At 38.3% G+C, this 72,089-nt stretch overlaps 2 protein-coding genes across 2 annotated transcripts; one reads left to right on the top strand and one right to left on the bottom strand.

Annotated features, from left to right (window-relative positions):
• Positions 1–29,986: 29,986 nt before the first annotated feature.
• Positions 29,987–32,577, bottom strand: LOC111918979 (BTB/POZ domain-containing protein At5g66560). Its single transcript, XM_023914589.3, has 4 exons — positions 32,211–32,577; positions 32,058–32,127; positions 30,642–31,961; positions 29,987–30,543 (listed from the first exon to the last, which is right to left on the bottom strand). The coding sequence occupies exons 1-4, from the start codon at positions 32,249–32,251 to the stop codon at positions 30,007–30,009; spliced, it is 1,968 nt and encodes a 655-aa protein (XP_023770357.1). The 5' UTR covers positions 32,252–32,577; the 3' UTR covers positions 29,987–30,006.
• A 1,193-nt stretch (positions 32,578–33,770) lies between these two features.
• Positions 33,771–37,026, top strand: LOC111918978 (uncharacterized). The gene is made up of 2 exons (XM_052770681.1): positions 33,771–36,675; positions 36,776–37,026. The coding sequence occupies exon 1, from the start codon at positions 35,632–35,634 to the stop codon at positions 36,595–36,597; it is 966 nt and encodes a 321-aa protein (XP_052626641.1). The 5' UTR covers positions 33,771–35,631; the 3' UTR covers positions 36,598–36,675; positions 36,776–37,026.
• Positions 37,027–72,089: the final 35,063 nt, after the last annotated feature.

Genomic DNA, 72,089 nt, shown 5'->3' on the forward strand with positions numbered 1-72,089 from the left:
AGCTTTGCTATCAGCAAGCAGTCGATCCAGCTTTTCATTGATGTCCTGTATATGTTGACTGGTGACAGGAGCATCAGGATCATTATCTGTTGGAATTCTATAAGGAATGTAATACAGCGAGTCATATTCCTCATCATCTCCACCAAGAGTAGCACCAGAGGTAGAGGATGGGGTTGGGGATGGTGGTATGTTGATAACAAGAGTATCAATCACAGTAGTAGCCCCTGTATCAGATACATTGACTTCCACTGGGATTTTAGGAATGGTGGTAGTGATGGATTCGGTTGTGAGAGGAGTTGAGAGAGGTATAGTTGAGACAGGAACAGAGGTAATGATGGTTGAAAGGGGTAGAGAAGTTGGTTCGGTAAGAATGGGTGGTATATCGGTGGGAGCAGAAAGTGGAGCTTTCTATTTTGGTGATGTAGGTGGAGTGGGAATTTTAGTAGTTTTGGGAGAGGCTGGTGGAGTTGGGATTTTGGTACATTTAGGAGATGTAGGTGGGGTTGGAGATCTTCGAGGTGTGGGCTCTCTGGTTGAAACCTGAGGATTCTCCGCTTCTGCGTCTTGATCTTCAACCGTATCAGATCCAGGAGAAAAGTTCCCCTTGGGTCTGTTAGCCATCTTCTTTATCTTCTTCGGTTTTGATTGAGAAGAATCCCCTTCACCGGACTTTCGCTTTGAAGATTTTGGCCTACCCTCCTTAGTTTCTTCTTTCTCTTTCTTTATTACCCGTTTGCCTCTGTTAGCAGGCTGATCCAAGGCATCCAGTGCGGCTTGTTGTTCTTCAGACAGAACCCTTGGACCAAGAGGAGAGCGTTTACGGTATTCGGCCATCACATTGCTTTGTGCCGAAACACACCTATACATGGATTCCAGAATCAATCCATAGTGATGAAACTTACTTGGATCGGATATGATGATCTTCTTTGTATGGAATGAGGCAATAGAGGCAAGAAGAGCATCCTTCATGACAGGTATCTCCAAAGAATCCATGGCCTTCTTTGTAATCAGGGTCCAGAAACGACCACAAGAGATCTCTGAATGACGGGTCATTGTGTTTAAACTCTACACTACCTGGGACCAGATTATAGTGCCATAATCTAGGTTGATCCCGTTGTATAAACCATAAAGAATGGTAAGAAAACCTTTTCTTGTTGTGTCTGAACCACCACATCTTTCCGCCAAACCCTTGATTAGCAATGTCAGCAACCCATTCCATTGCGATGGTAAACACGATTTCTTGACCTTTGCAATCGTTGTAAGCACATCTGTGTATCCCATCTCATACATCATCGTGAATAGTTGTGTTGTAGTGACGAAATCAGGCGAGATGATCGAAGAATCAACTGCAAGCCCCAGAATGGAACAAAACTTCGCCTTAGAGATCGAGGATTTCTTGTCATGAATGGTGAAGTAGATGCGATCTTTATTCTTGTCATAAGTCGCCGATGAGTAGACTTGAGATAGCAGCGACATTGGTACTGCTTCAACCTGGGTTAGGGCCAACAACAAGGGGGAATACTTTAGACATTCCACAACATGTAGCATATATGAGTCATATAGGAATGGAGTCATTTCGATAATCATGTTTTGGTTGGGTTTGATTGCAAGCAAGGAGGATGTTGCAGTTTGATCATGTGCAGAAGATGAAGTCGCCATTGATAAACGAAGAAGAAGATGAACAGTGTGAACGTGGAGGAGTGAGATAATTTGTGATTGGTAAATGACAAATGAAACGATCTCCCCTATTTATACTGTTGCCTGGAGAGAGAAAAACGTGATGATGAGGTTGCTAAAGCGTCGCCTGAAAAAGCGCGATTTGACAGTGTGGTTAATCCCAGGAAAACGTCAGCACGCGTGGGTTTTGAAATGGAGCAAATGTACGCGCCGAAATCTTATCTTCATACCGTTTGAAATTCCATATATCCCCTTGTTTGGTTGCAACCGATAACCAAAACTTATACCAAACAGCAATAAGAATGTTGGAAAATATTAATTTTCTTGCATAAGAGTGTGAAAGATAAAGAAATAAAGCAAGTGTGTATTTGACGTGAGTGATGTCTTTTTAGAAGACAGAAAGCAGAGGATTCCGGGCAAGAATCACTTCCTTCAAAGTCAAGAGAGACTTGAAGTGCTTGTGTGGTTTCCCGAAAAATACGATCAACTGTTTGTTAATAAACATTGAAAGGCTTCTTTTGAACACAGGTATTGGGTGGCTGTCCTCCAACTGAACATCGACTTTTAACATAAAACCGATTGTTGGTAGAGGTACCTGTGAGACTGATGTGATCTATTGAATAGGTAGGTGGGATTTATTATTATGGTAATGACTTATAGGAAGCAGAAATATCAAAAAAAATAAACTGGACCTCTTTGGAAAGAAACGTCTTGGCTGTAGACAATTTCATAAAAGATCACACAAAATAAAAAGAGATTTCCTTAGGTAACCAGTAAATGCTTGAGTTTATCACTCACCGTCAATTCGTTTTTGGTGTCGGATTTTGGGTTTCACTTAGAACGTGGTAATCGTATCCAAGATCATAAACACAGATGTTGTGTAACCATAAACCTCAGTGGTAAAGACCGAGAGTCTCAAGGGTTACGTTAGTGAACCGAAGGTAGATGGACAATATGAGGAGGTGGTTTATGAACCGAATGTACCTTCTGCTAGATAAGCGTGACAGAGCAGAGAAACTCTTAACTCATATGAGAAGAGTAAGGTAGCTCTAGACCGAGTGAGGTAAAATAGCCTGATTTGGAAGAAACGATGGGTATCGATCGAATCATTAAGGCTTACTCAAGATCATAGAGGCTTAAGACAACATACAACAGCATGCTTCTAGGGACCCTTAACTAGGTTGTGTGAAAGTTGAAACATACCTGCTTTAGAGCTATCGACGATTATACTTGTGTTTACCTATTAATGACAGACACCAAACAAAACAAACAAGCAATTAAAACAAATAAAAAAGATAAAATATTTTTGGATTTTTGAAATTTTTCTGAAAAAGAATAAAAACAGAAAGATAAAATATTTTTGGATTTTTGAAATTTTTCTGAAAAAGAATAAAAACAGAAAGATAAAATATTTTTGGATTTTTGAAATTTTTCTGAAAAAGAATAAAAACAGAAAGACTTACAAATTATACAACCGAAACCTTATCTTATTAATGAGAGAAGCAAAATAGATCGATCATGCAATTTTTCTCTGTTCCGGAGAATTACGGACCCGAAATAGACAGAGCGGTCTGTCCATGTCGGTTCCCTAAAAATCTAGAGCAGAGATAGACCGAGCGGTCTGTCTATTTCGGTTGTCTTAATTTTAAAGAGAGATTTGAGGATTCGGTACCGACTCTCCTTCCATCATACCCAAACCTTGTAAGATTTTATTGAAGGTTGTTTCTGGTAAGGCTTTAGTAAAGATGTCTGCCAATTAATCAGCAGAACGAACAAAATGTACTTCTACGTTCCCGTCTTCTACATGATCCTTGATGAAATGATACATGAGTGCAATGTGCTTGGTTTTCGAATGTTGCACTGGATTATGACAAATCCGGATTGCACTTTCAGAGTCATAATAGAGAGGGATCTTTTTCATACTCAGCCCATAATCTCTTAACTGACTTTGAATCCAAACAACCTGAGAGGTACATGATGCGGCAGCAATGTATTCTGCTTCTGTTGTGGATAAAGAAACACAGGTTCGTTTCTTTGATTGCCAACTGACAAGTTTTCCGTCAAGGAATTGACATCCTCCGGTAGTGCTTTTCCTGTCCAGTCCACATCCTCCAAGATCAACATCTGAAAAGGCTTGTATGAAGAATCTAGATCTTGCAGGATACCAGAGACCGAGAGATGAAGTCTTCTTCAGATATCGAAAAATATTCTTCACAGCAAGCATGTGGGGTTCTCTTGGATTAGCTTGAAACCTGGCACAATAACAAACAGAAAACATGATATCTGGTCTACTAGCTGTTAGATACATAAGGGATCCTATCATTTGTCGATAAAGAGTTAGCTTGGTGTCGAATGCCCTAGCAACCTTTACTTTTGAATCACCCTTCATTCCAAATTTAGTCAGCAGATTTTTGGTGTATGCTTCCTGGTTTATAAAGATACCTTCTGGTCCCTGTCTAATATTCAAACCGAGGAAAAAGTTAATTGGACCCATTGTGCTCATTTCAAATTTAGTCTCCATCAACGTTCTGAGTTCAGCGGTTAAGCTAGGATTCGTGGAACCGAAGATGATATCATCGACATAAATCTGAACAATCATCAAATGTTCGCCTTCCGTATTTCGAAAGAAGGTTGGGTCAACCGAACCTTGTTTAAACTTTGACATTTTTAGAAAGCGAGTAAGCGTTTCATACCAGGCTCTTGGTGCTTGCTTTAGCCCATAGACAGCTTTATCCAGCACATAGCAATGATCCGGGTACTTTTCATTCACAAAACCAGGTGGTTTCTCAACATAGACAGTTTCTTCTAATTCTCCATTCAAGAATGCACATTTGACATCCATTTGGAAAACTTCGAAGTTCTTGTGAGCGGCATATGCTAGAAAAATTCGAACAGACTCTAACCTTGCCACAGGAGCAAAAGTTTCTTCATAATCAATCCCTTCTTCTTGACAATAGCCTTTTACAACCAACCGAGCCTTGTTACGAATGACATTCCTTTCTTTGTCCAGCTTATTCCTAAACACCCATTTCAAGCCGACAACAGAGGCATCTTTCGGTGTAGGAATCAATCTCCAAACTCTGTTTCGTTCGAATTCATTGAGCTCATCCTGCATTGCTTGAACCCAATCAGAATGATCAAGTGCAGCATTTACGGTTTTCGGCTCGATTTTGGAGATAAACGAATTAAACATACAAAATTCCACTTTAGAGAATAATGCTGTTTGTTTCGCCTTCAGCTGAGATCTAGTAAGAACACTTTCGGAGGATTCACCAATAATTTGCTCTTTTGGATGGTCTTTTGTCCATTTTGTTAGCGGAGGATAGAGTGGATCATATTCTGGATTTAGTTCTGCTTCAACTTTAACTTCAACATCTGACTGATCCCTTTCACCTTCGTCAGTAGAACTGTCACTTGTTTTCTCCTTCTCCCCCTCGACTGGCGAAGTGAAGTCTTTGTTTTCAGCAGAATCGGCAATGGGTATCTCCCCCTCGATTGGACTATCACCTGTTGATTTCAGTTCAGTTGTTTGAGTATCAGTTGAACGCGTAGATATTGGGGCGGAATTGGGATTCTCCCCCTCAACAGGAACTTCAGATGGTTTGAAAGTGGTAGAGTTCTCCCCCTGGAACGTTGAATCGGTGTTTGAGGTACTAGGTGATGGTTTAGGAATAGGTGTTTCGTTTTCCATTGATTTGGCAGCTTCGTCTATGACTTTCTTTAGATTATCTACTTTGTTGTCTACTGTTGTTGCCTCCGAATGTATTGCCTTTTCTGGTTCATCAAATAACTGAATGTATTTATCAAACAGGTTGGATATTGGAACCGAGACCTGTCTAGATTCCGGAAAGATGTCTCCTGAAGCGTCTTCTGTTCTTTGAACTTTCTTCATGTAATTGTCATCAAAGGTGACATAATAAGTTTCTTCTATTCTTTTAAAACGCTTGTTCAACACCCGGTATGCTTTTGATGACAGAGAGTAACCCAGAAAGATCCCCTCATCGGCTTTAACATCAAACTTATTTCGGTTTTCTTTAGAATTAAAGATAAAGCACCTGGAACCGAAAATGTGGAAAAACTTGACGTTTGGTTTCCGATTGTTTAAGATCTCATATGGAGTTATCGAGAATCTCTTGTTGAGCAGGGACCGATTCTGAGTATAACAGGCAGCAGCAATGGCATCAGCCCAAAAGTATAGAGGTAGAGAGTCATAACTGAGCATGGTTCTTGCTGCTTCACACAATGATCGGTTTCGTCTTTCAATAATCCCATTTTGCTGTGGTGTATAAGGGGCCGAAAAATTGTGTGTTATCCCCTTATCAACCAGAAAGTCTTCGAAATCCTTGTTTTTGAATTCCAACCCATTGTCACTTCTAATGTTTCTCACTGTCTTCTTTAATTGAACTTCCACTTGCTTGATGAACATCTTCAGCTTGGGAGTTGCATCTGATTTCTGTTTAAGAAAGAAAACCCACGTGAAGCGTGAGAAATCATCTATAATAACCAGAATATACTTACTTCCACCAATACTCTCTATAGCAGAAGGTCCACACAAGTCGATATGTAACAGTTCAAGTGCTTCCACTATCTTAGTATTAATGCGTGTAGGGTGGCTTTTTCTGCTCTGCTTACCCATCTCACATGCTGCACACAAATGTTCCTTTTCAAACTTGAGAAGAGGAAGACCTCGAACGTGATCACCAATCACTAATTTGTTGATATCTTTGAAGTTCAGGTGAGATAGACGTCGATGCCAAAGCCAACTTTCATTAGTGTTTGCCTTTGATAGCAGACAGATAGCTGGTGTCCCCCGAATAGGATTAAGATTTAGAGGATACATTTCTCCTTTTCATGCAGATTTCAGCAGAACTTTCTTGGTTTGTTTTTCTATTATCTCAGATCCTTCATCATCAAATGATACCTTCTAGCCTGTGCCCACAACTAATTGTGATACACTGATGAGGTTGTGTTGCAATCCCTCTACATAAGCCACCTTTCTGATGGAGAAGTCTCCATTAGTTATCATCCCATATCCTTTGATTGTTCCATAGGAATTGTTTCCAAACTTCACCGATCCACCATCCTTTAGAGACCGAAATTCCCTTAATTCCTCCTTTCTCCCTGTCATGTGACGCGAGTAGCCACTGTCTATATACCATTCGTCGTCAAAATGATCGTCACTGATTACCTGCAAATTTAAGCAGATTTAGGAACCCAAAGTTTCTTGGGTCCTGGTGAGTTTTTCACAGAGAAAGGAATAACAATAGAATCATCAACTAAATAAGTCCGTTTAACAAGAGTCGTTTGATCTTTTCTTTTGATGGTAAACACTTGGATTTTTGTTTTATCTTCTTTAAATCTTAATGTATCTTTTGGTGTTTCTTTAGATGGTTTAGTGTTTTTCGTTGGATTCCTAGGTTTAGTGGAGGATCTCTTATTTTCATTCTCAGAGTCTGATACCAGCTTTCCTTTTCCTTTGATGTCCTTTAAGGAATTTGTTTCATCTTCGGATCTGGAGGATCCATGTCTAGAATTGGGACCGAAACTGGTTTTAGGACCGAATCTGGATCGAGACCCGAATTTAGGTTTAGGACCGAACTTGGATCGAGGACCGAAACTGGGTTGATGACCGAAACTGGGTTGAGAACCGAACTTGGGTTGAGAACCGAGACTTGACTTTCGGTTTTGGGATTTGGAATAATAGGAATTTGGACTGAAATTTTCCTTTGACTTTTCCTTTCTTTTATCCATGGATTCTTTCCTAGAAGGCTCATAGTTAGGATTTTGAGAATTCCAATGCCTTTTCCGTTCATTCAGATTCGAGGTATATCTTTGATTTCTGAGTCTTTTCTGTTCAGCTAGCTCCTTCTGAGATTTATGAACATTGAAGTTGGCCTGTGGTTTCTCCTTCTGAGTTGCGGTTGTCTTATCTTCCATTTTGGTTTCGGTACTTTCCTTAGTTTGACCTTCCAGTGCTTCCTGTCTCTTGAGTGGACCTTTCGGTTCTTTCCTCTCGATTGGAGCATCAGGTTCAACTAACGGTTCTTCAGGAACATCTTTAGTTCCGCTTGTGCTGGGAATATCGAAACTGGAAGGTTTATTGATGGGTTCTGGTATGTATCGTCCTTTGACTCTCCATGTGGTTTTCTCAGACAATCCCACGGTTTCATCTGCATTATCAATGGGAGCAGACCAGAAATAGTCTTCACATCCCTCAGCGTTATCCTCGTCAACTATTATCCTTAATTCTGCTGTTTGTCTTTGAGTGACCCCAGTCACAGCATAAACCTGATTTGGCACGGTCTGTACCTTTTGATAGACCAAGGCTCTTTCTTTGAGTTTCGGTTTCTGTTCCTTTGACAGACGAGCAAACTCAACCGAATTTTCTGAAATAAGAGGTTTTTCGCTTTGGGTTTCATTTTTCACAAACTTAGAACAATCAACAACGTCCTCTACTGAGATTTCACTCATTTCACTCTCCGCATCAAATTCAGATGAATTATCTGAGTTGATTTTATTATCTTTAACAATTTTGACATTTGACTCATCGAATGTTCGTATAGTTTCAGTTTTAATCTTTAACCTGTCATTTTCATCTAAGATATCTTTTAACATACTTTTATGTTCCTTAGAATCGATGAAAGTTTCTATCTTATCTAAACCTAGCCTATACGACATGGATGTTTCTTCAGAGGATATTACTGATTCACACTCTGCTATAACCTCATCTTCCTTAAATTTAAGGAAGGGCAAAATCATTTTATGTATTTTCTTTCCAATTTCACAATTTAGATGTAATTGAGCAATATTAGTATAAAGACGTTTAGCAATTAAACAGAAAACATTTCTTTGTTTTAACAATTTTAAATTGTCTCTTTGGAAATAAATACTCTCATCCTTAGCCCTAACTAACTCTGCTTCCTTCTGCTCAATCCAGATCCTCCTCTCCTCACCTTTTGAAGACACCCTGCCGAGTTAGTCAGTTAGGTTAGAGTTTGCTAAGCGGTTTTGCATGAGGCTACTACTTAGGTTGGAAAATTTTGAGTTTAGTTCATTTAATTCTTCTAGAAATTCAGTTTTGGGAATTTTAAGAGATTCAAGGATAGAATGTACCTTTTTGATCAATCGATCGCTGTCGTTGATCTTCTCACTCACCGGCTTGGCTACAAAACACCTGTTTTCTGTCAAGTTCGGTTCTGTGTCTGCACTTTCGGTTGATGGACCATTAGTGACGATAAAGCATTTTCCACCACAACCTTCATTCTTTGCCACAAGCGCCATTCCATGAGTGGGTCTTCTAACCTCTTCGTCTTCAGAGTCTGTTGACCAGACTTCTACACCACCGAACTCATCTTCCCCTGCATTTTCTTGTACAATTAGTAATTAGTGCATTCATCGAGCTATTGGAAGCCTTTTTCTTCTTGACTTCTTCTAGTTTACGCATGTAATACGCTTCATCATCTTCACCCTCTCTCTTCTCAACCATCTTTCTTAACATGCAATCTTTGGCAAAGTGGTTCTTGCTGTGACAATAGTTGCAGTCGTATCCAGAGTCTCCTGCAAGCTTTTTTTCCTTTTTCTCTTCCTCCTTTTGAGAAGAGACTTTCGGTTCATCTTTTGTTTTCTCAGAACTATAACTTCCCTGCCAATTTCGGTTCTTATTGGTGGGAAATTTTCGTCTTGCGAATTTCTTTGGATTTGTTATCATTGAAGCATACTCCTCACTTGTAAGATCACATTCTGACATGTCTGACTCTTCTTCTTTCTCAACAGCACTTTTTCCTTTAGAGACAAGAGACAGCGATCCCATGCCAGAGACCACTTTCACCTCCTTAGTTACAACACTTTCATGTGACTTTAGTATCCCAACTAGTTTTGCCAGTGAGTAGGATTTGAACTGTTCATGCGCCTTCACAGTGGAAACTGATGGGTTTTGGTCATAAGACATCCTATGTGCTCATACAAACCCTAATGCTTGGATCTAGGTTTCTCTATTGTACATACTTTGAATCCAAGACTATAAACCCTAATTCTAGCATATGGAAATCAGAATACACATGTAATTAGGTTTAAGAACATACCTTGATTGTTATATAGCAATAACAATCCAATTCCTCCTTGAATTGACCTTGGAAAGCTGAGAGTCACAAGTGTCACTCCTCTAATGGCTTACAAACACCATAAGCAAGTGCAGAAGGTATAAAGAGAGAGGAGGGAGGTTAGAATTCGTCCTTAGATCCTCTTGGGAAGAAGTACACGAATTCTAAGGCCTTAGGGGTCTTTATATAGGGTTGGGATTAGGTTTTCAGTCCTTATCCTTATCTAGTTGCTTGTCCACCAAGCAACCATAAGATAACTCTTAGAAACCCTTATCCTAGTCGAATTCTAAGTGATTATCACCTCAAATTCGTTCACCATATATATAAGATAGTCCTTACCTTATTTTGTAACTATCACATATTTACAATTCAGCCCTTCTAGTTTAATTAATTACACTTGATCACAAAATGAATTCTTAATTAATTATTGACCAATATTAATTAAACAAATATGATTTCTCCTTTAATATATTATTCTTATAACATATTAATAAATCATAATAACCTCTCTCTCTCTTTATTTATTTCTCCAATCAAGTTGCTTTGGTGAAGGCAACCCAAAAGGAACATGCACCATCGGGTCAAGTACATACCAAAATAGTTATGGACTTAGACACTAATCCAACAGTCTCCCACTTGGATAAGTCTAACAACTATTCTGCGTATGACTTCGGATCCTGATCTGCAATCGTAGCTTTCCAAAGCCGCTGTCAACTCTGATTATATCAAATACGCGTGTCCTTAGATAAGGGATCATATATTCCTCCATTCTAGATATCGTATGAGATATGATTTCAAATCATTCTCTTTGTACTATATCTCGATTTCCGATTTATGACGACTGACTAATTGAACAAATCAAATTAGCCCTAGCCCGGCCGAGCATTTACGTTTGTCATCACTAAACCATCGAGGGTCCCAAAGATATCGCTTTTATCCTACCTTGGATAAAAGGAATGGATAAACTTTGATACAATGCTCGCTTGCACTCACCCACCGAATTACACACAACAATATGTTTTATAACACCAAGTTACTAGTGCGTTCACATATTATCAATGTGCAACCGATTTGCAAGATACAACTCACACATCTCAGTTTCAAGAATATAAGATGTTATCGTCTCACTAATCACTCGTGATACAATTCATGAAGTGATCCAAGTGAGCGTGGGTTTAATCCAATGCTCAAATCATATCCGTAAGCACTCATGAACGTTGCAGCAAACATTTGCTTATGTCTAATACTTTTCTAGACAATCCACACACCAATTCACGACAATCTTCATTCATATCTACTTCCAACATATGAACGACTGTGGCCCGTTTGAATAATTCGATTATTCTTAATAAACTCAATTATTCTGGAAGTCAAAACATGCAAATGTGAAACACAAGAATAATACTAATCCCATATGGCCTCAACCCTTTGAGCATAAATAAAACACCTTTTATTTATCACCATATTGATTACTCATTATTTGTAGTTCCGGGTAATCAACTTCTTACTTGAATTACAACACTTGTCCCATGCTCCTAGCATGCACACAATGTTTACCTATGGTTCTTACATTGTGAAATAGATCATATTGAACACATTTCCAATCATTCTCATTTCTCAACTCCAAATCCTTTTTCCATAAGTTAAAGAATATCAAATTCTTGCTACTTATAGAATATGCTAGATTCTAACATTCTATGCAACTTATCCTTTCGTAATGTCACTGCACCAAAGTCACAAAGACTATTGCCAATGATATTACAAAGTCCTCTATCGGAGACTGTTACAAGACAATTCCATATACGTGATGTCTCTCACTCAAAGTACATTTGAACATCCTTTTGCATAGAAGTTTCTAATCTAATCATAGATTTCTCAATATTCAATTCCCAATATGGACACACTTCCATATGTTCCATATGACAACTCATTCTTAATAGAATCTTATCTATTTGTAATGATGTCGATATGGTCCATCCAATATGGAAACATTTCCATATTTTCCAATACTATACTTCCAACTACTCACAAGCGACCAATCCTCGTCGAACTTGGATTGTCCTTTGATAGTTGTTTAATTATTTTAGTCAAAACCAATTCTAGTCCCTTTTCCCTCTAAATGCGCTCGACATTTGGAAAATTTTAGAATGGTCAAACATTAAATCATTTGCAATCGATCCTATACCCGAAGCGTATGGGACATGACGCATAATGTTTTATTTGCTATGTTCTCAAAATTCGAATTGTGAAGAGGAATGACGTAATCATAATCGAAATTTTAAGAACACACTATCTACCTTAGACTAAGTTTATTAACATTTCTTAACCTAATCCTTTAGATTTGAAATGAAGCATAATATTCTCTCCCTTAATTATAGCAAAACAACCTTTCAACTCTTACAACTTTGCAAAGTATGACTCTTGTTTTCTATAATTAATATTGCCAACTTTGCAATACGTGCCTTAATAATCATACAATCATAACATTTATGCTCCCACTATCATGATGATTATTATAAAACATAACACTTATGCTCCCACTAGCTTCGACATGTATTCATAAACATCTTAACATTCAAAAATCAATACTTATTGAATTTTTTAAGTTCATGTTTCTAATACTTAGTGCTTTGATAATCTTTTATCAAGGCTTTTTGAACTTATACACCTTTGCCTTCGATAGTTCATATGTGTGTCTAAACACTTAAGACTAATTGCCAAACCTCACAATTCAAATTATGGAAAGGGATACCGTAACCATAATCGAATTCGAGAATGCAATTTTACAATCACTATCTTCTTAAAATCTTTCTTAGTGAAAGCATTTCCTCACAATCATTTTCATGAAGGAAGAAATCTTATGACACTTAGATTTGAGCGGTGTATGTGTTCCTATCCATGTGAATTTGTTAAAAACCAAAGTTTACTACAAAATTCAAACTCATAAGGACCGAACTTTCTTAATCTTGATTTCTTGCCTTATGGTAGCACAACTGCCCACCATGTCTTCCAAGTAGTTAAGCAGCTCACCCTTTCCTATCAATGTACCTTTCATTGATTAAGGTGCTTTGCCTTTTATGCGTTCAAAATGAGAACTCATAGAGCTCTCATGCATAATTAACTCGATTGGATTGGCATAGAAACAAAATAATGTCATCACGATAGGTTGTAAACCTCAACTCGTGTGCTAGTGATGATCGATAAGGTTTATTTGATTTGTTTTTGAAACTTTTCAAGACTATAAAAACTCCCACTGACTCCTTTACATATACGATTCTCTTGTCAAAACATTTCTTGACAAACAAATATTCAAGAGTTAGTGTAGCTTTTAATCAAAACACTTCATAAATTGGTACTAGTTGGTCTTTGTCTTATCCAAGACATCACAACTTACCACATTTAATGAATGTTGTAAACCTTTAATACTTTTTCACTCGATGTCACAATCTTAACTTTAAGACTTGTTATTGGAACGAAGTATGATTGACTTTTTGATTTAACCATTTCTTCAATTCTTGATTCCTCTTCTTAAACATACAATTGTACTAAGACTCACTTAGAGGATCAATTGAGATATGGTTCTTAATCATTAAGACCTATCATAAAGCATAAAAGGTACTCTCCCTTCTTCTTAGAATGGAGAAACTTTTATCTTTCTGCCTACTTGATTCTTCTTATTCGTTCTGCTATTGATTTAAACATTTTCAATCAATTCAGAATTACACTTAATCTTATAAGCATAATCATATTTACTAAACCTTTAATAAATTATGACGAATATCTTGTTACTCTTATGGTGGACTTTGATCAACACACAACTTTGTGTACTCGATCTCCTAGTCCTTCACTTGACTCTTTGTCAATGAATTAGTCTAATTTCCAAGTATGAAATTTCTCATTCATCTTGCAACCAAGATGCATGATTCCAAGTTTCTGTCCAATTGAAACTTGGGCGATGAGAAACTCTCCCTATTTGGTAAATTCTCGACTTTCCATAAATAACATAATAAGAACCAAATTCATTATTGCTAATAATAGAGACATTTTAACATCAATTTTTCATACACGCCATTGTAAGGATAAATAAATAAAATTTAAAGTCAAAATTTATTTTATTGCGGAAAAATTTGTCCTTACAATGCAACTCATTGAAAAACTTATGCTAATACATCTTTCTTAGCAATCTAATTCTAACTCTAAGTAGTAGCTCAAGAATCTAATCTTCGAGAAACGCGATCGAAATCCATTCCTTCACGGTTAGATTCTACTCACTTCTTCCTTAAGCTTCCTTTCTTTTCTTCGATCCTACAAAACATCAATTGTAATCTCATCACATTATGTATTAAGAATCTAGAATAGAAGCCTAAAAGAGTTAGTCAATGGATTTTACCTATATTAGAGCCATACGTTTCGACTCTCCCATCTCTTAGATCTCTTAGGTAAATGGGGCCGCTTCGTCTCCAATGCCCTTTCTCTTGGCAATAAAAGCAAATTGACTCTTTTGGAACATGACATGGAACTACTTCAGACATTGCCTTTCTCTTATGATCAAACTTTTCGATCATAGCATGTCTTTCGTTGCCATTGTCTATATCCATAGAGGTCTCGAAGGCAGATTCACCAATCAACTTTGCTTTTCTGTTGCGCCAAATCATTGCTGATTCAGCAGCAATAAGCATGTAGGTGAGATCTATAAGGGTCACGTCGTAGTTCATCATATAGTACTCTCTTACGAACTCACTATATGAGTTGGGAAGTGACTGAAGAACCCAATCAACAGCCATTTCCTCACAGACAACGGATCCCAACATTCTTAACTTATCAATGTGTGACTTCATCCCTAGGACGTGTGCACACACGGGCTTTCCTTCTTTATGTTTACTTGCCAAAAGGGCTTGAGTGATCTTGAACTTTTCAAGCCTTTGAACTTGTGGGTTAGGGAGAATAATTGGAGGAGGTAGAGGAAGTGAAGCATGATTTCTTGTTCCTCGATCGAATCGTGGAATATCATCTTCATGTGGAATGGTTGTTCCACGGGATTTGAGAAGACCATAGTTGTCGAACTTTGACATCTACAAAACGGGAGAAAAACGAATTCAAGTTAGTTGATAGATTGAGTCCTTGGTAGATCACCCAAATGAAATTCCAAGGCTAGGACCCAACACAATACGCTACAACCTAGAAAAGGGATGTCGTAATCTAGTTGCAGAATATTTGAAGGTAAGTGAATGACGATTCACTAATTTCCACCATGAAAACGAAAAAAGAAATTTAAGTTTTAAATCTATGAAAACTCCTAGATCCTTTGAGATACATTGAACTTTCAATGGCATGTTTATATCTCAATATGCCCCTCTTGTTTGTGACTGGGATGCCGAGGATCACAAAGCGGGTGTGAATAACCATGCAAACTACATGGTGCCCTCACATGTTACAGTCACCTATTCGATGTGCCGGTAAACCACACACGCTCCACCGAACTATGACAAACATTGAGTCACCCTTTGCTACCTTTGCTTAGACCCATTTAGTGTGCCGGTTAACCACACACGCTCCACTAACGTCTTCGCAAGGGCACAAAGTGTAATTTCATTGAATTGCATCAATTCACTTTTGCCTAAGTAACTAAGATTGGGAATTTTATGAAAACATTTAGTTACTTTAGTAATTCATTATACTTATAATGGAAGGTTTCGTCCTATCCTACCCGTTCGGCTAACGACCCTCCACTAGTCAAGAGTGCGGTGGGTAAGAGTGGATACCCATTCAATCGCCATTTTATAGGCAATTTCCTTAAACACCCCTTATAGACCAGTTTCGTGAATGAGGCCTACTAATGGTAAGACTGACTTTTACTCATACACATATATAATGTTAGACTTTTAATGTTATATATAGTATAGGGTGTATTTTAACACTTTTAAAATACTATGTGGTTAAATTTAATAGTTATACTTTTAATTCAATTAAATTTTAAACCAAAAACTTTTATGGATTTATTAAACCTCTTTTAATTATACACCTTAATTAATTAATAAAACCATAAGGGTGTGATTTGAACTTTTTCAAAACTATACTAGAGTTTTAGAATTTAACATTCCTAATTAAACGTTTAATCAACTTTTAAATTCCAAAACTTGAGGGCAAGTTTTGAAACATTCCAACACATTAGGGTTTAGAATTTAAATATGCATCAAAATTAAACTATTTAATCAAAATTTAAATTCCAAAACTTGAGGGCAAGTTTTGAAACCTTTTTCAAAAACATTAGGGTTTCAACTATTTAAATTTCAAAACAACAAAACTTTTGGGGTTCAAATTTAAACTATAAAACCTAAAGGGCCAAATATGAAACTTTTCATAACAACAAGGATCAAATAACAAATAATTCAAATTAACATTTAATCACATAATTATCCATATTTGATGATTTCTTGCAAAATAATTTATCAATTTACTTAAAATAATTAATCAATTATCTTATAAGGAAACAATTATCTTATTAATTGATAAATATCTTCAATTAGATTAAAAATATAGTCAAATATATCATATAATCGGATTAATATTAATCTAACATGATAAGGTAATTATCCCAATGCAAAAACAGCAAGAAATCCCGAGATAAGCATTGTCTGACGCACCGACTCGCCGAGTCACCCTCTGGAACTCGCCGAGTAGGGCTGACTCGCCGAGTCCAAGAGTGACTCGCCGAGTCAGGTCGAACAGTGAGGCCAAAACACGATTTTCAGTTACATCAAGCATCAATACAATAGAAACCAATCATGTCTCTGATACCACTGATGGGTTTTGGTCATAATACATCCTATGTGCTCATACAAACCCTAATGCTTGGATCTAGGTTTCTCTATTGTACATACTTTGAATCCAAGACTATAAACCCTAATTCTAGCATATGGAAATCAGAATACACATGTAATTAGGTTTAAGAACATACCTTGATTGTTATATAGCAATAACAATCCAATTCCTCCTTGAATTGACCTTGGAAAGCTGAGAGTCACAAGTGTCACTCCTCTAATGGCTTACAAACACCATAAGCAAGTGCAGAAGGTATAAAGAGAGAGGAGGGAGGTTAGAATTCATCCTTAGATCCTCTTGGGAAGAAGTACACGAATTCTAAGGCCTTAGGGGTCTTTATATAGGGTTGGGATTAGGTTTTCAGTCCTTATCCTTATCTAGTTGCTTGTCCACCAAGCAACCATAAGATAACTCTTAGAAACCCTTATCCTAGTCGAATTCTAAGTGATTATCACCTCAAATTCGTTCACCATATATATAAGATAATCCTTACCTTATTTTGTAACTATCACATAATTACAATTCAGCCCCTCTAGTTTAATTAATTACACCTGATCACAAAATGAATTCTTAATTAATTATTGACCAATTTCTCCTTTAATATATTATTCTTATAACATATTAATAAATCATAATAACCTCTCTCTCTTTATTTATTTCTCCAATCAAGTTGCTTTGGTAAAGGCAACCCAAAAGGACCATGCACCATCGGGTCAAGTACATACCAAAATAGTTATGGACTTAGACACTAATCCAACAGTCTCCCACTTGGATAAGTCTAACAACTATTCTGCGTATGACTTCGGATCCTGATCTGCAATCGTAGCTTTCCAAAGCCGCTGTCAACTCTGATTATATCAAATACGCGTGTCCTTAGATAAGGGATCATATATTCCTCCATTCTAGATATCGTATGAGATATGATTTCAAATCATTCTCTTTGTACTATATCTCGATTTCCGATTTATGACGACTGACTAATTGAACAAATCAAATTAGCCCTAGCCCGGCCGAGCATTTACGTTTGTCATCACTAAACCATCGAGGGTCCCAAAGATATCGCTTTTATCCTACCTTGGATAAAAGGAATGGATAAACTTTGATACAATGCTCGCTTGCACTCACCCACCGAATTACACACAACAATATGTTTTATAACACCAAGTTACTGGTGCGTTTACATATTATCAATGTGCAACCGATTTGCAAGATACAACTCACACATCTCGGTTTCAAGAATATAAGATGTTATCGTCTCACTAATCACTCGTGATACAATTCATGAAGTGATCCAAGTGAGCGTGGGTTTAATCCAATGCTCAAATCATATCCGTAAGCACTCATGAACGTTGCAGCAAACATTTGCTTATGTCTAATACTTTTCTAGACAATCCACACACCAATTCACGACAATCTTCATTCATATCTACTTCCAACATATGAACGACTGTGGCCCGTTTGAATAATTCGATTATTCTTAATAAACTCAATTATTCTGGAAGTCAAAACATGCAAATGTGAAACACAAGAATAATACTAATCCCATATGGCCTCAACCCTTTGAGCATAAATAAAACACCTTTTATTTATCACCATATTGATTACTCATTATTTGTAGTTCCGGGTAATCAACTTCTTACTTGAATTACAACACTTGTCCCATGCTCCTAGCATGCACACAATGTTTACCTATGGTTCTTACATTGTGAAATAGATCATATTGAACACATTTCCAATCATTCTCATTTCTCAACTCCAAATCCTTTTTCCATAAGTTAAAGAATATCAAATTCTTGCTACTTATAGAATATGCTAGATTCTAACATTCTATGCAACTTATCCTTTCGTAATGTCACTGCACCAAAGTCACAAAGACTATTGCCAATGATATTACAAATTCCTCTATCGGAGATTGTTACAAGACAATTCCATATACGTGATGTCTCTCACTCAAAGTACATTTGAACATCCTTTTGCATAGAAGTTTCTAATCTAATCATAGATTTCTCAATATTCAATTCCCAATATGGACACACTTCCATATGTTCCATATGACAACTCATTCTTAATAGAATCTTATCTATTTGTAATGATGTCGATATGGTCCATCCAATATGGAAACATTTCCATATTTTCCAATACTATACTTCCAACTACTCACAAGCGACCAATCCTCGTCGAACTTGGATTGTCCTTTGATAGTTGTTTAATTATTTTAGTCAAAACCAATTCTAGTCCCTTTTCCCTCTAAATGCGCTCGACATTTGGAAAATTTTAGAATGGTCAAACATTAAATCATTTGCAATCGATCCTATACCCGAAGCGTATGGGACACGACGCATAATGTTTTATTTGCTATGTTCTCAAAATTCGAATTGTGAAGAGGAATGACGTAATCATAATCGAAATTTTAAGAACACACTATCTACCTTAGACTAAGTTTATTAACATTTCTTAACCTAATCCTTTAGATTTGAAATGAAGCATAATATTCTCTCCCTTAATTATAGCAAAACAACCTTTCAACTCTTACAACTTTGCAAAGTATGACTCTTGTTTTCTATAATTAATATTGCCAACTTTGCAATACGTGCCTTAATAATCATACAATCATAACATTTATGCTCCCACTATCATGATGATTATTATAAAACATAACACTTATGCTCCCACTAGCTTCGACATGTATTCATAAACATCTTAACTTTCAAAAATCAATACTTATTGAATTTTTTAAGTTCATGTTTCTAATACTTAGTGCTTTGATAATCTTTTATCAAGGCTTTTTGAACTTATACACATTTGCCTTCGATAGTTCATATGTGTGTCTAAACACTTAAGACTAATTGCCAAACCTCACAATTCAAATTATGGAAAGGGATACCGTAACCATAATCGAATTCGAGAATGCAATTTTACAATCACTATCTTCTTAAAATCTTTCTTAGTGAAAGCATTTCCTCACAATCATTTTCATGAAGGAAGAAATCTTATGACACTTAGATTTGAGCGGTGTATGTGTTCCTATCCATGTGAATTTGTTAAAAACCAAAGTTTACTACAAAATTCAAACTCATAAGGACCGAACTTTCTTAATCTTGATTTCTTGCCTTATGGTAGCACAACTGCCCACCATGTCTTCCAAGTAGCTAAGCAGCTCACCCTTTCCTATCAATGTACCTTTCATTGATTAAGGTGCTTTGCCTTTTATGCGTTCAAAATGAGAACTCATAGAGCTCTCATGCATAATTAACTCGATTGGATTGGCATAGAAACAAAATAATGTCATCACGATAGGTTGTAAACCTCAACTCGTGTGCTAGTGATGATCGATAAGGTTTATTTGATTTGTTTTTGAAACTTTTCAAGACTATAAAAACTCCCACTGACTCCTTTACATATACGATTCTCTTGTCAAAACATTTCTTGACAAACAAATATTCAAGAGTTAGTGTAGCTTTTAATCAAAACACTTCATAAATTGGTACTAGTTGGTCTTTGTCTTATCCAAGACATCACAACTTACCACATTTAATGAATGTTGTAAACCTTTAATACTTTTTCACTCGATGTCACAATCTTAACTTTAAGACTTGTTATTGGAACGAAGTATGATTGACTTTTTGATTTAACCATTTCTTCAATTCTTGATTCCTCTTCTTAAACATACAATTGTACTAAGACTCACTTAGAGGATCAATTGAGATATGGTTCTTAATCATTAAGACCTATCATAAAGCATAAAAGGTACTCTCCCTTCTTCTTAGAATGGAGAAACTTTTATCTTTCTGCCTACTTGATTCTTCTTATTCGTTCTGCTATTGATTTAAACATTTTCAATCAATTCAGAATTACACTTAATCTTATAAGCATAATCATATTTACTAAACCTTTAATAAATTATGACGAATATCTTGTTACTCTTATGGTGGACTTTGATCAACACACAACTTTGTGTACTCGATCTCCTAGTCCTTCACTTGACTCTTTGTCAATGAATTAGTCTAATTTCCAAGTATGAAATTTCTCATTCATCTTGCAACCAAGATGCATGATTCCAAGTTTCTGTCCAATTGAAACTTGGGCGATGAGAAACTCTCCCTATTTGGTAAATTCTCGACTTTCCATAAATAACATAATAAGAACCAAATTCATTATTGCTAATAATAGAGACATTTTAACATCAATTTTTCATACACGCCATTGTAAGGATAAATAAATAAAATTTAAAGTCAAAATTTATTTTATTGCGGAAAAATTTGTCCTTACAATGCAACTCATTGAAAAACTTATGCTAATACATCTTTCTTAGCAATCTAATTCTAACTCTAAGTAGTAGCTCAAGAATCTAATCTTCGAGAAACGCGATCGAAATCCATTCCTTCACGGTTAGATTCTACTCACTTCTTCCTTAAGCTTCCTTTCTTTTCTTCGATCCTACAAAACATCAATTGTAATCTCATCACATTATGTATTAAGAATCTAGAATAGAAGCCTAAAAGAGTTAGTCAATGGATTTTACCTATATTAGAGCCATACGTTTCGACTCTCCCATCTCTTAGATCTCTTAGGTAAATGGGGCCGCTTCGTCTCCAATGCCCTTTCTCTTGGCAATAAAAGCAAATTGACTCTTTTGGAACATGACATGGAACTACTTCAGACATTGCCTTTCTCTTATGATCAAACTTTTCGATCATAGCATGTCTTTCGTTGCCATTGTCTATATCCATAGAGGTCTCGAAGGCAGATTCACCAATCAACTTTGCTTTTCTGTTGCGCCAAATCATTGCTGATTCAGCAGCAATAAGCATGTAGGTGAGATCTATAAGGGTCACGTCGTAGTTCATCATATAGTACTCTCTTACGAACTCACTATATGAGTTGGGAAGTGACTGAAGAACCCAATCAACAGCCATTTCCTCACAGACAACGGATCCCAACATTCTTAACTTATCAATGTGTGACTTCATCCCTAGGACGTGTGCACACACGGGCTTTCCTTCTTTATGTTTACTTGCCAAAAGGGCTTGAGTGATCTTGAACTTTTCAAGCCTTTGAACTTGTGGGTTAGGGAGAATAATTGGAGGAGGTAGAGGAAGTGAAGCATGATTTCTTGTTCCTCGATCGAATCGTGGAATATCATCTTCATGTGGAATGGTTGTTCCACGGGATTTGAGAAGACCATAGTTGTCGAACTTTGACATCTACAAAACGGGAGAAAAACGAATTCAAGTTAGTTGATAGATTGAGTCCTTGGTAGATCACCCAAATGAAATTCCAAGGCTAGGACCCAACACAATACGCTACAACCTAGAAAAGGGATGTCGTAATCTAGTTGCAGAATATTTGAAGGTAAGTGAATGACGATTCACTAATTTCCACCATGAAAACGAAAAAAGAAATTTAAGTTTTAAATCTATGAAAACTCCTAGATCCTTTGAGATACATTGAACTTTCAATGGCATGTTTATATCTCAATATGCCCCTCTTGTTTGTGACTGGGATGCCGAGGATCACAAAGCGGGTGTGAATAACCATGCAAACTACATGGTGCCCTCACATGTTACAGTCACCTATTCGATGTGCCGGTAAACCACACACGCTCCACCGAACTATGACAAACATTGAGTCACCCTTTGCTACCTTTGCTTAGACCCATTTAGTGTGCCGGTTAACCACACACGCTCCACTAACGTCTTCGCAAGGGCACAAAGTGTAATTTCATTGAATTGCATCAATTCACTTTTGCCTAAGTAACTAAGATTGGGAATTTTATGAAAACATTTAGTTACTTTAGTAATTCATTATACTTATAATGGAAGGTTTCGTCCTATCCTACCCGTTCGGCTAACGACCCTCCACTAGTCAAGAGTGCGGTGGGTAAGAGTGGATACCCATTCAATCGCCATTTTATAGGCAATTTCCTTAAACACCCCTTATAGACCAGTTTCGTGAATGAGGCCTACTAATGGTAAGACTGACTTTTACTCATACACATATATAATGTTAGACTTTTAATGTTATATATAGTATAGGGTGTATTTTAACACTTTTAAAATACTATGTGGTTAAATTTAATAGTTATACTTTTAATTCAATTAAATTTTAAACCAAAAACTTTTATGGATTTATTAAACCTCTTTTAATTATACACCTTAATTAATTAATAAAACCATAAGGGTGTGATTTGAACTTTTTCAAAACTATACTAGAGTTTTAGAATTTAACATTCCTAATTAAACGTTTAATCAACTTTTAAATTCCAAAACTTGAGGGCAAGTTTTGAAACATTCCAACACATTAGGGTTTAGAATTTAAATATGCATCAAAATTAAACTATTTAATCAAAATTTAAATTCCAAAACTTGAGGGCAAGTTTTGAAACCTTTTTCAAAAACATTAGGGTTTCAACTATTTAAATTTCAAAACAACAAAACTTTTGGGGTTCAAATTTAAACTATAAAACCTAAAGGGCCAAATATGAAACTTTTCATAACAACAAGGATCAAATAACAAATAATTCAAATTAACATTTAATCACATAATTATCCATATTTGATGATTTCTTGCAAAATAATTTATCAATTTACTTAAAATAATTAATCAATTATCTTATAAGGAAACAATTATCTTATTAATTGATAAATATCTTCAATTAGATTAAAAATATAGTCAAATATATCATATAATCGGATTAATATTAATCTAACATGATAAGGTAATTATCCCAATGCAAAAACAGCAAGAAATCCCGAGATAAGCATTGTCTGACGCACCGACTCGCCGAGTCACCCTCTGGAACTCGCCGAGTAGGGCTGACTCGCCGAGTCCAAGAGTGACTCGCCGAGTCAGGTCGAACAGTGAGGCCAAAACACGATTTTCAGTTACATCAAGCATCAATACAATAGAAACCAATCATGTCTCTGATACCACTGATGGGTTTTGGTCATAATACATCCTATGTGCTCATACAAACCCTAATGCTTGGATCTAGGTTTCTCTATTGTACATACTTTGAATCCAAGACTATAAACCCTAATTCTAGCATATGGAAATCAGAATACACATGTAATTAGGTTTAAGAACATACCTTGATTGTTATATAGCAATAACAATCCAATTCCTCCTTGAATTGACCTTGGAAAGCTGAGAGTCACAAGTGTCACTCCTCTAATGGCTTACAAACACCATAAGCAAGTGCAGAAGGTATAAAGAGAGAGGAGGGAGGTTAGAATTCATCCTTAGATCCTCTTGGGAAGAAGTACACGAATTCTAAGGCCTTAGGGGTCTTTATATAGGGTTGGGATTAGGTTTTCAGTCCTTATCCTTATCTAGTTGCTTGTCCACCAAGCAACCATAAGATAACTCTTAGAAACCCTTATCCTAGTCGAATTCTAAGTGATTATCACCTCAAATTCGTTCACCATATATATAAGATAATCCTTACCTTATTTTGTAACTATCACATAATTACAATTCAGCCCCTCTAGTTTAATTAATTACACTTGATCACAAAATGAATTCTTAATTAATTATTGACCAATTTCTCCTTTAATATATTATTCTTATAACATATTAATAAATCATAATAACCTCTCTCTCTTTATTTATTTCTCCAATCAAGTTGCTTTGGTAAAGGCAACCCAAAAGGACCATGCACCATCGGGTCAAGTACATACCAAAATAGTTATGGACTTAGACACTAATCCAACAATCTCCCACTTGGATAAGTCTAACAACTATTCTGCGTATGACTTCGGATCCTGATCTGCAATCGTAGCTTTCCAAAGCCGCTGTCAACTCTGATTATATCAAATACGCGTGTCCTTAGATAAGGGATCATATATTCCTCCATTCTAGATATCGTATGAGATATGATTTCAAATCATTCTCTTTGTACTATATCTCGATTTCCGATTTATGACGACTGACTAATTGAACAAATCAAATTAGCCCTAGCCCGGCCGAGCATTTACGTTTGTCATCACTAAACCATCGAGGGTCCCAAAGATATCGCTTTTATCCTACCTTGGATAAAAGGAATGGATAAACTTTGATACAATGCTCGCTTGCACTCACCCACCGAATTACACACAACAATATGTTTTATAACACCAAGTTACTGGTGCGTTTACATATTATCAATGTGCAACCGATTTGCAAGATACAACTCACACATCTCGGTTTCAAGAATATAAGATGTTATCGTCTCACTAATCACTCGTGATACAATTCATGAAGTGATCCAAGTGAGCGTGGGTTTAATCCAATGCTCAAATCATATCCGTAAGCACTCATGAACGTTGCAGCAAACATTTGCTTATGTCTAATACTTTTCTAGACAATCCACACACCAATTCACGACAATCTTCATTCATATCTACTTCCAACATATGAACGACTGTGGCCCGTTTGAATAATTCGATTATTCTTAATAAACTCAATTATTCTGGAAGTCAAAACATGCAAATGTGAAACACAAGAATAATACTAATCCCATATGGCCTCAACCCTTTGAGCATAAATAAAACACCTTTTATTTATCACCATATTGATTACTCATTATTTGTAGTTCCGGGTAATCAACTTCTTACTTGAATTACAACACTTGTCCCATGCTCCTAGCATGCACACAATGTTTACCTATGGTTCTTACATTGTGAAATAGATCATATTGAACACATTTCCAATCATTCTCATTTCTCAACTCCAAATCCTTTTTCCATAAGTTAAAGAATATCAAATTCTTGCTACTTATAGAATATGCTAGATTCTAACATTCTATGCAACTTATCCTTTCGTAATGTCACTGCACCAAAGTCACAAAGACTATTGCCAATGATATTACAAAGTCCTCTATCGGAGATTGTTACAAGACAATTCCATATACGTGATGTCTCTCACTCAAAGTACATTTGAACATCCTTTTGCATAGAAGTTTCTAATCTAATCATAGATTTCTCAATATTCAATTCCCAATATGGACACACTTCCATATGTTCCATATGACAACTCATTCTTAATAGAATCTTATCTATTTGTAATGATGTCGATATGGTCCATCCAATATGGAAACATTTCCATATTTTCCAATACTATACTTCCAACTACTCACAAGCGACCAATCCTCGTCGAACTTGGATTGTCCTTTGATAGTTGTTTAATTATTTTAGTCAAAACCAATTCTAGTCCCTTTTCCCTCTAAATGCGCTCGACATTTGGAAAATTTTAGAATGGTCAAACATTAAATCATTTGCAATCGATCCTATACCCGAAGCGTATGGGACACGACGCATAATGTTTTATTTGCTATGTTCTCAAAATTCGAATTGTGAAGAGGAATGCCGTAATCATAATCGAAATTTTAAGAACACACTATGTACCTTAGACTAAGTTTATTAACATTTCTTAACCTAATCCTTTAGATTTGAAATGAAGCATAATATTCTCTCCCTTAATTATAGCAAAACAACCTTTCAACTCTTACAACTTTGCAAAGTATGACTCTTGTTTTCTATAATTAATATTGCCAACTTTGCAATTCGTGTGCTAGTGGGAGCATAAGTGTTATGCTTATATGATAATAATCATCATGATAGTGGGAGCGTAAGTGTTATGATTGTATGATTATTATGGCGAGTATTGCAAGTTAGCAATATTAATTATAGAAAACAAGATTCAATTTGCAAAGTTGCATGGGTTGAAAAGTTGTTTTGCTATAATTAAGGGAGAGAATATTATACTTCATTTCAAAATCTAAAGCTTAGATTGAGAAATTTTGATATTTTCAGTCAAAGGATACATTGTGTGTTCTCAAATTTCGATTATGATTACAGCATCTCTCTTCATAGTTCGAATTGTGAGAATGTGACACATAAAATATTATGGCAAAAGATTGGTAAAGTATCATATCTTTATGTAAGACATTATGCATCGTGTCCCATACGCTTCGGGTATAGGATCGATTGTAAATGCTATAATATTTATCATTCTAAAATTTTTCAAATGTCTAGCACATTAAGAGGTAACTAACTCTGCTTCCTTCTGCTCAATCCAGATCCTCCTCTCCTCACTTTTTGAAGACACCCTGCCGATTTGGTCAGTTAGGTTAGAGTTTGCTAAGCGGGTTTGCATGAGGCTACTACTTAGGTTGGAAAATTTTGAGTTTAGTTCATTTAATTCTTCTAGAAATTCAGTTTTGGGAATTTTAAGAGATTCAAGGATAGAATGTACCTTTTTGATCAATCGATCGCAGTCGTTGATCTTCTCACTCACCGGCTTGGCTGCAAAACACTTGTTTTCTGTCAAGTTCGGTTCTGTGTCTGCACTTTCGGTTGATGGACCATTAGTGACGATAAAGCATTTTCCACCAGAACCTTCATTATTTGCCACAAGCGCCTTTCCATGAGTGGGTCTTCTAACCTCTTCGTCTTCAAAGTCTGTTGACCAGACTTCTACACCACCGAACTCATCTTCCCCTGCATTTTCTTGTACAATTAGTGCATTCATCGAGCTATTGGAAGCCTTTTTCTTCTTGACTTCTTCTAGTTTACGCATGTAATACGCTTCATCATCTTCACCCTCTCTCTTCTCAGCCATCTTTCTTAACATGCAATCTTTGGCAAAGTGGTTCTTGCCGTGACAATAGTTGCAGTCGTATCCAGAGTCTCCTGCAAGCTTTTTTTCCTTTTTCTCTTCCTCCTTTTGAGAAGAGACTTTCGGTTCATCTTTTGTTTTCTCAGAACTATAACTTCCCTGCCAATTTCGGTTCTTATTGGTGGGAAATTTTCTTCTTGCGAATTTCTTTGGATTTGTTATCATTAAAGCATACTCCTCACTTGTAAGATCACATTCTGACATGTCTGACTCTTCTTCTTCCTCAACAACACTTTTTCCTTTAGAGACAAGAGCCAGCGATCCCATGCCAGAGACCACTTTCACCTCCTTAGTTACAACACTTTCATGTGACTTTAGTATCCCAACTAGTTTCGCCAGTGAGTAGGATTTGAACTATTCATGCGCCTTCACAGTGGAAACCACAGCCATCCATTCTGGTCTGAGCCCGTTCATGAATGTAACTTTCTGCTCGATTAGCTTCCTCTCAATTCCATGCTTGATCATCTTACTTAAGAGATTATTGAACCGATCAAAGGTCTGAATGAGCTTCTCTTCAGGTTTCTGTTCAAAAACTCCAAATTCTGACAGCAACAGAGTTTGAATGGAGTGTTCCAGATCTTCATCAGTTCCCAGATCTCCTTAGTAGTTGTGCATGAGCCTACAAGTCGAAAAGTGTCAGATTGTAAGGCGAATCTTGTCATTCGCATGGCTTTAACATTACACAGGATCTTGTTCTTCTCATCTTGTGGCATCTTCTGAACATCTGTGACCAACTTGTTGTAATCCTTCTGTGTCTTAACGATCGTGTTTGTTTCTGAATGCACAAACGGTCCAAGAATGATAGCTTCCCAGATGAGATAGCCATTATCTTCAGATCCAACCACGTAATCTTCAAAGTGATGAGCCCATACTTCGTAGTCTTGAGTGTAGAGTATGGGAACTCTAGTTGTAGATCCGATGCTGTTTGAGATGTTAATTGGGTTTGTATGCGTATCGTCGTGAGACATGGTGAGCTGCTAGAATCTTACCTGTAAACTTGAGATTAGGGTTTTATCAAAAACTGAGTAGTCGTCGTTAAGAAGACGACGGCTTCGATAAAAGCGGAAACCCTAAAGATTTGAGAATACAGAAGTAAAGTGTATTGATCACACAATCTCCTGCTCTGATACCAATTGTTAGAACAATGTTCTATCAGGATCGTATGATTCTAAGCAAAATATAAATAAGAACGTAATGAAGAACACAAGTATTGCACTGAATATGTCGAATGATTAATGCAAAGATACCCCAGAAGAGCTCGATAAATAACTTCAATATGTAGAGGTATTATAGGGTTACAAGAATCAACGTAATCGACTATTCTCTATTATACGCATACATGCATGCATATATTTATATTAAAACCCTAACAACTTATCTAGATAAAAGGAAACTATTCTAGATAACTACGGATAGACAAGCCCAATCCGATTACAAAACCAAAAGGCCCAAGACGCAACACTAAAATACTTAACAGTAAGTGTAACTTACTCAATTTGGCGATAGAGGGTTGGAAGAATTGATGGAAAGAAATGAGGAGGGGTGACCCTCCGTTTATAGGAAAGTTTTTGCCTCGCTGCGTCGCGCCCTATAGAGGGTCGTGTTGCAGCCATGGGTCAGACTGACTTTTCTTTCATGCACACAATGCTAGACGTGTGGAGTCAGGTGTATTTGATAAAATGTGCCGCGACACATAGAGGTGTAATGTGGCTTCCACGTCACAATATCGTCGTGTCATTTATTTGGTAACGTACTAGATTGATGACAACTGATCATTTGGTTGACACTGCAACAAAATTGTAAATATAGTGACACAATTAAGGAAAAAAAACACATCGTCAAAATCGCAATTTTGGTAAACACAGTGACTTTATTGCAATTTGGAAAAAGTGGTTACCAGGAGAACCAGTTGGTTGATGTTGCAACAATATTTTAAATATAGTAATATAATTGCAAGAAAAAGAAAATCAGTGTCAAATTCAAAATTTTATGATAATATAATGATTTTTTTACAATTTGCTCCAAAAACTATAACAAACATTACTATTCCCACAAATTAAATATCACCGAATAGAAATCTTCAACAGTGATATCATTCTCTTGGAAGACTCGGAAGTTTGTTTCCAACTGTATTTGTTAGCAAAATTTGATAAAGCACACAGGCTATTCAAATCATCTTTGGTAGTACCATACTCACCCAATTGAATACCAACGAATTAGGGTTCTTCCCCAAACCGATCGATCCGCAAAATTGCTCCTCAACATAAAACCTTCTTCAAACATAAAATCAAAAACCACGGATCGAATTACGCTATGATACCATAAAAATTGAAAGATAAAAACAGCTAAAGTTTTATCATCAATGGAAAATATACTTACAATGAAATAAAACAGAAACTAAATAAAAACCCAACATAATACTACCAATTTTGTTGATCATAAAGTTTGCTGGCCCTATCTAAAGTTATTATTCCCTGAAACCAACTAAAGATTTTAGAACGGACCTTTTTTTGTCACAACCAAACAAAATTGAGTCGCATTTCTAAAAGCTGCTTCCAAACAGGTTTCAGTTTCCACTACCACATTGGAACACTAAAATCAAATCTCAAAAACCACAATTTCTAATAAAATATTTTCTACTTAAATAAAATATAATCCATTATCATTATAAATATAAAAAAAGATAATTACTCTTTTTATTAATAATAATAATAATAATAATAATAAATAAAAAAAAAAAAAAAAAAAATCACTAGTGCTGTTTTTGGTGCCGATGGTTTTGGATTCGGGTTCGGATCCGGGTTCGACCCTTTGGAGCCTCAACGAAACTCGGTTCATGTGAGTCACACACTTGAGTCTTAAATGTACACCCAAATTTCTCCCTCCAGCCACGTGGCACAGAAGGTGGGCCCTCTTTGTCTATTTTCTCAATCGCTTTTTTCATCGTTGAACACTCACGCTCCAAATAGTTTACGCGCGTCCTCATGCTATCCATGTCTAGTCGGAGCACCTGATTCTCTCTCACCGCCGACGTCATCGTGACTCCGACGACTTCAACGTCGGATTCCTCTTGATCTACCTGAATATCGGCGGCGGAGGAGGTAGATAACAGTGTCCCGGTTATTGCTTGCCGGAGCTGCAACTGCTCGAAGAACAGGACTTGCACCACCGCTCGAAGCGGAAGACGTTCGTTTTGTGCTGCGTGTGTGCAAGCTTCTAATGTCAGTTTCCGGCAGTCCATTACTCCACAGATTTTCTCCCGTTCGTCTTCCTTTATCCATGGATGTGCCTGCAACAGAAGAAGATCTTATAGGTTTTAGATTTCGAAGTGATTGATTTTGATTTGGATATGGTTATGGATTTGGATCAACGAAATTTTCCGATTACCTTGAGGTAAACGTCGACGGATCTGTAGAGTCCGTCGTCGAACAGCCTTGCTTGTTCCGGTAATGCGAAGGCGAGCTCCAAGAACTTCTCCGGCTTCAGATTTGTATCTGATGCGATTTCTGATAAGTAACCGTCGATTAGTTTTCCGACGAGCATTATCGTTACAGATCTTGCGTGATTTTCGCCGGCGCCACCATTGTCGTTTTCGATTACATTTGCATCAGCCGGTGGTATCTGATCTAAGCTACGGAGATAATGAGAAAGTATTCTTTGGACACAATCGACGTCGTATAATGTTTCCGTTAGGTAGGAGTAGCTAGGCATTAGAAGATCATCTAGAGTTGCTTGTTCGAGTTGCAATCCGATCTTTTTCTCTAATGTTGCTCGACAATGATCGGAAGCATTCAGAATGTTTGCTGCTTTCAACATTCCGAAGAATATCATCACCTCCGGTGAAGTTCTCAGGCCATGTTCTTCTGGAAGATTCGTGATTATTGTTTCTAATAGCTCCTTCTGTTCAATCTCTGAAAGTACAGATGAAGACGATGATCTCCTACCAATGCGATTCACGCCGGGAATGTGTTTTTTGGCGTAGGAAATGAGACAATTTTCGATGATTTCAGGGTTCAGATCTCGAGATTTAATAGCGAGTAACAATCGTTTGAACAACGGCGGACTGAGAAATACAAGTTCATCGAACCACCTATCTCCGCCGCCTGTGCCTCCGGTGATCGCTACTCCCTTTCTTCTCGAACTCGTTTCACGTGAAGATACAGCACCAGCACCGGCACGGGAATTAGAAGCCTCATTCACCGGCCAACCGAACAGCGACGGATCCGACGACGAAGCTTTGGAAACTATAGAATCGATACACCTCTGAACAATGCCAAGCGATTCTGCCAAAGGCAACAAATCCTCACATGATTTCAGCGTTTTGATTGAATCTCTCAAACTTCGAAGCACGGTTTGGGAAAGAAATCTCTCAGTTTTGGAAATAAGATTATCCTCACAATACTCTTCACTCATCTCCAAAACTTCTCCGGCACACCGGAGTGGCGCTACGTTTAACGACGAGAGCTCAATTTTCACGGCGTAACAGAATTTGGCAGCCGTCTCAAACGTCTCAGAACCCCCCGGAAAATCCGGAAGCGTGACATGACAGTACTCCTCCGCCGCCGCCGTCCCCGCCATTTTCTCTTCTTGTATCTCTTCGTGCTCATCTTCTTCAGACTCACTCAGGTCAGTAGCTTTAACAGTATGCTTCAATTCTTGTTCTGCCATCATCTCGTTAAGCTTCTTACTCTTAGCCATAAGAGGAAACTGAAAAGTATCATTTCATCAAACAATTAAACTCACAAAAAAATAAAAATCAATCGAGAAACAAATCAACAATGTAACCTATAAGCTAAATCTAACCTTGTGGAGATGGAAGGTCACGTCGCCGACATCAACGACGACGTCGCTTGGTAGTCCGGTGGTGCAAAACCTGTTAACAAAAATCAAAATCAGGGAAACAAAAAGAAAAGAATCAATTCAATTATACAAATTACTTGTTATTTCTTCAATTACCATGCTTGTCGTTTGGAAGTTTCTGGCATATCAGTGGCCATAATCGCCGGGGAAAAGGTGATTGAGGTGAGAAAAGGATCAAACTAGATCCATATTTGACTAGTGAGGTAATTTTTGACTTTGTTAGAAGAAGGTTATGATCGAATTTGTGGAAAAGTGGAGGAGAAAAGGCAAAGTGTTTGGATTTTGGAATCAGGGGGATGTTACAGATGGAACTTGGAAACGAAGATGAAAAAGGAAGTGGATCAATGATTTCAATATAATCATGAGAATTCTCTTTTCCTGAATTTTCATAAACGGTTTGCTCGAGGACAGATATTAAAAGATTAAACCAAGAAAAAGCATACACCAAGAAAAACAAAAAAGAAAAAAAAAATTCAGGAAAAAAAGGTTTTTTAAGGGTTTTAAAGGTTTCATTTTACACCAAGAAAAAGCATAATCGAAAGAAAAACAAAATTGGTAACAAAAAAATAAAAAAGACATTTAGGACAGTGTTTCAGAGTTTTTATAATCCTTTAACTTTTAATGTATTAAAAAGAACAAAAAATTAGTCCATAATAGAAGTTCTTAATTTTCATTTTATAAATACTCATAATTCAAAACTATTTTGATTTTTTTTGGAAGCTTTGTTTTCAGAATTTTTAACTTGCTAGTTTGCTAAATATTTTATACAAATAAAAGCAAAGTTTCAGACTTCTTGCTACGAGCTTCTAATAGAGGTGAGTATGCTAATCGAAAAACCAGAGCAAAATTAAATTAACCGATATAGCTGAACCATTACTAGAAGATATGGTGTGGTTTCTAATTTTTCTTAACAAAATGCATATGGTTCAATTATGTTTTGCATCTAAAATCAAATCATATAAATCGAACTGAACCAATCATATTTATAAATATTTTTAAAATAATAAAATGTAAATATATTGATATGTGATTATTAGGAATTGAATTTTTAAAAGGTAATTATTTGGAATTAAATGGGATACTTGATTTTCTATCATATTAACGTAATTATACATTAAATCATCATTTTTATAGAGCGTGTTCGGCAAAACTAGCTTGTAGCTTATAACGTTTTGTTAAACATTATATGAAGTAGCATTTGGATTTAAAGCGTTTTGATTAAACTAAAAGTTAGAAACTTGTAGTGTCAAACATGACTTTCTGTTTAAAACGAAACATTTTGTTAAATGTTAGACGATAGAAGCTCTCAAACGCTCCAAAACGCTCTTTGCCGAACATGCTCATAGTGTTTTTCTTTTTAATGTTTAAAACGAAACATTTATTAATTATAAAAAAATAAAAAATTGTTCTACATGTATTTTATGTCATACTATATTTTCTATCTAACTTATCAACTCTTTTTTACCAAATACTATTTTTATTAGTTAATAATTAGTTTTTCTGTTATCAAATAACCTTTTAATTATCAACTATCGATTGGATTAATCTGTCACATAATTTTAGATTTTAAGAAATAAACCCATACTAAAAAAATCTTTCGAAGTAGAAGATTAAAGTTTTTATTTTAAACAAAAAAGTTAATCTAAAAATTATTTAAAATAGTTTTTTAAAACATTTATATTTTATGTCATTTTATATGTTTCAAAAACTTAATTTTAAAAAAAAAAATTATATTTTATGTCATTTTATATGTTTCAAAAACTTAATTTAAAAAATAATAAAAAAAAATCTAGTTTTTTGAATACTATAGTATGAATGTGGATATGCTCTTTTTAGATTTTTGACAAATTACCCGCAATTTGTCTGTGCATACAGAAACATGTCCACTATTATTGATACTATAGGATAATGATAATTAATATCTTATATGAAATGAAATACGATGATAAAATTTATTTATTATTATGTAAGAAAAATTGAGGTTTGAAAATAATTTTGGTATGAATACCCCACGGTATTGGCGTAATGGCTACTTTTGCAAGCACCGGATGAAGAAAAAGTAAAGCTATTTTGGTTGGTTTGCTTTAACAACTCAAAGGCGTTCATATTTTTATGGGGGACCATTTGGCATGATGGCAATAAAGGCCAATTTCACAAATAGAATGTTCCTCTTTTTAGGAACTCATTTTCCTTTTCTTCCCACTTTCACCATACATTTATATACTACTATATAAATACCACAAGTTGAAATTTTCATGGCAATTAAAGTGATAGTTTCACTTCATAATTTTAAGGAAAATAATGAAGTTATGTTTTTAATGGATCTAGTGAGTAAAATTAAAAATATTGCTAAAAGTTGAACTTATAAGATGGTTTAGAAAGTCATCTAAAATGTGTGAAAATTTTAACAAATAGTTTATTAAAAAATAGGATAGTATATTGATAAAAGTAACATAAAATGATGACCAAAATAACTTTATGAAAATAACAACTAAATTATATAGTTTTGATGTGGTACTATTTATGACCAGCACAATCATAGTCATAAGTTAACTAATCGTAGGAATGGTGTGTAAACACTTTTCAAAATCTATAATTTCTATTATGGGTATCATGAAACCAAAATTTGATAATCCGGAAAAATATAATTTGGATTAAAGCAAAATCCGATATTCAAGAAAAATTAAATATCTTGTTTTTATTTAATACACTTTAGATAAATTGCAGATAAATATAATGAAAAAGTGTGTTATGTAAAACTAGCAAGTATAATTATATACCATGGTAATTGATTCCGGTTAAGATAAGGCAAGAAAGTTGTGTTGTTGGGAATAGACACAATGCTTAGGTTTTGGAACGAAACTGTTGAAGGGATATATAATCGTTATATATGGATCTTGTTTCCATCACCATGAACGATATGCCCGTAGAAACTTACCAAGGGTGTTGCCCCCCATGTTTCGAATATCAAGTTAGCTTAACAAAGTGTGCAAGGTACACACTTCAAGCTCGCATTATAGCTAAACTTTTATTCAATTTTATCTCAACCTAATCTCGATTATACGATCACACTAAAAACATCAATATTATAAGGGTAACTATGTTGAATATTTTTTTAAACGACGAAAACTTATTAAAAACGCACTAGCAATAAAACTAGCCAAGCACAGGAACTACATCATGCAATAGTTAGGTGGTGTCTTGAACAACCCAACCTAATTAGGCCATGTGGTATGGAGGTAGTTTGACGCGTAAAGGGTGACGTGGAGGGGGGTATTTACGCGTGAACACCACCCCCCTCCCTGGTGAATGTGACGCTGATTGACATGGTTCACGAGTGGTTACGCGCAATTTGATTGGTTGCTTTTTTTTACCGTTTTCTCCCATTTACTCTTGACCGTTAACATTTATTAAAAAAATTCTTTTCAAAACTAAAACCTCACATATATATACAAACATAATACATATCACATATTTTACAACAACTACAAAAAAAATCACACTCAACAAAAAGAATATGAATATTTTTTTGGATTCCATTTCTTCTCCTTCATCATCTGATGATGATGAGTTGGTTATGCACACGTTGTTGTCTACGGCACACGACATTGTACGTCAGAGAGGCGAATTTTCAAATGTCGAGAAGAAACGAAGAAAGTCCATCAACCAGGATCGAGAGGCGGCGAACGAACTTTTAGTACATGATTACTTTAACCTTGATAGTTTATACGACCTATCGAAGTTTGAGGATCACTTTCGTATCAGTAGAAATTTATTTCTACGTATAGCTAGAGATTTGGAAAACAATTATGAGTTCTTCCAATTGAAATGGGATGCTAGGGGTAAACGTGGGTTTACTACGTTTCAAAAATGCACAGCAGCTCTTAGACAATTAGCGTACGACATAGCCGTAAACGCTTCAGATGAATATTTGAAGATGTCTGCGAGGACCGGTCGAGAATACACATATCTTTTTTGTGAGTATACTATAGAGCTTTATGGCGATATATACTTGAGAAATCCGACCAAAAATGATGTAGAACAGTTGTATGTCGCACATCAGGCTAAACATGGATTTCCAGGGATGCTAGGTAGCATTGATTGTATACATTGGGTGTGGGGAAATTGTCCCAATGCATGGCGAGGGCAATTCACACGAGGTGATCATGGTGTGCCTACTGTTATACTAGAAGCAGTTGTTTCACAGGACCTCTGGTTTTGGCATGCATTTTTTGGTATGGCAGGGTCAAACAACGACCTGAATGTGCTTGGAGCATCTCCATTATTTAACAATATTTTGCAAGGTAAAGCACCAAACATGTCATACATTATTAATGGACGTGAATACAATCATGGATATTACCTTGCTGATGGGATATATCCAGAGTACGCTACATTTGTCAAGTCATACACATATCCAGCTAATGAAAAAAGGAAATTGTTCAAATTAGCACAGGAATCTGCAAGGAAGGATGTGGAGTAGGCGTTTGGGGTCCTCAAACAGAAGTGGCACATAATCAAATATCCAGCACGAGCATGGGAAAGGGAAAAATTGATGAAGGTGATCAAAGTTTGTGTTATTTTACATAACATGATACTAGAAGAAGAGGGTAGAGCTATTTGTACGTATACTTCGAATGATATGCTCAATCCACCTGCAGTAATACAAGTCGGCAGCCCATCATAATTTACAAGGCTTTTGGAAATACAAAATAGTGAAACAAATCACAATTTACGTCAAGATTTGACTGAGCACATATGGCAACGACAATTTGAAGACAAAAACGAAGTGGATGAGTATGCGGACGATGAGGACAACGATGCAAACGAGTAGTTTTTTTCAGTGTTTTTTATTAATTTTTATGTTATTAGTAAAATGTACGTTGAATTTTAAAAATATCATTTTTATGTTTATCAATGTTTATTTTATTAGTAAGCATGTATGTTGAATTTAAAAATATTATTTTTATTTTTATTAATGTTTTGTTGTGTTTTTTATTTAATATAATGTAAAAAAATAATAAATAAAAAAAGAAAAACAATATGGAACGATAAGTGATAACTATTTTCAAGGATTAATAAACATATAATGAATATGTAAGTAATGAATATGTAAGTAGGATGCACATCATTCTTCTACCATACCCCATGGCCTTAATGTATTTTCAATCTTAAAATTACACTATGAGTAATAAGTAAGACTGTATAAAAATAGCACCAAAAAGATTCGCCGCTCTCGGTTTGGAAACACCAAACAACCAAGAATTCTTAAAATTTCAAATATGTCACCAAAGGGAATAAAAACCTCATCAAAACAATTCCTTTTAAGTTTTAAAATATTATTGAACTTTTTAATTTTTGCCAAAGTGGTCAAGTAGCCATCATGACCCGCAACAGTAGATTTCTTTAATCTTGTTTGGTTATTTAGGTTATTGAGTTTTCTTTTTAACTATCTAAGGCTATAGAACTTTATTTTGGTTATGTAAAGTCATTAATTTTTTTACAACATGCAGTCTCTTACATGTTTTTTACAATTATTTTTACAACTTAATTATTCAGTTTGTTTTAATTTTTTTAATAATTTATTTTTACAACTTTATATTTTATTTCTTTGTTACATATTTTTCATAAAATATTTTTACAACTTCGTTTTTTATTTTGTTTTTACAATATATGTTTACAAAATATGAAAAAGAAAATTAATAAGGAATTGTGAAATATCATACAAAGAGTTTTAGATAGTAAAAAAATAAATCATCTTTAATGGCAAAAAAAGTCCATTGACCTTAGTGTGCTATTGGGATATAATGACCACTTTGAGAATAAATTGCAAGTTCTGCAACACCCGTTTTGTTGATTCAATTGATTAAAGACTTAAGGATTTCAAAGATAAGATTTTGGGGGAAACACTATGCCACGACATGGCAAGTTGTCAGCCACAGTGTGGCCATGTCACTTAAATGATAATCGTGTATGGTTGGTGACCACGAGGTGGTGAAGAAGTAACCACGGTGTGGTGAAGCTGCAGCTTAAGCCCATGAAGATTAGGGTTTCTCCCATATTTAAAGGCTTGAACTCCTTAGCTAGGTCTAGTTTTTATGGCTTTCTATGTCCCTTTCATGATGGTGGTTGGAGTTCATGGAAGAACTCCAAATAAAGCTTGCAACTTTATCTATCTTGTATGTACCTAGAGTGTTTCATCTTGTAGATCTAGACCTTGGGTATGATTTGGAGCCATGCATGAGATTTAGGTAACATTATGTCATTTTGACCTAAAATGGTAAAGGACATTTATTGGACAAGTGTAACGCCCTGTTCCAAATTGTTTCCTAATTCGAGGTGGTGATCAAGGATTGGGTATTAGCAGACTTAGGACCCTTGAGAAATTGAGATTTTGACTCATTTGGAGGTGGATGATGTAATTTAGATGACATGGGTGTTCGGTTTGTCTTTTGAAGCCAAAGGGTATTTTGGTAATATGTCGGCTCGGGCATTTGTAGAAATTGGATTTTTGTTCATGAAATTGTAAGGCAAGTATGAGTTGATTAAAGCATAGAGCTTCTCGTTACCTTTTCACGGATATAAGGATTTTCAAAATCAGATGTATATTAAGGAAGTTATGGTCTTCAGAGTATTTTAGGGTTTAAGAGGAAACCTTAGTATGCGGGGGCGTATTGCTGCGAAGTGTAGTACGTTGGGCGTACACTGGTGTACGGTTAGCGTACCAAGTGGGATGGATCGCGAAGCTTCTACCTCATACATTGGGCGTACGAGGAGTATGTTGGGTGTATGAGGAGTACACTAGGCGTACGAGGGGTGCAAGAAACCCTAATTTTAAGTGTGTGTACCCTAATTAAGCGTCTTAAGTCTTTAGGGATGGCCTCTTTACCAACCCCCAAACCTCCTAGAACCCTCAAATCGACCCTTAGCCTCCATTAATGTGCATTTGAGCTCTTGAGGAGAATTTGGTGTTGTTTTTCTCATTTTGAATATTGAAGAAGGATGAAGGTTCATAGCTTGGTGGGGAACGTAGAGATCCGGAATCATTCATCACTTTGCAAGCTCTTAGAGATAGCAAGTTCAAATATTGACTAGTTAAATCTTAGATCTATTATTGTCTTGATTTTCATGCTCTTGCGTTCCTTTTTGGGTTGATTGATGAGTTAAGATGTTTGAAGGACTTATTCTTTTAGATCTAAGTTGTTATGAGGTTCTTAAGCATAAAGGTGCAACATTTATGAGGTTTAAGGTCACATACATGCGTTAAGTTACCTAATAAGTCCTTTTGAGCTTTAAGAGTTTCATTTAGTCATGTATGAACGTAAAGTTAACAACTTTACATGATTATTCAACTCAAGGAAGTCAAATCTATGTTTTGGATCAATGTCTTAACGGATTAAGGAAGAAAAAATGAGATTGGGCTGAATGGAGGAGTACGTTGGGTGTACAAGCCTATACGCACAACGTACAAGCCCTTAAGGTAGTACGCTTAGCGTACAAGTTGAGTACGCCCCACATACTCAGCAGGAATGAATTTCGGTAGTTGGGCTTCATTTTGAGATATCCTTTGGGCTTAGATGTTTTGGGCCCTTTTAGACCATCAGGTTTTGGATTGATAATTATTTTGAAAGGCCCACTATGGGATTTGGGCCCAATTTGGAAAATTAGGCCATATTTGGGCCTTGGTTGTTTAATTGGAATTTGGGCTTTTGGATTGTTGAATTAGGCCTTGGCTTTGGGCCAAGTTATGAATAGGGTAAAAAGGTCTTTTACCCTAGTTGGGACACTTAGTGTGGTTCGAATTTGATTATTGATGGATGATTAACTTGTGATTGATAGCACGGGGATTTTCACGGGCCAGCAGCCAAAGAATGTTTCTATGAGATTCGACAGTGCGAGGTGAGTCTCCTCACTAAGTTAGCTGGTCGAAGGCACCAATGTCGACTGTGACATCCCCATTTTCACGGCCAGAAAAGACCGATTTTATTTATGCTTTATGAAAATCAGAGTACCTCTTTTAATAAAAATGTTGCGGAATTTATTCCCAGAAAAACACGATAAATACGTTATCAATGCATTTCCGAAGAAACGTATTTTATTCATTTTAAAACATTTGGGATGTCATCGTCAATACATAAACATAATCATAAATAGAACTTACATTCATTTACACTAGTGATCTATATCTCCTTAATCTCTCAGTGTAATGTCACTTCATATCGACACATGTGATATAAATAAACTGAGTGGGTCAAGTTGGGAAACCTGGTGAGTATATAGGGTTTTCAACCCACAATAATATAATTATTATGTTTAAACAGTCAACCCAATTACCCACCCCCATTATCTTCTTTAGTCTTAAGGATCTACCCTAAGAATCAGTTATTCCTCGTTTATTCATTCCTAAGGATCATCCTAAGGAACGGCACGAAGTCCATCATTGCCACGGTTTACACAACGGGCACTAAGTCTGCATAGTCGCCAGGGCTTAGGCACTAAGTCTGCATAGTCGCCATGGTTTAGGCACTAAGTCTGCATAGTCGCCATGGTTTAGGCATCAAGTTTGCATAGTCGCCAAGGTTTAGGCATCAAGTCTGCATGATCACCAAGGTTTAGGCATCAAGTCTGCATGATCACCAAGGTTTAGGCACCAAGTCTGCATGGACACCAGGGTTTAGAGTACACCGGGTGAACACATCGTTCACAACACCTACAGGTTGCGAGCCTGCTAGTGTTCCACTGGACTGTCTAGAATAGTCTGTGGTTGTCATCCATACTCTGCTGAATGACGGGGCCATCATTTGGGAAAAAGGTTTTTCACATCGTCCACCTCTCATCCTCACCTCACAGTCTATTTCACCTCTCAACTCTGTTGGAATAGTGTCTAAGGCTGCAACTATATTAGGCAAGTATTTGAACTGATTATGCATGGTCCTTTTGGGTTGCCTTCACCATAGCAACTTGATAGGATGATTTATTATGAGAGAATAAATACTATTGATATATTATGAGAGTAATATAATGAATAATAATATTGTTATTTGATTAATATAAGTCATGAATTAATTAGTATTAATGTAACGACCCGTTTCCGGTATGTTAATTAATTTGATTTGGGCTAAGTTTTCAAGAGGGACTCGGCGAGTTCTAGCCTGACTCGCCGAGTCGGGTCACGCATCTTGTGCACGCGGGAGCCGGCGACTCGGCGAGTCCATATCCTGGACTCGGCGAGTCCGTCCGTCTGGGTGAAACCCTAACTCCCTGGGTTTGCTCACTATTTAAACCCCATTATAGCCTCCATCTCGTCACTTTCCCCCTGAGAGCACTGTGAGAAACCCTAAACCTTCCTCTTGTGAGCTTATATGTGATCTTGTCCCATTTTGTGAAGGAGTGAAGAAGGAGAAGAAGAAGGAAGCAAGGAAACGTGTTCTAGTGCCAAGATCCAAGGTCAAGGGTGAACTTATTGAGGTATTTTCGGAGTTCCCTTCTGGTTTCATGCTTAAACTTCCATTAGAGCTCTTTTAAGGGCTATTTGATGCTTGTTCCAAGCTTCATGCTTGCTTGATTGTGTTATTGAGCCGAAATACCTTTGGATCTGAGTGTTGGGGTGTTGAAGAGTCCATATCCACTGTCTTTTTGGAGTTACATTGCTTATTAGCCATGGATCTACCCTTTTTGTGCATATTTTAGTCTTATTTCCCTCATTCATGTGGTTGTGCACGTAAAGTTGGAAACTTTACGTGGTAAAACAGCTTAATGGACCTAGATCTATCTTTTGCATGTGTTGGATTCAAGAGAAATCGAGTAAAAATATGTTGCATGGCGGCGACTCGGCGAGTCGGAGGAACGACTCGACGAGTCAGGTCGCGAGTCCCGAGTTCTTCAGTTTCTTCAGTGTCGAGTGTACGAGGTGAGTTAGGGAGTGGACTCAGCGAGTTAAGAGTAGACTCAGTAATGGAGGGACTCGGCGAGTTTGTTCATACAACTCGGCGAGTCCAAGGCAATCTCCTTGAGGATTAAGAACAACTCGTCGAGTCTGTTCATCTGACTCGGCGAGTCGGATGAAGATCATCTGAGTTCTTGGATCAAGAGGGTACTCGTCGAGTCGATGCCACACTCGACGAGTAGCAGCATGTAGAGTTGAGAAGTGAGAGTAGGACTCGGCGAGTTGGGTGGCCCAACTCGGCGAGTCAGCCCCATCAGTAAGTTGACTTTGACCAAGGGTAAAAGAGTCGTTTTACCCCAAGTGCAGTGTTTAGTATTTGATTGAGTGTGTTCATGGACTTGTAGCCGAGGAGTTTCGGAAGCAGCAGCCGGTAGCTTTCAGGCACACACACTCAGCCGCCAGTTTTCGAGGTGAGTTCCCTTTTCAGTAGGAACGGGTCTAAGGCCACCATGCCGGCCCGTTTAGCTAGCAGTAGTATCCGGATGTTATGATATGCAGTAGTTAGCATGTTTGATGCCTTTGTGGCTCAGACAAGATTATGTGTGTACATGTTAGGAATATGTTATGCTATGATCAGTCAGCTTTGGACTTCGGTCCGATGTCAGCTTCGAACTTCGGTTCGATGTAGGGGACAAGGTCCCGGTTAGCTTCGGACTTCGGCCCGATGTCAGCTTCGGACTTCGGTTCGATGTAGGGGACAAGGTCCCGGTTAGCTTCGGACTTCGGCCCGATGTCAGCTTCGGACTTCGGTTCGATGTAGGGGACAAGGTCCCAGTTAGCTTCGGACTTCGGTCCGGTGACAGCTTCGGACTTCGGTCCGATGTAGGGGATAAGGTCCCGGTCAGTCAGCTTCGGACTTCGGTCCGATGGAGGGGGCAAGGCCCCGTATGTGCTTGGTATATTATTGTATGGTATGTGGTAATTTGGGGGAGCTCACTAAGCTTCGTGCTTACAGTTTCAGTTTTGGTTTCAGGTAGTTCCGCAAGCAAAGGGAGGAGCTCTGGATGACGGCATCGCACACACCACCGCCTCAGATTTAGCCTGGGATTGATTAGATGTTTGATCTGATGTAGTATGACATAGTTTTTCCGCACAGTATTTTATCGTGTTTTGGAATACATCACGTGTGGTTTTATTATATGATGCTCTGATTGCAGTTTTGATTATATTAAAAACAAAATTTTTGGGTCGTATTTTTGGGTCGTTTCAAGTTGGTATCAGAGCCCTGGTTTGAGGGATTCGGATACACTCTCGGGTGTATCTGAACTCAAACTAAGGGGAAATAAAAGATCTTTAATAAAATGTTTTTACAAAAGAATTTTGAAAACACTTAGAAGGAAAAGAATTGTTTTAAGATAGAAGTGTGTGCATGCGGTCAACCGAGCTCAAGTAAGTACTCCCAAATTACCCATACAAGTTATTTGTTCAATTTCAGTTTAGTAGAACAGCATGCTAGGATAGGGCTAAGGGTGTAGGAGAATGCCTTATGTGCCTGCTTATGTGTTACAGCTCTATGAATATTGCATGCTAGAATTGAGTAGACAGCAGTAGGATAGCCTGTTTAGGTTATGCCTGATAGTGTGAGCTTAGCATCCTATGCTAGTGCAATTTCTTGTTGTAAGAATAGCTTGCGTGAGTCTGTTTCCCTTGTCCGAATGCTGCTTGCTTTGTGCTTAGTGGGATTCCGAGTAATGGGAGTTAGCCATTAGGTGGACACGTCACACCACATGTAATCAGGTTTGAATAATCCCAGAGTGCTGGAACTGGCCCTACTGCGCAGCTCTTGTTTGAGTCCAACCGTTGTAGGGACGGATCTTTTACTTGAAGGATTATCCGATCCTCATCACATGTGATGGTGTTCAGGTGATGGCTAACTGGCAGTGCAAGGAGACCTACAGCAGCTGAGGACCAGTCGTATTGAGCTCGAGTTTTCTCTAGGGCAAGCCTAGGGTGAGAGTAGCAGGGAATAGCAGCAGTAGAAGTGACTTGGGGAAGTCGAGGCAGTTCTTGAGGAACGTATGGATAGATGTGGAAGGTAGTAGGGGCCCATACTACTGGAAGCAGAGGATCCGTATTCGAATCAAGGAAGGCCAAGATTAGACCAGGAAGCTAGTAGTCGTATCATGATCCCTTGAAATATTTCAATGTTCTGAGGTTGTTATGATATGTTTCAGAATGGTAGTTTTGCGTCCGAGGCCAGCAGCCGGCAGTTCAGATGCCGGAGGAGGATCAGGATCGGGATCCGACCCGGAGGTCGGACAGATCAATGAGCAGACCAGAGAGTTCCTTTCTTCTGAGATTACTCGCATCATACTTGAGCAGACTCCTGTGATCTTCGGTTCGATCAAGGAGGGCATTTTGGAGATGATGGATGAGAGACTGAGTACCTTCCGTACTGAGATGGCGGCCGTGATGGGGTCGCGCACACTCACTTTCAGGGAGTTCAGGGCATGCGGGGCTCCTGACTATCACGGGGCACGGGACCCCATAGCGAGTACCAGGTGGTTGGCGGATGTGGCCAACGCATTCCGTTCTAGCAGATGTCCCGAGGAGGACAAGGTCAGATTGGCGTCCTGTCTCCTGAAGGACAGGGCACGTGACTGGTGGGAGGAGGTAGGGCATACCATCGGGGACGATGCGGCATTGGATGCCATGACCTGGGCTGATTTTTCTACCAGGTTCAGAGCGGAGTTCGCACCGGTCATTGAGGTACAACAGTTAGCCAGGGAGTTCCAGGATCTGACCCAGACTACCGAGACAGTGGCGGAGATCACCGCCAAGTTCAGGGAGCGGGCCCTTCTTGTTCCTCAGTATGCAGCAGACGAGGAGATGAAGAAGGCCCGTTATCACGAGATGTTGCGGAGCGACATTCGTATGTTTGTGAGCCGGTCCAGTTGCAAAACACTGGACGACATGATTGCTAGAGCTTGGGAGAGGGAGATTGATCTCGAGATGGAGAAGAAGAGGAAACCGGAGGCGGTTTCGGGTTCGGGTGGTTCGGGCAAAAAGCCCAGGGTTTCGGATCATAGGTCCAGGGGACAGCCGAGCTACGGTCGATGTGGTAGGTGTGGGAAGATGCACGAGGGAGCGTGCAAGGCAGGGAGTTCCGGCTGCTTCAAGTGTGGTCGGGTTGGACATTTGAGTAGGGATTGTACGGCTCCTGCTGCTGTCGTTGCTGCGTCAGACCTGATTTGCTTTCAGTGCAATCAGAGGGGACACAAAAAGTCCCAGTGTCCCAGTTTAGCTGCAGCAGGGAAGGTGCATGCACCCGCCCCTGCTACTTTGAGGATCACAGATGGCCGTCAGGGCCGAGCTGATGCGCCGGTGGCGAAGAGCAGGGCATTTCAGATGACAGCAGAGGAGGCGCGAGCGACTCCTGATGTGGTGACGGGTATGTATATTTCTTTCATCTCTTAATTATTAATATATCGTTTGAATATTATTTGATGGTACGCTTTATTTAGGGTCGTTCTCGGTGAACGGCATCCCTGCTTTGGTATTGTTTGACTCGGGGGCCACCCGATCATTTGTATCGCTTGCGCTTAGCAAGAGATTTAGCAGAGCTCCGGTGGAACTGGATTGTCCGTTAGAGGTTGAGGTAGCAGATGATAGGACCGTGAGGGTCGACAAAGTATATAGAGGGTGTTCCCTTCAGATATTTGAGGAGCAGTTTTCAGTGGATTTGGTTCCGATTCCCCTGCGCGGGAATAAAGTTATTGTGGGAATGGATTGGCTAAGCCCCAATGGGGCGGTGATTGATTGTGAGCTTCAGCTAGTGAGGGTTCGCGCTCCCAGTGGGGGAGAGATAGTGGTTCAGGGCGAGAGGCCCCAGCGAGGATTGACCTTCTGCTCTGCCGCTAGGGCGAGGCGCTACGTTCAGCAGGGTTGCGCCGGTTATGTAGCCTACGTCTTGGATGCCCGGGATAAGAGCAAGACGACGATCGATGATGTTCCTATTGTTCGAGATTACCCGGATGTGTTTCCCGAGGATTTGTCGGGGATACCTCCTGAGAGGCAGGTTGAGTTCAGGATCGACCTGGTTCCTGGTGCGGCTCCGATAGCCAAAGCACCATATCGACTTGCTCCCCCTGAGATGCAGGAGTTGTCTACACAGCTTCAGGAGCTGTTAGACAAGGGTTTCATTAGACCGAGCAGTTCGCCTTGAGGAGCGCCGATCTTATTTGTGAGGAAGAAAGACGGGTCGCATCGGATGTGTATTGATTACCGGGAGTTGAACAAGGTAACGGTGAAGAACCGTTACCCACTTCCGAGGATAGATGACTTGTTTGATCAGCTCCAGGGAGCGTCTTGGTTCTCCAAGATCGACCTACGCTCCGGTTACCACCAGATGAGGGTCAGGGATGAGGATGTTCAGAAGACTGCTTTCAGGACCCGGTATGGCCATTATGAGTTTGTGGTGATGCCATTTGGGCTCACTAATGCCCCAGCCGCGTTCATGGATCTCATGAACCGCGTGTGCAGACCGATGCTGGATCGGTCAGTGATAGTGTTCATCGATGACATCTTGGTGTATTCCAAGACGCAGGGACAGCACGAGGGGCATCTGCGGGAGGTGTTGGAGACTCTGAGGAGGGAGAGACTGTTCGCTAAGTTCTCCAAGTGCGAGTTCTGGTTACGCGAGGTGCAGTTTCTTGGGCATCTCGTTAATCAGAAGGGTATTTTGGTTGACCCGGCCAAGATTGAGGCCGTGATGCAGTGGGAGGTCCCGAGGTCTCCATCTGAGATTCGGAGCTTCCTAGGATTGGCAGGGTACTATCGGAGGTTTATTCAGGATTTCTCCAAGATAGCAGTGCCGCTCACCCGACTAACCAAGAAGTCGGTAGTTTTTCGTTGGGGGCCTGAGCAGCAGGCGGCGTTCGAGACTCTCAGGCAGAGATTGTGCGAGGCTCCGATCCTCACCTTGCCAGAGGGTGTTGAGGATTTCGTGGTCTATTGTGATGCTTCGATCACAGGTATGGGAGCAGTGTTGATGCAGCGAGGCCACGTGGTGGCTTATGCTTCGAGACAGTTGAAGCCTCACGAGGCTAATTATCCTACCCATGACTTGGAGCTGGGGGCAGTTGTATTTGCCCTCAAGATTTGGAGACATTATCTGTATGGGGTCCGCTGTACTATCTACACGGACCACAAGAGTTTGCGATACCTTATGGATCAGCCTAGTTTGAATATGAGACAGAGGAGATGGTTGGACGTGCTAAAGGACTATGACTGTGAGATCCTGTATCATCCAGGGAAGGCCAACGTGGTGGCCGATGCCCTGAGCCGCAAGGTGTCGGCGGCCCCTATCAGGGATTTGTGTATGAGGATGACGGTAATCACTCCTTTGTTGGAGCGGATTAAGGAGGCTCAGATGGAGGGTCTCAAGGAGGAGAGGCAGAAGTGCGAGAGGATAGTGGGTCGAGTAGCTTCGTTCGACTACGACAGTCGGGGTTTGATGACGCTTCATGGTAGGGTGTGGGTACCGTACTGGGGTGGGGTACGGCAGGTATTGATGGACGAGGCTCATAAGTCTCGATTTTCTATCCATCCAGGGGCGACGAAGATGTATCGGGATCTTCGACCTGATTATTGGTGGCCCTGCATGAAGCGGGACGTCGCTTGGTACGTTGAGAGGTGCCTGACCTGCCGAAAGGTCAAGGCGGAGCACCAGAGACCTCACGGCAAGATGCAGCCGTTGGATATTCCCGTGTGGAAATGGGAGGACATCACCATGGATTTTATCACCAAACTTCCCAGGACCGCACGTGGAGTAGATTCGATATGGGTAGTGGTGGATCGGTTGACGAAGAGTGCCCATTTTATTCCGATCCAGGAGAGTATATCGGCGGAAAGGTTAGCCGATATCTATGTGCGAGAGATTGTGGCACGTCATGGAGTGCCGGTATCGGTAGTGTCGGACCGAGATGTTCGCTTCACGTCCAGATTCTGGAAGCGGTTTCACGACGAGATGGGTACTCGTCTCCATTTCAGCACCGCTTTTCATCCTCAGACTGACGGGCAGAGCGAGAGGACGATTCAGACTCTCGAGGACATGCTTAGGGCATGCGTTCTGGATTTTGGGGGCTGTTGGGATACGTATCTTCCCTTAGCGGAATTCTCGTATAACAACAGCTATCATGCGAGCATTGATCGACCTCCTTTTGAGATGTTATATGGCAGGAAGTGCAGGACCCCGATTTGTTGGGGCGAGGTCGGTCAGCGGGTTATGGGGAGCACCGAAGTGGTGCTCAAGACGACGGAACTGATCCAGCAGGTCCGTAGTAGACTGCAGACTGCGCAGAGTCGGCAGAAGAGCTACGCCGACAAGAGGCGTTCAGACTTGGAGTTCCAGGTAGGAGACATGGTTCTTCTGAAAGTCTCACCTTGGAAAGGTGTCATCAGGTTCCGGAAGAGGGGCAAATTGGGCCCCAGATTTATTGGTCCTTTCAGGGTTTTGGCCCGGGTGGGTCGGGTTGCTTACCGGTTAGATCTTCCTGAGGAGCTCAGTTTGATACACAACACCTTCCACGTGTCGCAGTTGAGGAAGTGTCTAGTGGACGAGACAGCGGTCGTTCCCTTGGAGGATATCCAGGTCGATAGCGGCCTGAATTATATCGAGAAGCCGATAGCAATTTTGGAACGGAAGACCAAGACCTTGAGGAACAAGGTAATTCAGCTGGTAAAGGTGCAGTGGCAGCATCGGAAGGGGTCTGAGTGGACATGGGAGGCTGAAGAAGAAATGAGAACGCACTACCCGGAGTTATTCGCAGATCCAGCCGTAGCAGACTTCGAGGACGAAGTCTGAAACAAGTGGGGGAGAATTGTAACGACCCGTTTCCGGTATGTTAATTAATTTGATTTGGGCTAAGTTTTCAAGAGGGACTCGGCGAGTTCTAGCCTGACTCGCCGAGTCGGGTCACGCATCTTGTGCACGCGGGATCCGGCGACTCGGCGAGTCCATATCCTGGACTCGGCGAGTTCGTCCGTCTGGGTGAAACCCTAACTCCCCGGGTTTGCTCACTATTTAAACCCCATTATAGCCTCCATCTCGTCACTTTCCCCCTGAGAGCACTGTGAGAAACCCTAAACCTTCCTCTTGTGAGCTTATATGTGATCTTGTCCCATTTTGTGAAGGAGTGAAGAAGGAGAAGAAGAAGGAAGCAAGGAAACGTGTTCTAGTGCCAAGATCCAAGGTCAAGGGTGAACTTATTGAGGTATTTTCGGAGTTCCCTTCTGGTTTCATGCTTAAACTTCCATTAGAGCTCTTTTAAGGGCTATTTGATGCTTGTTCCAAGCTTCATGCTTGCTTGATTGTGTTATTGAGCCGAAATACCTTTGGATCTGAGTGTTGGGGTGTTGAAGAGTCCAGATCCACTGTCTTTTTGGAGTTACATTGCTTATTAGCCATGGATCTACCCTTTTTGTGCATATTTTAGTCTTATTTCCCTCATTCATGTGGTTGTGCACGTAAAGTTGGAAACTTTACGTGGTAAAACAGCTTAATGGACCTAGATCTATCTTTTGCATGTGTTGGATTCAAGAGAAATCGAGTAAAAATATGTTGCATGGCGGCGACTCGGCGAGTCGGAGGAACGACTCGACGAGTCAGGTCGCGAGTCCCGAGTTCTTCAGTTTCTTCAGTGTCGAGTGTACGAGGTGAGTTAGGGAGTGGACTCAGCGAGTTAAGAGTAGACTCAGTAATGGAGGGACTCGGCGAGTTTGTTCATACAACTCGGCGAGTCCAAGGCAATCTCCTTGAGGATTAAGAACAACTCGTCGAGTCTGTTCATCTGACTCGGCGAGTCGGATGAAGATCATCTGAGTTCTTGGATCAAGAGGGTACTCGTCGAGTCGATGCCACACTCGACGAGTAGCAGCATGTAGAGTTGAGAAGTGAGAGTAGGACTCGGCGAGTTGGGTGGCCCAACTCGGCGAGTCAGCCCCATCAGTAAGTTGACTTTGACCAAGGGTAAAAGAGTCGTTTTACCCCAAGTGCAGTGTTTAGTATTTGATTGAGTGTGTTCATGGACTTGTAGCCGAGGAGTTTCGGAAGCAGCAGCCGGTAGCTTTCAGGCACACACACTCAGCCGCCAGTTTTCGAGGTGAGTTCCCTTTTCAGTAGGAACGGGTCTAAGGCCACCATGCCGGCCCGTTTAGCTAGCAGTAGTATCCGGATGTTATGATATGCAGTAGTTAGCATGTTTGATGCCTTTGTGGCTCAAACAAGATTATGTGTGTACATGTTAGGAATATGTTATGCTATGATCAGTCAGCTTTGGACTTCGGTCCGATGTCAGCTTCGGACTTCGGTTCGATGTAGGGGACAAGGTCCCGGTTAGCTTCGGACTTCGGCCCGATGTCAGCTTCGGACTTCGGTTCGATGTAGGGGACAAGGTCCCGGTTAGCTTCGGACTTCGGCCCGATGTCAGCTTCGGACTTCGGTTCGATGTAGGGGACAAGGTCCCAGTTAGCTTCGGACTTCGGTCCGGTGACAGCTTCGGACTTCGGTCCGATGTAGGGGATAAGGTCCCGGTCAGTCAGCTTCGGACTTCGGTCCGATGGAGGGGGCAAGGCCCCGTATGTGCTTGATATATTATTGTATGGTATGTGGTAATTTGGGGGAGCTCACTAAGCTTCGTGCTTACAGTTTCAGTTTTGGTTTCAGGTAGTTCCGCAAGCAAAGGGAGGAGCTCTGGATGACGGCATCGCACACACCACCGCCTCAGATTTAGCCTGGGATTGATTAGATGTTTGATCTGATGTAGTATGACATAGTTTTTCCGCACAGTATTTTATCGTGTTTTGGAATACATCACGTGTGGTTTTATTATATGATGCTCTGATTGCAGTTTTGATTATATTAAAAACAAAATTTTTGGGTCGTATTTTTGGGTCGTTTCAATTAATTTGGTGACTTAAAGAGATTAATTAAATTAAGAGGGTATAAACTGTCAATTGTTTGATAGTTACACTTTGGGCTGTAAATCCTTATTGGATAGAGGTTGGACGAATTCTAGGGCTTGGGATAGCCTCAATTTGTCCAAGGCTTATCTTTGGAAAGGATTTGGATTGCTTTAAGGAAAGATTATCCAACTAGGGTTTAAGGGTGAAACCCTAGGAGCCTTACAAGTATAAATAGACCCCTAGGGCAAGGGAAATCGGCACCTCTGCTAAAGCAAAGAAACCCTGGCCGATTTCTAATCCCTCTCCTCTCTCTCAAATCATCCTCCTTGCTAGTTGGTGTTTGTAAGCCATTAGAGGAGTGACAATTATGACTCTAGATCTCCAAGACAACAAGATCAAACAAGAGATTCAAAGGTAAACTTCTAGATCTGATTTTGTATTGTTCTTATACCTAATTAGTCATTAGAAGTCTTGGATTCAAAGCATGTTTAATTAGAGAAACCTAGATCCAAGCATTAGGGTTTGCATGTGCACATAGGAATGTTCATATGGCCAAAACCCATCAGTGGTATCAGAGCGTAGATTGGTTTCTATTAAACTGTTGCTTGTTTGTTTGAATCTTACCTGCAGAATTCGAAATTTGTGTTTCTGAGTCATGGACTCGGCGAGTCCCATTGTGGACTCGGCGAGTCCGAGCGTCAGGAAGGGCCAAATCCGGGATTTTTTGATATTTATCTTATGGAAACTTGCCTTTATCATATTAGATCAACCCTAATCCGATTTTTTGATATATATGACTATAATCTTGATCTAATTAAAGAGATTTATCGATTAATAATATATTTAATTTCCTTATGTGATAATTAATTAATTATTTTGATTAAATTGGTAAATTATTATGCAAGAAATCTTAAATAAATCAAATATGGATAATTATGGAATTAATTGTTAATTAAGATTATTTGTTATTTGATCCTCCATGTTTTAAATGTTTAAAACTTGTCCTCAAGTTTTGAAATTTATGTTTTGTGATTAAAAGTTTAATTTAGACAATTTAAATTTCAAACCCTAGAATTTTACAAGTTTAAAATACAACCCTATACTAATATAATATTACAAGATTAATATATATATATATATATATATATATATATATATGTATAACTAAAATGGTAGTCTTACCGTTAGTAGGCCTCATTCACGAAGCCGATCTATGAGGTGGGTATAAGGTTGCGGCCTATAAAATGGCGCTTAATGGGTGTACACTCACACCCACTGCTTGCTTGATCGGTGGAGGGTCATTAGCCGAACGGGTAGGATAGGGCAACCTCATCCTCTCATTAAAAGTATAATATGAAATACAAAGTAACTACATGTTTTTAAAATTTCCCAATCTTAGTTACTTTAGGAAAAGTGAATTGATGCAATCCCATGAAATTACACTTTGCACCCTTGCTAAGAAGTTAGTGGAGTGTGTGTGGTTTATCGGCACACTAATTGGTTCTAAGCAAAGGTGGCAAAGGGTGATTCATTGTTATCATAGTTCGATGGAGCGTGTGTGGTTTACCGGCACATCGAATAGGTGATCGTTACAATGAAGGCACCATGTGAATTTGCATGGTAATTCACACCCGCTTTGTGATCCTTGGTATCCCAGTCACAAACAAGAGGGGCATATCGAGATTTAAACATGCCATTGAAATGTTTCAATGAATCTCATCTAAACCTAGGAATTCTCAAATTCATTTAGAACTTAAAGTTAGGTTTTGTGGTGGAGAATTAGTGAATCGTCATTCACTTACCTTCAAATTGTTTGCATGTTAGATTACGGCATCCCTTTTCTAATATGTAAATATTGTTGTTGGATCCTAGCCCTAATTTTCTTATTGGGTGATAATTAGGGATTCATATTCTAATCTATCTTTGTCCTTTCTAATTGTAGATGTCGAACGCAAACAACGCTACTGCTAGTTCTTTCACATTGATGAGCCTTTGTCAAAAGGTCACCTTCGATGGAACGAACTTTAGCGAATGGATAAGATACATTCGCACTATTGCTCGCTATGAGGATAAGGAGTATGTCCTCGATGAGAAGCTTGAGAAAATCAACCCTGAAATCACTACTCCGGCTGAAATAACCGCTTTTGAAACTCACGAGCGAGATGCAACGAAGGTACATTGCATCATGATATCCACTATGAACTCCGAATTCCAAAAGTCCTATGAGGACATGTACACGTACGAGATGCATCAAGACTTATTGGAGAGATACCACCAAAACGCGAGACAAGAGCGTTATGAGATTTTCACTAACATGATTTCCGCTAAGATGGGTCATGGAGAGTCTCTTACCATGCACCTGCAAAAGATGCAAAGGTATGTCGACCGTCTTTGCAAGTTGAATGTTGACTTTGGGGAAGACTTGGCAATCGACATGGTGCTTCACTCTTTGCCTCCAAGCTACAATCAATTTAGGATGACCTACCACATGAACAAAGAGGAGGTCACCCTAAGCAAACTCCAAGGTCTCTTGAGGTTCGCTGAGAGCAACTTCAAGGACAAGTCTGTTGCACCAACTCCCAATCCACCCGCTGCTCCTGTGTTGGCTATTGGACAAGGAAGGGGAAATAAGAGGAAGGGTTCGTCTAAGAACCACCGCAAGGTTAAAGCCCGAGATGGTGCCTCTTCTAGTGGGACCAAAGTTGATCCTGCTAATCCCTGCCCTAACCCAAAGGAGGCAGCGTGCCACCACTGCCACAAAATAGGACATTGGAAGAGAAGCTGCCCAGAGTACCTGCAAGCCATCAAGGAAGGAAAGATCAAGCCGTCTTTTGCAGGTATATACACAATTAAATCTAACGATTCATCTCATGCTATTTCTTGGGTTCTTGATACCGGTTGTGGTTACCACATTTGTTCTAATGTGCAGGGACTAAGAAGAAATAGAGATGTGGAGGCTGGAAGAATTAATCTAATCATGGGGAACAGAAGATCGTCGCCTGTGACCAAGATTGGAGTGTATTATTTAGTGCTTAGGAATGGTTTAAGTTTAGATTTGAACAATTGTTGCTATTCGCCAGAAATGGCTAGAAACATCATTTCATTTCATGGTTTGTTTAGACAAGGTTTTAGATTTTCTTTTAATAATGAGAATGGTTCTATTTTGGCTTATCTAAATGGTGTCTTTTATTTTGAAGCAATACCGTGTAATGGAATTTATGAAACTGTTATGATTGTTGATAACTTAGGAAATGATGTTTTGAACATAGATTCTTCCAATAGTATGGATAGAGCATCCTCGTGGCATGTCGTCTTGGACATGTCAACAAGAAACGCATAGCCCAACTCCAAAAGGATGGAGTGTTGGAGTCATTCGACCTTAGGGAAGATGACACATGCGAATCTTGTTTACTTGGAAAGATGACCAAGTCACCCTTCACAAGTACGTGTGAAAGGGGCGAGGGTCTATTGGACCTAATACATACCGATGTATGTGGACCGTTTAGATCAACAACGAAGGATGGGAACCGCTTCTACGTGACTTTTACCGATGACTATAGTAGATATGGGTATATCTATTTAATCAAGCAAAAGTCAGAAACTTTTGAAAAGTTCAAAGAGTTCAAGAATGAAGTGGAGAATCAATTGGGCAGGAAAATCAAGATGCTTCGATCCGATCGAGGAGGAGAGTACCTAAGTCTTGAATTCCACGATTATCTTAAGGAGTGTGGAATAGTTTCACAATTGACGCCACCTAGGACACCACAATTGAATGGTGTGGCAGAAAGGCGTAATCGAACCTTGTTGACATGGTTCGCTCTATGATGAGTCGTGCTTCACTACCGATCTCTTTTTGGGGGTATGCCTTAGAGACTGCCGCCCACATCCTTAACCGAGTCCCTACTAAGAAGGTTGCCAAAACACCTCACGAGATGTGGACAGGGAAAGCTCCCTCGTTGGCACATATCAAGGTTTGGGGTTGCGAGGCTTTCGTAAGACGAGATACTCACGACAAGCTCGAACCTCGTAGTGAGAGATGTATTTTCATCGGCTACCCGCAGAAATCCTTTGGATATCTCTTCTACAGACCGAAGGACAATGTTGTCTTCGTTGCGAGGAGAGGAGTTTTCTGAGAGCGAGAACTCATAGGCCAAGGAGACAGTGGGAGGCAAATCGAGCTTGAAGAGATTCAAGAGTCGATAGATGAAAGAACCTCTACCACTGGCACTCAACCCGAGGAGGAAACTCCGGTTGAACCGATTGACGAGTCCTTACCTCTTAGACGTTCCGAAAGAGTTAGAGTTCAACCCCAGTTTTATGGTTTTCATATTACTACCGAAGGGGACACGTATATTAGTGATGGTACACTAATAAACCTTAATGAACCTAATAGCTATAAGGAAGCCATGGCAGGCCCGGAGTCTGCTAAATGGAAAGAGGCAATGGATAGCGAGATCCAATCCATGTATGATAACCAATTTTGGAATTTGGTTGATAATGTGCCCGGACGTTAGACCGTTGGGTGCAAATGGATCTTCAAGAAGAAGACCGACGTGGATGGAAACGTACACACATATAAAGCGCGATTGGTCGCGAAGGGCTTTACTCAAACTCCCGGAGTTGACTATGACGAGACCTTCTCACCAGTTGCGAAGGTAAAATCTATTAGAGTGATGCTAGCGATTGTCACATTTCATGATTATGAGATTTGGCAAATGGATGTCAAGACCGCTTTCCTTAACGGAAAGTTGGTTGGGGATGTTTACATGGCTCAGCCAGAGGGGTTTGTGGATCCGAAGCATCCGAATAGAGTGTGTAAGCTTGAGAAGTCCATTTATGGACTTAAGCAAGCGTCTCGCAGATGGAATCTTTGCTTCGATGAGAAAGTCAAAGAGTTTGGATTTGTACGAAGCGAAGATGAATCGTGTGTATATGTCAAAGCCAGTGGGAGTATAGTAAGCTTCCTCGTTCTATATGTCGATGACATATTACTCATAGGAAACGACATCCCAACTCTGCAGGAGGTTAAGTCCTGGCTCGGGAAGTGCTTCGCTATGAAGGACCTCGGAGAGGCTTCCTATATTTTGGGAATAAGGATAGTAAGAGAGAGAAATAAGAGACTAATAGGACTTAGTCAGAACACTTACTTAGAGAAGGTACTAAAACGTTTTAGTATGGAAAACTCGAAGAAGGGAGAATTACCGATACAAAGTAATGCCAAGTTGAGTAAGACTCAAAGTCCGAGTACCAAAGCTGAAATAGCAGAAATGAGCCGAGTGCCATACGCTTCCGCAGTTGGCTCAATCATGTATGCTATGACTTGTACTCGCCCTGATGTAGCTTTGCTTTGAGCATAGTTAGTAGATATCAAGGGAACCCTGGCAAATCCCGTTGGATTGCGGTGAAGAATATCCTTAAGTACCTTCGGAGGACGAAGGAATGGTTCTTAGTCCTCGGAGGGAGTGATGACTTGAAGGTGCGAGGGTATAGTGACGCCAACTTTCAGACCGACAGGGACAACTACCGTTCGCAGTCGAGCTGGGTCTTTACCCTGAATGGAGGAGCAGTGACTTGGAAAAGTTCCAAGCAGGAAACCGTAGCTGATTCAACGTGCGAATCAGAGTACATTGCAGCGAGCGAAGCGTCGAAGGAGGCAATATGGTTGAAGAACTTCATCGGTGATCTTGGAGTTGTACCCGCCATAAAGGAGCCCATGGAGATTTTTTGTGATAATGAAGGAGCGGTTGCCTTGACCAAAGATCATGGTAGATCACGACACATCGACAGAAAATACCACTTTATTAGACATCGTGTAGAAGAAGGACAACTCGTAGTGAAGAGGATATCATCAGAAGATAACCCAGCAGATCCACTTACGAAGGGACTGAGTAGGGTTAAGCACTTGCAGCATGCTAGGAGTATTGGGCTGAAGGATGATATTAGCATAGATTAGATAGTATTAGAAACGTGTAATAGATAAATGTAATTAACATTTGATGATTAAATAAAGGAGTTTTATTTATGAGTAATGTTACTGTCTTATGTTAATTGTTTAACTATTGTTTCATTTTGCATGTTTTGACTTCCAGAATAATTGAATTTATTAAGAATAATCGAATTATTCAAATTGTCCACAATCGTTCATATGTTGGAGGTAGATATGAATGAAGATTGTCGTGAATTGGTGCGTAGATTGTCTAAATGGTATTAGACATGGCAAAAGATTGTTGCGACGTTCATGAGTGCTTATGAACTGGTTTTGAGCATTGGAACAAACTCGCGCTTGCTGGAATCACCTTATGGAATATGATATATAAAAGGGTGATCGCAAGACGATAATATCATATAGTCTTAAAACCTAGATATATGGTTTGTTATTTGTTAATTGATTGTACATTGATAATGTGAAAACGCATTGGTAATTTGATGTTATAAAACGCATTGTTGTGTATAGTTGATTAATGAATAAGTAAATGCATATAAGTCGAAGTTTATCTGTAACTTTAATCCTAAGAAGGTAAAAGCGATATCTCGGCCGCTCGATGATTTGATTTGACTTATGTGTCGGGCCCGGTCAGAACTGAATTGATGTGTTCGATTAATTTCTATGTCGAATAAATCAGAGATCGAGAAACCTAAATGCTTGACTAATCATTCCATAGAATTGTCAGCATGATATCTAACAGAGGACTGTACGATCCCTTATCTAAAGGACAAGATTGATTAGATCAGAGTTTGACAGCGTCTTTGAGAGCTACGATTGTGAATTGGATTGTACTTGTGCATATAGTTACTAGACTTATCCAAGTGGGAGACTGTTGGAATAGTGTCTAAGGCTGCAATTATATTACGCAAGTATTTGACCCGATTATGCATGGTCCTTTTGGGTTGCCTTCACCATAGCAACTTGATAGGATGATTTATTATGAGAGAATAAATATTATTGATATATTATGAGAGTAATATAATGAATAATAATATTGTTATTTGATTAATATAAGTCATGAATTAATTAGTATTAATTTGGTGACTTAAAGAGATTAATTAAATAAGAGGGTATAAACTGTCAATTGTTTGATAGTTACACTATGGGCTGTAAATCCTTATTGGATAGAGGTTGGACGAATTCTAGGGCTTGGGATAGCCTCAATTCGTCCAAGGCTTATCTTTGGAAAGGATATGGATTGCTTTACGGAAAGATTATCCAACTAGGCTTTAAGGGTGAAACCCTAGGAGCCTTACAAGTATAAATAGACCACTAGGGCAAGGGAAATCGACACCTCTGCTAAAGCAAAGAAACCCTGGCCGATTTCTAATCCCTCTTCTCTCTCTCAAATCATCCTCCTTGCTAGTTGGTGTTTGTAAGCCATTAGAGGAGTGACAATTGTGACTCTAGAGCTCCAAGACAACAAGATCAAACAAGAGATCCAAAGGTAAACTTCTAGATCTGATTTTATATTGTTCTTATACCTAATTAGTCATTAGAAGTATTAGATTCAAAGCATGTTTAATTAGAGAAAACTAAATCCAAGCATTAGGGTTTGCATGTGCACATAGGAATGTTCATATGGCCAAAACCCATCAAACTCATCATCCAATTCATACTCCATCAATTACATCTACCCATGTTTTACCCCAACATTATCGTAGATATAAAATACATATACAGTTTAAATCATTTAAAACATGTATAAAATCGTTCATCTAGCATAGACAGCAAGTACTCAGATAATATGCACACATAACACGTAATTTATATAAAATACTTCATATCTATATGTAAGATGAAAGTAACTATGCACTCACCTGATAAGGTGGTGACTCGGTACTCGGACAGCGCTTCGTTTACTTTAAAATAATTTCCTTCAACGAAACCTAGTATTATTACCACTAGATTTTAGTCTAATATTTATCGCGACTAATTATTATTATTATTATTATTATTATTATTATTATTATTATTATTATTATTATTATTATTATTATTATTATTATATAAGCGTTTAAACAATATTTTCCAACCACTATGTACAGACAGGGTCAGACATAAAACACTGGAGGGCAGGACCATTTTGGCATATAGCACTTCTGAAATCCAACAACCCTATGCGGCCCTTTAAACCAAATTCTCCGTACCGCGAGTAGTAAAAAAAAGATAATATAACGACACTTATATAAGTCATAATAATAGCTCAAATATTTATTATAAGTTCATAATAACAATATTAATTTTAAATATAAACTATATTTAAAATAGGGTAAGCATAACTTACTTACAAGGGGATTTTAGCTAGGAGTCGGGCTCTGCAGGGGCAGAACTTCGTCGTTGAATCTTTCTAAGAAAGATTCGTGCAGCACTTCAGCGCTCACCTTAATATACTAAAACTACAGAAAGTGAAGTCGAATCACGAGAGACCGAAATGCTCGGGGGATAAGAAGAGAAAGACTCTTGAATCAAGAGAATGGTGCAAGAAATATGAGAGCCCAAGACTCTTATTTATACTAATTTAATTTTCAAAAACTACCCTCCATAATTACTTAATGACCTTTTAGTTATATAAACAACTAAACGCCCCTTTATAATACCATTTTAAATAGATTTAATAATATTTGTACTAAACTAATGTCGAAAGAACTCAACATTAGTCTTATAATGACCGCATCGTCGATACCTTTCTAATGATATATACATATGTATATATATGTGTGTATGTATATATGATTTATACTTTATTTTAATACGTAAATATGTTATTATAATTTTTAACTCGTTCATACGAACTCCGTTTTTGACGTTATTTATATCCACGTGTAGGTGGAGACGTACTCTACAACTTTCGTTTAGACTCCGTCGGCTAATTTTAACTTTATTTTTAAAGTTATATTTTTAACAGGTCGGGACAAGATTGGTCCGTTAAAATCTCATAACTTTTCCATCCGATATCTATTTTCGTCTGTCTTTTTATCGTTACGCTAATAATAACGAGATCTTCGATTCTCGTTTAGGTTGTGTCGGCTAAAAACCGCTCGATCTAATACTCAAACTTCGGGTTGTACACCGCTAAGCCGAAACTTCAAAAAATCATAACTTCCTCATACGAAGTCAGATTTGGGTGTTCTTTTTATGGACGCTCTCAGATTTGGGTGTTCTAAATTGACTAGCCCGGATCTACGGACATTACATCGACCCATGGTTTATATGTTAGGATGTTAGATGTTTGCGTGAGTCTTGAATGTGTTATGTGAAGGCATGTTACAGGGCAAGGCCTGATGCCAGGCGGGGCATGATGAGTATATTGTTTGTTAGTTATCAGTATGTGTTTTATGCTACGGAGCAAGGCCCGATGTCGGGTGGGGCTTGATGACTGTATGGTATTCTATTGTCTTTGTAATTATCACATGTGTTAGTATGATTATATGTTTATATGATTATGTGTATCGGGCGTGGCCCAATGTCAGGCGGGGTTTGGTGATTGACAAATTTGTAAACTGATCGGGACTCGATGTCGGGAGGGGCCCGAAGCCGAGTGAGACTTGATGTCGGGCGGGTACCGATGGAGGGCGGGGGCACAATATATGATTTAGTATGTTTGGTATGTGTTATCTTGGGGAACTCACTAAGCTTTGTGGTTACGGTTTTCAGTTTATGTTTTAGTTACTTTGATTTTCAAATGGAAGAGCTGGAGATGATTGCAAAGCACACACCACCTCGTTCCACATTTTCTTGATTTACCATGATAAGAAATGGTGATCGATACCATTTTTTATTTGGATTTATATGATGATGTTTTGGGAATTCCGGTTTTATTAACTTAAAAATGAAATTTGTGTTGGGTTTTGAGTACTATAACACTCTTATGGTGCACATGCAACCCTAAATACTTTGGATCTATGTTTTCTCTAATTATACATGCATTTTGTTTTCCAAAGCATTCACCCTAGCTAGCATACAATTGAAGCTATATAATAAAACTTAGTTTGGATGCATACCTCTTGAGTAGGGTAGAGTTCTTGACCTTTGAAATCTTGAGCACCTCACGTGTGATGCCTTTATTGGTTCACAAACACCATATGCAAGAGGAGGCTTGAGAGAATAGGTTAGCATGCTCAAAATCGTGTATCAGTCTCTTGGAATGATGGGGAAATCGATTTTGGCTATAGGGGCTCTATTTATAGTGTTGCACATGCTAGGGTTACACTTTGTAAACCCCAATAACCCATGACTTTCCACATTCTCATGCTCCATGGGTTTAACCTTCATGGACTATCTATGGATTAGTTTAGCCCATCTACATAATCATGGATCATTGGGCCACACTACAAGAATCATTTATTTACATATTCAATCCCCATATAGTTAATTAGTCTCTTTTGACCACAAAATTAATTACAAATTAATTCTTGATCAATACTAATTAAACAATATGATTTCATATTAATATATTATACTTGTAATATATTAATAAACCATAAATAACCTTATTCTCAAAAGTCCATCCTATCAAGTTGCACTGGTGAAGGCAACCCAAAAATGACCATGCTACAATCGAGTCAAGTACATCCCAGTTATAGTTATGGGCTTAGACACTAAATCCAACAGTCTCCCACTTGGATAAGTCTAATAACTATAACTGTCAATGTAACTTTAGGATCCGAACTAGCAATCATAAGCTTTCCGAAGCCGCTGTCAACTTTGACCCAGTCAGTGACGCATCCTTTAGATAAGGGATCATATAATCCTCCGTTCTCAAGATATCAGCTGGACAAATACATGGAGCAATGTCATACTTATTGTCTAGCAGTTTGTTTCCCGATTTCCGATTCGTCTGACATAGAACATAACTGAACACATCAATTTAGTTATGATCGGGCCCGACACATATGTCAAAACAGAATCATCGAGGGGCCCAATATATCACTTTTAATCCTCTTAGGATAAAAGGGAGCAGATAAACTTCGACATTATATGCTTGTACTAACTACTCAATAAATCATGCACAACGATACGTTTTATAACATCAAGTTCCTGATGCGTTTTCGTATCATCAATGCACGGCTAATTCATATTCAACAACTCATATATCTAGTTTGAAGACTTATATGATATTATCGTCTCACGATCACTCGTGATAAATTCCATGAAGTGATTCACGTGAGCGCGGGTTGATCCAATACTCAGATCTTATTTCAGAAGTACTCATGAATGGTGTAGCAAACCTGTTGTTATGCCTAACTCCTTAGACAATCTTACAAGCCAACTCATGACAATCTTCTTTCATACCTACTTCCAAAGTATGATCGACTGTGGATAGTTTAAATAATCTTATTATTCCGGAAGTCAAAACATGCAAAGTGACACACAAGAATAATACTAATCCTATATGGCCCCAAAACTTGTGAGCATAAATAAAACACCTTTTATTAAATCACCATATTGGTTACTCATTATTCATTGTATAATTTTTCAATAGATAAACTTAATACTTGAATTAAAACAATAGTCATCTCATGCTTCAAGCATGCACACTATGTTTACCTATGGTCCTTACTTTGTGAAATAAAGCAATTTGATTTCCAATTTAAAATCATCTCACAATCCCAAATCTTTAAGTGTAAGAATACCAAATTCTTGCCACTATTAGAATGTGTTAGTTCTAAACTATTATGCAAAGATTCCTTTTGTACATTCCTTTGGAAATTGTTACAAGACAATTCCATGGAGATGAAGTCTCAAATTCAAAGTACATTCTTTTGAACATCCTTCTTTGCATAAAAGTTTCTAACTTACTCATATATTCTTGATATCCAACTCCCATTATATAAATTTTTCCATAATTACCATATGACTATCCATTCTTAGCAGAATCCTATCTATTCAGAATTATATTAATACTGTCCATTCATTACTATACTTCCAAGTATCCATAAGCAACCAATCCTTAGCGAACCTTAGATTGTCCTTGACAGTTGTTTAACCAATTTAGTCATATTTAGTTCTAGTCCTTTTTCCCTCTTAATGCCCTGGGCATTTGGAAAATTAGAACACATGAATAATATCTCATATGCAATCGACCCTATATCCGAAGCATATAGGACACGATTCATAATGTCTTACATAAAAACATGATACTTGATCAACCTTTTGCTATAATATTTCTATTTGCCATGTTCTCACAATTCGAACTATGAGGAGGGATGTCGTAATCATAATCAATGTTTGAGAATGCAATTAACATTTCCATATAGAACTTTCTTATGTCGAATCTTTTCAACATAACATTCATATATGTTTTTGACTAAACTTGATTAAAAATATCAATCTAAGCTTTTAGAATTGAAAATTTAAGTATAAGTTCCTCCCCCTTAATTATAACAAAACAACTTTTTCAAACCCTGCAACTTTGCGAATTGAAAAGTTTGTTTTCTATAACTAACATTGCTAACTTGCAACACTTACCATAATAATTATGCTCCCACTAGCATAATAATTATTATCTTACTAGCATAACACTTATACTCCCACTAGCTTTGACATATATCCAAAATCAGCTGGACTTCTAGAAATCAATACTTATTGAATTTCTTACCAAAGTTCAGATTTTTGATACGAGATGCTTCGATAAGCCTTTATCTAAGCTTCTAAAAGCCATACACCTTTCCTTAGATAGCTCATATGTGTGTCTAAACTATTTCAGAACTTACAACAATAAGTTCGGAATGTTTAGACCTTTTTTCATTTCTCACAATTCGAACTATGAAGAGGGATGCCGTTGTCATAATCGAATTTGAGAATGCAAATATCACAAATGCTATCTCCTTAAAATCTACTTAGTGAAAGCGTTTCCTCACAATCATTTTCATGAATGTGAGAGAAACCTTATGACACTTAGATTTTTATGGTGTATATGTCCCTATCCATATGAATTTGTCAAAAACATAATCACAAGACAAGGTAAGTGAAAAATCCAAACTCATATGGATTGAACTTGTTTAATCTTAATCTCTTGCCATCTGGCAACACAATGGCCTACCATTGCTTCCAGGTTGTTATGCAAACAATTAAGCACTCATAGAACTCACATGCATAGTCAATTTTAACTGGAATGGGCACAGAAACAAGAATATGTCAACACGATAGGTTACAAACCTCAAGTCGTGTGCTAGTGATTAACAATAGATTTATTCTTGATTAGTTCTTGAAACTTGTCAAGATCTTTAAGACTCCCACTGACTTCTTGACATATAAGTCTCTCTTTGTCAAGGAACATTACTTGACAAACAAATATTCAAGAGTTAGTGCGATTTCTTATCAAGAAAAAAAATTTGACAATCGATCTTAGTTGATCTTTGTTTTATCCAAAACATTACAACTTACCAAATTCAAATGTACAAGAGTAGAAAACATTTTACTCTACATTTGCTGATATGTCACTCAATATACAATCTTGGAGGATGACTCTAAGATTTGATTTTGGAACGAAGTATGATTCATCTTAATTGACTTAATCATATCACAATTTGATCCTCTAAGGACATCTTAGTGATATGGTTTTCATAATCATTAAGATGATCATAAAACACGATACTCAAGTACTCTCCCATCTTTTCATATTGGAGAAACTTTTATCTTTCTGTCGACTTTGATTCTTCTTATTCGTTCTGCTATACATTGAGACTTTTCAATGACTCCTAATTATACTTAATCTTGTAAGCATAACCATATTTACTAACTTCAGTAAACCATAACGAATAGTCTTATCGTTCTTTGTGGTGGACATGACCAGCGCACAACCCAATTTACCCGATCCCCTAGTCCTTCACTTGACTCACTTATACATGTGAACAAGGAATTAGTCTTAATTTCCCAAAGATGAAGGTTCTCATTAATCATACGATACAAGTTGCATAATTCCAAGTTTCTATCCAACTGAAACTTGGGTGATGAGAATCTTTCCTTATTTGGTAAATTTAGACACTACCTCAAACGAAAGAATCAAATCAATATTGCAAAAAATACAAACATCAATTTTCACATATATCATTACAAGGAAATATAAGATAAGATAAAATCAAAAATTTTCTTTATTTATAAAAAATGTGCGGAAAAACTTTTCCTTACAATGCAAATACAAATGAAAACTATGTTATTACAAACTTCTAAGCAATCTATCATAAATCTTAAGTAGCAACTCAAAATCCGATCATCGAACCATACGATCGTAATCCAGCTCTTCGCGATCAAATTCATCATGCCTTTCCTTTAAGCTTCCTTTGATCTTACAAAACAACAAAATGTGATCTTATCACATCGTGTATTAAGAATCTACCAATAGGAACTTAATAGAGTTAGATAGAGGATTTACCTGAAGCAGAGTCAAACATTTTTTATTCTACCTTCTCTTAGATCTTTTAGGTAGTCTGGGCAGCTTCGCTTCTAATGACCCTTCAAATGGCAGTAGAAACAATTGGCTTCTTTCGCATTGGCACATGAGACTATTCCACAACCGGCCTTTCTCTTGTGATCAAAGCTTTTGACCATGGCCAATTCCTTTCCTTTAGGAGAAGGAATCATTTATGGACTATCGATGTCATTGCCAATGTTCATGGCTGCTTGGGAAGTAGATCTTCCAATAATGTTTGCTTGATCATTGCGCCAAATCATTGTTGATTTAGCAACAATTAGCAAATAGGCAAGATCAATAAGGGTTATGTCGTGATCTGTCACATAGTAGTCTTTAACGAGCTCACTATATGATTTGGGAAATGACTGAAGAACCAAGTCAATAGCCAACTTCTTCGGGAACACGACACCCAACATTCCCAGCCTGTCAATATGCAGCTTGATGTCCAAGACATGCACACATATAGACTTTTCATCTTGATGTTTCATTGCTAGTAGGGCTTGAGTGACCTTGAACTTTTTATGTCTTTGAACTTGTGGTTCAGGGAGAATAATTAGAGGAGGTGGAGGAAGTGAAGTATGATATTGTGGAATAACATATTCATGTGGAAAGCCTTTTCCAATAGATTCGGGAAGACCATAGTTGTCTAACCTAGACATCTATAAAAGGAGAAATTCAAGTTAGTTGATTTAAGTCCTTAATATAACACCCAAATCGAATAAGTGATCTTACTCTAAGACCACAACCAAACAAGGAACAGGAAGTAGAGTGAAAATCACAAATTCTAAGTCTATAAAATCTCACTTATATATAACATTAACGTATACACTTAGTAATTATAGACCTACCAGTAAAGGTCTTTTAGTTTTCACATAAGTTAGTTATTTATAGTATTGTAACGTCCATAAAAATTCAAGCCAATTTAAATTTTTCAAAAACAACTCATATTCATTAATTCATTGCAAAAAGGTTTTCAATACAATTATTGTCAGAGTCTTCCAAGAACCATATCATAAAACATAAACATGAGGAGCGGTACGATCACGCCTTCGCCTTGCCACGGTCTCCTGAAGTACCTGAAAACATTAAACCACAACTGTAAGCCTGAAAGCTTAGTGAGATACCCCTAAAATACCAACCACATATACCATACACATAACATGTCATATCATAACAAAACACAGAACAGCCATGCACTTCGGGTCTACTGTGTGACTGGTCCGCCGCACCGAGCCTTCAGTCCACCTGGTCCACCCTCCGAGTCTAGCCATATCCATCGAGTCTGCAGTGTGGTTGGTCCGCCCGCACCGGGCCTTCAACCCACCTGGTCCACTCTCTGAGTCTACAGTATGACTGGTCCGCCCGCACCGGGCCTTCAGTCGGCCTGGTCCACTCTCCGAGCCTCGGCACGTCTGGTCCGCCCTCGTGGGGCCTTCAGCCTATCCGGACCGCTCGCTGGGCCTTCGGAATATCCGTTCTGCCCTGGGTATGTTGGTCTACAGCACAAAGTAGGACCCGCCTCAACCCATCCCCAGTCAACCAACCATGTGCACATAAACATACAATCATATAACAATTAATCACCAATCAACTGATCTAGCAGATCACATAGCATAACATCATTCTAACCAGGATACCGACCTAACTGGTCACTAGCATATACCATCCTAACTACCAGGATGCAAACATAGCAAAGCAATAACATAACAACGATACCCGGATTACAATCCGATAAAGGGCCGGCCTTGGTGCCTTAGACCCTGTCGATATAGTGAGGATAACTCACCTCGCAACTACTGACCGAAAAGATAAGATCACGCTGCTCCAACCTACGACACGAACTCCACCACTGATAATACCAAAAGACTGAACTCAATAAATACCAATATTTACGAAAATACCCCTGGAAGTCAACTGGCCAGCTCTTGGTTAAAGTCAAAGTCCTCAGTCAAAGTCAACCTTCCTGACTGACTCTACTCGACGAGTCAACCTACTGACTCGTCGAGTCCCTAAACTCAGAATCTCCCAATCCATGACTCAACTCACCGAGTCACCCCAAGACTCGCCGAGTCCAACCGACTCTGAGTCACTTCCTGCTCACTCACCGAGTCGTCCCTCGACTCACCGATTCACATCAACCAAGAAAGGTTAGGACCTCACGACCAGACTCGCCGAGTCCAAGGCTATCTTCAACCAACTCTCTGAGTTGTTCTTCCAACTCGTCGAGTTGCTGCCTATCTTCATGCAACTCGCCGAGTACACCCATGTGACTCGCCGAGTACCTCTAGCTCTTAACCCATACAGCGGCTTTCCAAGCCATGCAGGGTCTCCAATCCATAGATCTACTCACAAGCCATCCATCATGTAAAGTGGAAAACTTTACGTGAATCCAAGGAGATCTAAGCATAATACACTCTAGGGCTAGGGTTTGGGACTAAAAGGCTTCATCAACAACTCTTGAACAGGTACTTTATGCTCTTTTGGAGCATCACTACTCTAGATCTGAGGTAGCAACCTCAGATCCAACCTCCAAACTCAAGATAGCACTAGATATACTCCCAAAAATCCCACAAATGATAGATCTAGATGGATAACAGCTCAATCAACGAATCATTACCTCGAGAGAAGACTCCAACAGAAGAATAAGCCAAAACCTTGTAAAGCCCCGTGCTCCAAGCCTCTTAATCTTCAAAGATCTCTTCAACAAACACTCCTTCAAGATCCAAATGCTCTCTAATTCTCTCACAAACGAATATTAGGGTTTCTGGACTTCAAGGGAGAGTAAAGAGGCTGGGGAGAGGGTATTATGTTCTTTATATAGGGCTCAACCCCTGGGATAGGGCTTTCTCCACACAGCACCAACTAGCCGAGTCCAGCCACCGACTCGCCGAGTTGGCTACTTAACACGCGACCAGAATCGCGACCATACTCGCCGAGTCTACCCATGGACTCGCCGAGTTGACCATTCACATTTTCACTTTGAACCCTGAACTTGCACTCCTGAACTCGAGATGTTACAAGTATCTAAAATACTCCTATAGTATTTTTATTGCATGTTTGATTCTAAAGCTTCTTGGTATATGCAATTGATAAGTTTTTAGACTTTTTGTTATTGTATAGTATTATAAAATAATCCTATAGTATTTTAAACTTTATGTTTGGTTCTAGTATTCCTTTGTATATAGGGTTGGTAAGTTTTAGATTTGTTGCAACACCACTATTATTCCCAAACACATGTTGGTCGTATCTCAAATAAATATAGTTGATCGGACTATATTTATCCCATATATGATTACATAACTGTCTAGGTTTGACTGTAGTGTCCAACATCTAAATACTTTTGTTTTTTTCTTCTTGTGATACTTGTTCTAGTATATATATATATATATATATATATATATATATATATATATATATATATATATATATATATATATATATATATATACTTTCATAAAAATATTAATATATTTTAAAAGTATAATTTTTGGTCAGAGTGTTTTAGTCCCATTGTATTTATAGTTGTATATATTTTATAGGTTGATATACTTAGTTCACTATAAACAATGCTCTGATACCAATATGTCACACCCCCAAACCGGAACAGCGGAAAAGTTCGGGGGCGGAGGACGTCATGTATAGTATCACAACAATTGTATAATAGTAATCAAAGCAACAACAGCCATTGTATTAATAACATCGTATTTACATTGTGTTCAAAACATTACCTATTTAACATTTAAAACTATATTAAAAGGTAAGATGTAATGCTACTATGCTCCGTCTTCGTAACGCCAGAGAGAGTACCTGTCTATTAACTTTCCTGAGAATACAAGTGGTTTGAGAAAGTGTCAACATTAAAGTTTGTGAGTTCATACCCCCATCTTTTTCCAAGCCTTTTCAATGTTTTTTTTTTTGGGAGAGGGGGGGGGGGGGAATACAAGTAAAGCACAAGAAATCTTGTGTTTAAAAATATAATTTACTTATTATGTTTTCCTTATCATTAATATGCATTTAAACATGAAACTTGTTAAACCATGGAAATAAACTTATAAACTATAATAGGTATAGTTTATGGATCATATGAACTATTTTACAAAGTCCAGGTTTATACTAACGGGGTAAAAATACAACGTACCAGGTTTATACTAAACGGGGTAAAAACACAACGTACCGGGTTTATACTAAACGGGATACAAATACAACGTACCGGGTTTATACTAACGGGGTACAAATACAATGTACCGGGTTTATACTAACGGGGTACAAATACAACATATCGGGTTATTACTAAACGAGGTACAAATACAACGTACCGGGTTTATACTAACCGGGTACAACTACAATGTATCGGGTTTATACTAAACAGGGTACAGATACAATGTACCATGTTTCTACTAAAGGGGTACAAATACAACGTATCAGGTTTATACTAATGGGGTACAAATATAACGTATCAGGTTTATACTAAATGGGGTACAAATACAATGTACCAGGTTTATACTAACGGGGTACAAATACAACGTATGGGGGGGGGGGGGGGGGGGATAACTCTGTGATTACGTAGTCCTTACATCAAGGTTATATAAAATTAATGTCTGGTATACAACGGAGTGTGTGATTTCCGCCTCATTTCATGTTCCTTGTTTGGTTGTGGGCTTAGGACAGATTCACCCAATCGATTGTCTATTTGATTTCTATTTTATATAATTCGTATGTACTAAGTAATCATAGGAGGGTATTAACTTTATATCTAGTTTACAGTGCAACCACGTCTTCAATTAGTTTTACTTATGATTAAAACTACATATCATTAAATTAAGTATGGCAATAATACTTGTACTTTTCGGTCTTGTAAGGTTTAAAACTACAATTCGATTTTATGGAAAATATAGGATTTTCCAGGATAAACATCATTATTTTACAAAAGGTTCAACACTTATTTACAAACTAGTATAACACAAAGGACCTTTAATTGTTAATTCTATGATTTCCTTAGCTTATACATCAGGGCTATATATAAATAATATCTGATAGGGCAGATTCATACATTCAACTGTCCGTTCGATATTAGATTATATATAGCTAGTATAAACTAAAGTGATCGTAGAAAGAACTATTGTGCTCACCATCTTACTAAGAAAATATAGGATTTTCTTAAGGAACACTTTCATCATAACTCAAAGAGCTATTACAGTTAACTCTGTAAGTACCTAGTGAATACGTCAGGGTTATATACAATGAGGATCCGACAAACAATGGGATGTGTGATTTCCACCTCATTTCCTGTTCCTTGTTTGGTTGTAGGCTTGGGGCAGAACCACACAATCGATTGTTTGTTCGATCTGGATTGTATATAACTTGTATACACTAAGTACTCGTAGAAGGAACTAGTAAGAGTCATTTTACTTAACATTCATCACATCAGAAAATATAGGATTTTGTGGAGCAACACCTCATGTTTTACAAAAATAAAGAACCTGTTTTCTAAAACAAAATACTTATGAACTCACCAACTTTAATGTTGACACTTTTTCAAACCAATTGTATTCTCAGGAAAGTTAATAGACAGGTACTCTCTCTGGCGTTATGAAGACGAAGCATAGTAGCATTACGTCTTACCTTATACTGTAGTTTTAAATGTTAAACAAGTAATGTTTTGAACACAATGTAAATACTATGTTATTAATACAATGGTTGTTGTTGCTTCGATTACTATTATACAATTGTTGTGATATTATACATGACGTCCTCCTCCCCCGAACATTTCCGTCGTTCCGGTTTGGGGGTGTGACACATTGTATATCCTTTGTATGTTATGATAGTGGTATTGTTAGAGTACATGTATGGTAGTTGGATAGGATAACTCCTTGTTATGTATGTGCAATATGGGACACTTGAAGTCATGGTATGCTAGACTAGTAGGGTATTTCTTGTTGATTGTATGATATTGTTAGGTGTCATGATTGGTTAGGGTAATGATAGTATTGATTAATCGTTAAGTGGGTACCCTATAGGTTATATGTAGTTTAAGTTAGATAGCTTAAGAACTCTTGGTCTAAAGCCTTATTGCATGGTTCTTGTTTGATTTATTGCTCTCGAGTAGGATCATCTGTTCGACTGTCTATTTGACTCCTGACTACATATGATTATGTATTGATGAGGCCTTTGTCAGTATTAGCATTGACCGGATATGGATATGGTCAGGAATTGTATGAAAAATTAGGATGTATCCCTTGGAAATTATATGAAAGACCATGATGTAGCCCCTGAAAAATGTATGAAAGACTAGGATGTATCCCATAGCAAGTTGTGTAGTGGCAAGAGTGTCAATGAACGATACGTATGAAGATTATGTGTGTTGTATGCATGTTAAAAGGAGAGTTGACCACAACACGGCCAAGGGCTCGCCATAGCATCGTAAACGTTGAATTGGGTTGACCGTTGACTTTTGTCCAGTTTGACCTTCAGTCAAACTTGAAGGATTTGGGTTGTTGATTGAGGTTCAATATTTAATTGGTGATAGTCGATACGTGGTACGGATCAGTGCAAGGAGTTGAGAGTGTAGTTTTGCTTATCTAATTTTGCGATTTAAGTGAGTTTTCTTATCATGCCATGTATGACATTGTATATCCTTTGTATGTTAGGGTAGTGGTATTGTTAAAGTACATGTATGGTAGTTGGCTAGGATAACTCCTTGTAATGTATATGCAATATGGGACA

Source organism: Lactuca sativa, chromosome 4 (genome assembly GCF_002870075.4).
Source record: "Lactuca sativa cultivar Salinas chromosome 4, Lsat_Salinas_v11, whole genome shotgun sequence".
In the NCBI taxonomy this organism is placed as follows: Eukaryota; Viridiplantae; Streptophyta; class Magnoliopsida; order Asterales; family Asteraceae; genus Lactuca; species Lactuca sativa.

Bases quoted from the DNA above. Each gene is read 5' to 3' on its own strand.
- LOC111918979 (XM_023914589.3), bottom strand. From the start codon at position 32,251: ATGGCCACTGATATGCCAGAAACTTCCAAACGACAAGCATG. The intron at 32,128-32,210 runs GTAATTGAAGAA...TTTTGTTAACAG, and splicing joins ACTTCCAAACGACAAGCATG to GTTTTGCACCACCGGACTAC. The intron at 30,544-30,641 runs GTAATCGGAAAA...CTTCTGTTGCAG, and splicing joins CCGTCGACGTTTACCTCAAG to GCACATCCATGGATAAAGGA.
- LOC111918978 (XM_052770681.1), top strand. From the start codon at position 35,632: ATGAATATTTTTTTGGATTCCATTTCTTCTCCTTCATCATCTGATGAT.